This window comes from Phocoena phocoena, chromosome 15 (assembly GCF_963924675.1).
Source record: "Phocoena phocoena chromosome 15, mPhoPho1.1, whole genome shotgun sequence".
NCBI classification, from domain to species: domain Eukaryota; kingdom Metazoa; phylum Chordata; class Mammalia; order Artiodactyla; family Phocoenidae; genus Phocoena; species Phocoena phocoena.
In genome coordinates this window covers 39,360,513-39,415,131 of record NC_089233.1, presented here as the reverse complement: position 1 = coordinate 39,415,131, position 54,619 = coordinate 39,360,513, and the positions used below count along the sequence as shown (strand labels likewise).

The following is a 54,619-nucleotide window of genomic DNA, read 5'->3' as shown; positions in this document are numbered from 1 at the left end:
TTATTTATTTTTTATTGAAGTATAGTTCATTTACAGTGTTGTGTTGGTTTCTGGTGTACAGCAAAGTGATTCAGTTATACATATATATTCTTTTTCATATTCTTTTCCATTACAGTTCATTAAAAGGTATTGAATATAGTTCCCTGTGCTATACAATAGGACCGTGTTGTTTATCTATTTTATATATAGTAGTTTGTATCTGCTAATCCCAAACCCCTAATTTATCCTTCCCCCCTCCATTTTTCTTTTAATAATACATCTAGTAGCTCTTTCCATAGTAGTACAAAAAAGTGATCTCATTCTTCTTTATAGCTATCTATTATTGTATTGTATGGACGTACCATAACTTAGGTTATCTGTCTTCTACTGATGGACATTTATGTTGTTTCCAAAGTTTTGCTACTACGAAGAATGCTACAGTGAGTAACTCTGTACATTTGTGATTTCACATATGTGCAGACATATCTGTGGGATAAATTCCCAGAAATGCAATTGTTAGGGCTAAGGGTGGACCTGCCATAACATTGATCAGTATGGCCCAATTGCCCAGCATGGAGACGTACCAATTTGATTAGCAGTCCCACCAACAAAGTGTGAGACGGCCCTTCTCCCCACCACCCTGCTGACCTTATATTGCCATGGTTTGGGATCTGGACCAATCTGATAGGGAGAAATAGTTTCTCAGTGTAATTTTGTTTTACGTTTTTCTTATTCTGTGTGAAAGAGGTTGCATAGCTTTTCACATGATTAAGGGCTGTTTGTAGTTCCTTTTCCTGGGAGCTGCCCAAATGCCCAGTTTTCTGTGGGGTGGTTGGTCTTTTTTTCTGCCCAACCTGTAGGAATTTGTTTGTTTTGAATATATCAGGAAGTTTTGTTCTTTGTGGTCGAAGTTGCTGGTTTTCTCCCTGATCGTTGTCATTTATTCTTCAATTTTGCTCATGCTGTTTTTTTTGTTTTGTTTTTTGTTTTTGGGCCAAGCAGAAGTTTTGTGATGTTTATGTAGTTTGAATTGATCCATCTTTTTCTTTTATGGCTGCTGGAGACCGAGTCATACTTAGAAAGGCCTTCCCACTCCAAGGTTGTACCGGAATCCTGTCATGCTTTTTTCTAGGACTTTAACGGTTTCATTTTATCACGTATAAATCTTTGATCCATTTGGACTATTTCCTGGCGTATAGTGGGAGGTATGGATCCAACTTTATCATTTTCCAGATGGCTGACAAGAGATATTTTTTAACAGGGAGCTGGTCCAAAACACACCAGAAAACACTGTCTTCAGGAAAAGGTCTTATGCCTCAGCAGAAGGTATTGCAAATTATAGTGAGGAGCAGTTTTCTTTAATTAGCAGAGATTCATTTGTTCAGCGAGTATTAACTGAGCGCCCACTGTGTGTTCGGTACTTTTCTAAATACTGAGGCTGGAAGAAATGGACCCAAGTCCTTGCTCTCCGGGAGCGCCCATTCTACTGGGGGGAGACAGATACGAAATAAGCAAATATAGACTGTGTTATTTTGTTTGTTTTCTGATTTTTTTGGGTTTTTTGGTTGCACCGTGCAGCTTGTGGGATCTTAGTTCCCCGACCAGGGGTTGGATCCAGGCCCAGGGCAGTGAAAGCACCAAGTCCTAACCACTGGACCGCCAGGGAATTCCCCTATGTTAACTAGTATAGAAAAAATAAAATTTGGTGTTCCAGTTACTATGGCTATAAAAACTGTGTCAAAACTTCGGGGCTCTCTGGGGCAGGCATTGGGACAGGGATGGCTCTCCTCTGCTCCAGGGCGTCTGGGCCCGTGGACTGTCTGAGGGCTTGTTCACTCGTGCATCTGGGGGCCGATGCTGGCTGTCACCTGGGGTCTGGATTCCCCTCGCCGTGGGCCTCTCCTTACAGGGTCTCTCTGTGGGTTTCCTCCAACGTGGTGGGTTCCCAGGGGCGTGTTCTGAAGCCTCCGGAGTCCTGCAGGGTCACTTCTGCCGCATTTTATGTCAGAAGCGAGTCCCTAAGGCTGGTTCACATTGAGGGGAGGGAAATGAGTCTCCCTTTTGATGGGAGGAGTGGTTCTAGAAGAGCTTATGGGAACCATCCATGTTGCTACGGCCCTTTTTAGAAAATGGAATCTGCCACCTACAGCAAGGAGGCTGGGACCAGGATGGACAGGCGATGTTGGTGGGGAGTGTTGGTGTTTTGTTTTTGGGGGGCAGGGACGTGTGGCTTGGAAGAGGTCAGGACAGAGGGAAGAGCAAAGGCCGAGGCCAGGAAGCAGGAGCGCGTGCGGCCTGCCTGAGAGCAGGGGGTGAGGAGAGCTGGGGCGAGTGTTGACAGGTCAGGGAGGTTGGGGGCAGCAGGCGGCCACTGCAGGCGATCTGAAGACATCAGCTTTTCTTCTGAATGAATCAGGAAACCATTGAGAGCTTTGAGCTGAAGAGTAACAAGATCTCACTTAGGTTTGAGCGGACTGGCTGTGGCTGCTTTGGGAACAGATTTGGAGGTGGGAGGCCTGGGTGGAGGTGGGGAGGCCAGCTAGAAGGCCACTGCAGAAATAAAGGCAGGACACAAGGAACGTTTGGACCAGGGTGATGGTGGAGGGAGGTGGCAGGAATGTCCAGATGCCGGATATGTTTTTTTTTTTCGGTTCGCGGGCCTCTCACTGTTGTGGCCTCTCCCGTTGTGGAGCACAGGCTCCGGACGCGCAGGCTCAGCGGCCATGGCTCACGGGCCCAGCCGCTCCGCGGCATGTGGGATCTTCCCAGACCGGGGCACAAACCCGTGTCCCCTGCATTGGCAGGCGGACTCTCAACCACTGCGCCACCGGAAGCCCCGGATGTGTATTTGAGAGTAGTGCTAACGGAGTTTGTTGATGAGTTGGACGTGGGTTATCGACAGACCATACAGCTTTCTTTGTCTGGGGCAGTTCCAGCATATATATGAACGACACGATCATCACCCTGGTGATGAGAAAGAGAGAGGAGTCAAGGATGGCTCCAGAGTTTTTGTGCAAGCGTCGCAGTGCCACTTACTGAGGTGGGGCCGACCAAGCGAGAGGAGCTGGGTTGGGGAAGGGTGGGGTCAGGAGTTCCGGTTTTGAGCTTTTCAAGCTGCTGGTGAGCCATCCACGTTGCCTGGGAAGGTGGGAGCTCCCTCCTGAGGTCGGAGGTGGAGATGGGAACCTGAGCCTCGCTGGAGCAGAGAGCGAGAAGCCACAAGGCTGGATGCTGTCCTTCCAGCGAAGGGAAGCACCGCGGGCACGTGGGCACGCCGGTGTGGAGGTTAGGGAGTGGAGGGGGGACCCAGTGATGGGGACTTAAAAGGAGCTGTCATCGGACAGGAGGGACGCGGTGGAGGCAGTGGGGCGGGTGCACCTTCACGGGTGTTTTCCGTCACCGGTGAGCACCTGCTCATCCCTTTGAACGAAAATCTTTCTCAGTTGTGTGTATTTCCTCATCTTCAACGAAGGACTGTGAACACAATCCGATCTGTTACGAGTGACCCGGTCACTTTATAAACGTCGCCTGTGGTCACACCATTTGTGTGCAAGCCTTGGCGAGGCGCCGTGGCCCACCGGCTGCTTGTTCCCGCGCCCTGCAGCCCAGGCCGTCCCACCTGCCGCGGCACGAAGCATCTGCCCTCCCCCGGCCGTCACTTTCTCCTTGTCCTCTCACCGCGCCTCTTGCTTTCATCCAGGACTTGTCTGATGACCGGCTCGTGGGGCACCCTGGAATCACAGGTGACGTGGGGGCTGTCCTGTGACCTTTGGTCCCTGTTTAGGCTGCTTTCCTTACCTCTTCATTTTCCCTGGATAATTGCTTCCTGGAACGTGACTTTTGGATAAGCGGAGTGAACTGTAAAAGTTATTCTGATTCACCTGGTTATACAGCAGCAACTAACATAACAGTGTAAAGCAATTATGCCTCAATAACGATGTTAAAAAAAAAGTTATTCTGCTGCCAACTTAATTATGTTGTTCACTGTTTACTAGGCAGCCCCACCCCACGTGTCTCAAATGTCGTGTTAGACCCGGGGTGGGGGGCTGCAGGGAGTGACCCATTAGTTCACTTGTACAAGTATTAGTCGTGGGCCTACAGACAAAGCAGGCAAAAAACCCTGCCTGTCTGTTTACAGTACATTTTGATTTACAGAAGGTAGGACATAGATAAATTAGTGAAACATGGAGCGTGTAGGGGGCGCTCAGTGCTGTGGAGTCACACAGCAGAGAAGGTGCCTGCGAGAGCCGGGTGGTGGGGGGCTGTGGGTGAAACAGGTGGTCCTGGGCCTTGGTGGGAAGGTGACGGGGAGTCTGCACCCAAAAGCTTGGGATCCAGTAGCATCGAGATCACATGACTGTTGTGGGTCACGGCATGTCTGGTGCTTCCCGTCATACTGAGGTCAACTCCCTGCTCCCCTTCCATGGCCCGCAGGCCTCCCCCTGACCCCGTGGCCCAGCGCTCAGCTCCAGCCTCGGTGACTTTGCTTTCCTCTCACACCCCAGGCACAGTCCTGCCTCAGGACATTTGCATGCCCTTGACTGCAACATGTCTCTCTCCTTCACTTTATTCTGGTCTCTGCTCGAATGTTGCACAATCGATGAGGCCTTCTGGGTGGCCGGCCCCCAGTGCTCTGCCCCCTGTGCAGCCCCCTCCCACGCCGAATCTGTGTTGGCCCCGTGACACTAACCAACACTGTGTCAGACGTGATGCTGTGCTACTCCAGGCCTAAGCCTAAAGATGGCCTGGCAGCTTCTGCTTTTGAATTTGGGGAGCCTTGAGCTGCCACGTGAGATGTCCGACTACCCTGCTGGAAAGGCTGTGGGAAAGGCCACATGGACAGGCCACCCAGAGAGGGAACAGCCCTGAGACTGCATGGAGAGAGGGGCCCAGTTCTCCTGACATCCCAGCAGAGCCCTGGCTTCTCGCCATCCTGCCAGGACACAGATGTGTGAATGAATCACCCTGGTTGTTCCCACCCAGGGAAGCCTGAGATGACTGTAGCCCCAGCGAAACTCCACAGGGTGGGGGGGGGGAGGGGGCAGAAGAACCACCCAGCTGAGCCCAGTCAGTCCACAGAATCTTTTTTTTTTTTTTAACATCTTTATTGGGGTATAATTGCTTTACAATGGTGTGTTAGTTTCTGCTTTATAACAAAGTGAATCAGTTATACGTATATGTTCCCATATCTCTTCCCTCTTGCGACTCCCTCCCTCCCACCCTCCCTATCCCACCCCTCCAGGCGGTCACAAAGCACCGAGCTGATATCCCTGAGTCCACAGAATCTTGAACGATAATAAATTGATTGTTTTCATCACTTAGTTTTGATGAGGCTGCAAATAACTGGAACCCTGCCCCTGGCCACCCACTCAAATTGCAGCCTCTGTCTCTATTTCCTTTCTTCTGCATTATTTTTCTTCACAGCCCTTAAATTTCCTGACATTTATACATGCATTTGTTTACTATCCATCTCTCCCACTGCCCTGCAATCTCCATGAGGTGGGAATCTTGTTCGTTCTGCACACGGCTTTATCCCTGGAGCTGAGGACAGTGGCTGGTTCATAACAAGCCCTCCATACATACTTATTGAATGGATGAGTGGATTAGTATCCCCTCTTCTGAGATCAAAATGGCCTTGGTTTTAGAATGACCCTTTTCCTCTAAGAAAAAAAATCCAATCCCCACTCATAAGGGCACACACTGTTCTGTGAGTACCTCCTGTAATGGACCTTAGACATGAGAATCTGCACATTTTTATTGAACGCCTGCTACATGGAAGGCTGCTTGGAAAACTAACAGATAAACATTGAAAAGTAAAACAGCAACTTTAAACGAATCCAGTTGTGTGTTTGGAGAATCCCCTGTGTTCCCAAAGAGGGGACAAGGAGCAGTAGGTGATGGGAAGCCAGCCAGAGGAAGGGGCGGAGGTACCAGGCACCAGGTACCAGGTAGGAGATGCATGGAGGGCTGCTCATGCCTCCCAGGGCCCGCCCTGCACACCCCGCCACGGAATAATCCCCCGGAGAGGCCTCTCGGGCCCCAGAGTCCGGCCTCCTCTGCAGAGGGCCTGAGTCCTGCGGCTGCCACCACGGTCCACACAGTTGCTATTTCGGGTCTCTCCTTGGTTCCATCCGCCTGACGTTTTCTCATCGGATTCCAAGCCCAGTGCACCGTTTTAGCTGACGTGGGGGAGTGTTTCGTGGGGACAGCAGATGGATGGGATGACAGCTAGCAGGCTGGTGAGGACAGCTGGGAAGTGCTTCTGCTGTGCCTGAGCTGTTGGCTGTGCACGTGCCCACTGGAGTCTGGGCGTGCCTTGGGAGCAGCAGCCTGTGCTGGGGGCGCCGTGCGAGCTGCTTCCATGTCCTGTGCTGCTGAGTGTGTTCGTCCATTCATCCAGTCGACCGACTAATTTACGGACTGACCCCGCAGCACACCTGAGACAGGGGCTTATTTGCCCCCAGGAAGTGTGAGGTGGTTGTGGGGAAGTGAAACGTAAGAGAAGAAAGCCCGGGGTTAACCGGGAGCAGGTTACCGCCGTGGGCAACCGGGCCTCAGCCCCACTGCGGGGCTCGGGGCACCCCAAGGGGTGGGGAAGCTGGGCTCTTCACCCACCACCTCCTATGCTCCACTGGCTGAGGGTGGACCCCCGGGCGTTACCCTCGTGGAATTCGGTCTGCCTGCAGCCCAACGAAACCTCCAGGCAGAAATTCTCAGGTTCTTACTAAGATGCCTTAGTCAGCTTGGGCTGGTACAACAAAGTACCATAAATAGGGTAGCTTAGAAACAACAGAGATGTATTTCTCACAGTTCTGGAGGCTGCAAGTCCAAGATCAGCATGGTAGCATGGTTGGGTTCTAGTGAGGGTCCTTTTCCGGGTTGTAGACAAATTCTCGCCCAATTCTCGTGTCCTCACATGGCAGGAAGAAAGCAAGCCAGCTCTTCTTCCTGTAAGGCCACTAATTCCATCATGAGGGCTCCACCCTCATGACCTAATCACCTGCCAAAGGCCCCACTTCTAAACAACATCGCTTTGGGATTGAGGCTTCAACATACGAGTTTGAGGGGACACGGCCCATTGCACCATGGTTTCGAACAGCGAGCGCTGAGGGGACGCGGACAGGGCGAGGCGGGGTTTGCTACACCGACCAGCACTGCCTGCACGTCCGCTGCAGGTGAGGTGTGGTGCCAGACCTGGGGGTAGAAGAAACACAAACCGTCTAGTGGGGGCAGTGGCTGTATGAGCAGATGAGGTGGACACTAACGCAGAGGCCTGGTTCAGACACCACGGGAGGCAGACCACACTGAGGGCCGCGAGGAGCTTCGCAGGGAAGGGGACATGAGCCACCTCTTGACAGCCGCATGAAGTTCAGGGTCATGTGCGCGTGGTCAGCCGCTCACAGCGTCTCTGCCTCACGTGGCGGCTGCCTTCTGTGAGGCTGGACGGCTGGGATACTTGCTCCCCCAGGCATTCAGCAAAGTGGGCTGGACTCAGGCAGCCCCACATCCCAGGGTGACACCTTTGGTGCCAGGTGGGGAGGGACAGCAGCCCAGTGGCCCTGGTGACCAATCAGAGGGTCCTGGCATTGGAAGTGGTCGGAGAGGCCCCTGGCCCTGCCTCCTTGCCCAAGTCGTGTCTGGCTAGCTCCTTGCTTTTAAGACCACACGGGTGGGGAGTGTGCCCACGCTTTGTCACCTGTGCCAGTGATTAAGGAGCAGACCATCCCTTCCTTGTGCCCACTTCTTCATGCCTGGCCTCAGGGAATATCCTTATGACCTGCTCTGTTTACACAGTAGCTTACAGATTAAGAAGCAAAGTGACATACACGCTCATGATCGGTTCTTACAGCCACTCCATAAGGCAGGTAAGAAGTTATTAGCTTTGGGAAACCAAGGTTTCCCAAATGCCAACGGATGGGCCCGAGGTGACGTAGCCAGGACGTGGCAGGTCCAGGAGGCACAGCCGGGTCCTTGTCGCATGTGTCTCCCTCGTTTTAGAGCCCCCCAGAGGCCCAAGGGCCGTCACGAGGGTGGGAGAGGGCTAAACAGGCCATTCTCTCCCTCTGGTCTCTGGTCGGGCCTCAGCATTTCCCAGATGGCTTGAGACCATATTGTGTGCTGCCCATGTGCTGCTCTAAATAACACGAGCACGCAGTGAAAAAGGCCTCTCTTCTCTCCGTATTGAGAAGAAAACCGCTGTAGGCTGTACCTTTTGGCCCTTCTTTTGCTCGAATACCTTCTTTAACCAAGAGAAAGCAGGCCTCAGATTTGGCCTTCGGAAAGCAAGGGAACTGAGTTAGAATGAATAGCACTGTTTTGTTTTTCTTGTATTTATTATACGGCTGCCTTCTGTTTACAGCAAGTCATAGCTGTTTTTCAAGGTGGTAGTGAGATACAGTTTGCTTTTGAAGTAAATTTCTTTAAATAAGAAGAGTGAACCTGTTGAAAGAAAAACATCGTGTAAATAATTGTCTAAGTGGGGACCTCCCTGGTGGCACAGTGGTTAAGAGTCCACCTGCCAATGCAGGGGACACGGGTTCGAGCCCTGGCCCGGGAAGATCCCACATGCTGCGGAGCAACTAAGCCTGCGCACCGCAATGAAGAGTAGCCCCCGCTCGCTGCAACTAGAGAAAGCCCGCGCACAGCGCCAAAGACCCAACGCAGCCAAAGATAAATAAATACAATAAATAAATTTATTAAAAAAAATTGTCTAATGGCCCTCACATATGGTAAAAGACCTGGTGGTGGCACAGGAGTGACTGAAGTTTAGGAAATACTCGTATCCAATAGAGATTAAACGTCTTCATTATTCATAACAATAAAACAGCTACTACTGAGTATCAGTTATATGCCAGGGACTTTAAATTTGTTATTTCTAATCTTTATAAAAACCCTATGAAGTAGTTATTTTTTTAAATAATCTTTTACTTTTCTTTTTTTGTTTTATTTTTTGGCTGCATTGGGTCTTTGTTGCTGCACGCGGGCTTTCTCTAGTTGCAGTGAGCGGGGGCTACTCTTCGTTGCAGTGCGCAGGCTTCTCATTGTGGTGGCTTCTCTTGTTGCAGAGCATGGGCTCTAGGCACGCGGGCTTCAGTAGTTGTGGCGTGTGGGCTCAGTAGTTGTGGCACACAGGCTTCATTGCTCCACAGCATGTGGGATCTTCCCAGACCAGGGATCGAACCCATGATTCCTTGCATTGGCAGGTGGATTCTTAACCACTGGACCACCAGGGAAGTCCTAGACTTTGTTTTCTTTTTTTAACTTTCACTATCCCATTCATTTAGTGACAGTACTGACTTAAAGACATGTTATATGACATTTCAGCAACACTGCTTTTTTGACGCCCTTAATCTTCCGTGGAACATTTTTGTACAGATCCATTAACAGGTATCTCTGTCTTTGATGAACAGTATCTAACATTTTCGTGCACTCATCTTCCTCAGCTGTGATCTTAGAACTCTTCACAGCAGACAGTCCAAGGCCCTGGCTTGGAAGGACGTTTCACTGGGGCTCAGCTCAGCCCTCGGAGGCAGTTTGCGGGCACATCTCTGACGCCTACCTGCTCCTGAGCCTTCTCCCCTGGAGGATGAGGGTCGCTCAAGGAAAGCCTGCCCGGCTGGAGCCACAGAATCCCGCCACTTTATAAACAGCCTCGTTCCTAATCTACCTCCCTGCTCCTTTCTGAGCCAGCGACCCAGTCCACTGGCTGGAAGATTCTGTCCAGAACTGTGCAGACGGGTCTCCATGCCGCTGCACCAGGAAAAGTGAGGACAAAATCACAAGCTGCCTCAAAAGGGGAGAAGAGAAGAAGTCTCACGCAGTTGCTTCAATTCAAACCAGCTGTGAGTGACTAAAATGCCCAGTTTATCCCGAGGTATACGTGGGTCCACTCACATTTGGCTCTAGGCCCCCAACTGCAGTCCACTTCTCCCACCACTAGATGGCAATCCCGTTTTTAAAAATTAATTTATTTATGTATTTATTTTTGGCTGCGTTGGGTCTTCGCTGCTGCGTGCGGGCCTTCTTTAATTGCGTCCAGCGGGGGCTGCTCTTCGTTGCGGTGCGCGGGCTTCTCATTGCAGTGGCTTCTCGTTGCAGAGCACGGGCTCCAGGTGTGCAGCCTTCAGTAGTTGTGGCATGCAGGCTCAGTAGTTGTGGTGCACGGGCTTAGTTGCTCCGCGGCATGTGGGATCTTCCCGGACCAGGGCTCGAACCCGTGTCCCCTGCATTGGCAGGCGGGTTCTTAACCACTGTGCCACCAGGGAAGCCCGGCAATCGTGGTTTTTTGTTTTGTTTTGTTTTTGTTTTTGCGGTACGCGGGCCTCTCACTGTTGTGGCCTCTCCCGTTGCGGAGCGCAGGCTCCGGACGCGCGGGCTCAGCAGTCATGGCTCACGGGCCTAGCCGCTCCATGGTATGTGGGATCTTCCCGGAGCGGGGCACAAACCTGTGTCCCCTGCATCGGCAGGCGGACTCCCAACCACTGCGCCACCAGGGAAGCCCGTCAGCAATCGTGTTTTAAAGCAGATTTTATTCAAGCAATAACACTGTTGAAGTTAAAAAGTAAAAAATAACTGTTTTCACCCCATTGTGTTGGAATGAGTCTTAAACCCTTTTGTGAGTGAAGATGAGGGAAAGCAGGACGTTTCAGCAGCCACTGGTGGGCGCGTGAGCTGACATCGCACTTGTCGGGGGACTGGGCAGTGATGCTCACGCCCTGCACGTCCTGGGACCTGGCAGACATGGCAGGTCTCACCCTTGATAAGGACGAGGATGGCCAACACGTACTGTGTTCCTGCTGTGTGCCAGGCACGAAGCCTCATTTAATCCCCACAACTCTAAGAAGTACTATTATTTCCCCTCAATTTACAAATGAGGAAGTCAGCCACAGAAAGGTCAGGTAACTCGCCCAAGGTCACAGAGCTCGCAAGTGGCAGAGCCACATTCCACACCCTGCTTCCACTGCGCCGCACACGGCTCGTGTTCCAGGAAACAGGTACACCTGGGGGTGCTCACTGAAGCACTGTCTGCAGCAGGGAAACACTGTTGGTCTAACAGCCCACGGGCGAGACCGTAAAGCACAAGGGGACAAGGCAGGGCGCTTGGGAGCCGTGCGCTAGATTTAGTGGTGGTCAACCTGGATGATCTCAGAGACTGATGTTGAGACACAGCAGTAAAAACCAAGCACAGAAATTAGAACTGTTATTCATGACGACCAGCACAGGTATAAGTAGTAAGACCATAAAAGGATACGCTCGAAATAGCGCACCCCGTTTATGATGGTGTTTGTCTCAGGGGAGAGGCAAGTGGGATTAGGGAAAACGGCTTTTATCTGTAGTGTCTATTATCTTTTTTCTCTCTCTCTTCCTCCCTCCCTCTTGAGCAAAAAGGAAAAAACTCAAACCCTACTCTAACTCAGAAAAGCATTTTATGATTGATCTTCACAAACACATTTCTTTTTTAAAATATTTATTTGGCTGCGCCGCGTCTTAACTGCGGCATGCCGGATCTTAGTTGCAGCACGCAGGATCTTAGTTAAGGCATGTGGGATCTAGTTCCTCGACCAGGGATTTAACCCGGGCCCCCTGCACTGGGAGCGTGGAGTCTTACTCACTGGACCGCAGGGAAGTCCCCATGAACGCAGTTCTTACACCTGACATCTGTGACTGTCAAGGCAACAGGTGAGCCTTTGCTCAGGCAGGGTATCTCCCCAGAGATTCCCCCAGGCTCCCTCCTCGGGTGTAAACAGCTCATGAGTTCAGCAGGTTAGGCCTCCAGCCACAGCACATCTTTGTTAACCTGGAAAAGAAGGATGGAGGGAAAGGAAGGGAGCCCGGGAGTCAGTTCTGCCTTTTACTTAGTAATTGGTTTGCTTTAAGACGGTGCTTCTCTTTAGGACACCAGCTCCAAACAACTGAGGTGTTTCTTTAAACATAAAAGTTCCAACTGTTCCCTTGCTTCACTTTTTGTGTGTAGGAGGAGGGTAGGGTAGGTTACAATCAAATGTTTAATTGCTCAGGTGGAAAGGTCAGTGATTAAAACAAATTTCCCCCCTCCAACTTCTTCTAAAGCTGTAGGCAAATTGGTTACCTAGAAACACAATGACTTATGACTAACCGGCCTCTTGTATTGACCAGGGTCAACACATATGAAACCATAGGTCATTCGTTGACAAGTTTTCCTAGAACTCTGAAAGGTTTATAGAGGTTAATGTTCCCAGATTAACGGGGGCTAATGGCTCTGAACAAGAAGCCAGGTCTGAGGGGAAAAAAATCGAAAACTGGTTTTTAGTGCCAGCATGGAGCTTTTGCCAGCTGCGAAATGCATTAATAAGAATGTGTAGGGAATTCCCTGGTGGTCCAGTGGTTAGGACTCTGCACTTTCACTGCTGGGGCCTGGGTTCAATCCCTAGTCGGGGAACTAAGATCCCACAAGCCACACAGCGGGGGGGGGGGGGGGGGGGGGCGGGGAAGAAGTGTAGAATTGCAGAGGAAAGGTGGAATAGCTTGGCGTGCAGATTAGCTTTGACTAACGGATTGCCTCAAAGCTCAGGACGGTAAGGCTCTGTTCTGCACTTCTGTGAGGAGGCCTCAGAAGAGCAATCTATACTTCCTTTTACAAATACTTTAATTATCCTGTTGCAAATCCTGTTTCCCTTCCCTGGAGTTTAATATGCCACATCGCTAAGGGGAACAAGTGGTTCCAAGTATTAGGAACACCCACGGTAGTTCTGGAAGAGCTGTGACTCCGTGAGAAACTTCCTCTTCTGCCGTAGTAGCGAGACAAGCTCTTTTCAGTTGACCTCCCCCGCTCAGGGGAATGAGAGCCTCCTTCACTGGAGAGCCTGAGGCGTGTGGTGGATGCAGGGAGGAACCGGTGCAGTTCCGGAGGCCTTAACTGTTTTCACTCCCACCACACTTTCCCGGTCGGACTGAGGGTCTTTCATGGAACAATTCGCGCCACCTCAGCTTGGGAGACTTGGGACAGAGTGACAGGTCCGAGGTGTGTTTATCTTAAGCCGAGAGAACCTGCTGGGTCTGGGCTCCCCAACTCTAGGGTGAGGCTTGGTGGAGCAGTGGCCACACCTGCTGGGACAGCTCCGAATGCTCTCACTTGGTTTCTGACTTTGGAAATTACAGGCTACAGGAATATACGCTGCTTGAAAAATATGTGAGGTGTGTGGAGTCAACACCAGGTCTCCCTCAATCCTCCCCCCTCCTACCCGAAGCTTACTTTCCGTGTGAGGTGACCGTGGTCAAGGGCACCTCCTTCGTGTGTGCATGTACATACAACACACCCCAGAGCTACTGGGTCAATGGTAAAATTCTGAATTTAGAAACAAAATCTAAACAATTCCAGGTTTGTGAAATCACTCTAAATGCACAAATTTAAATGAAAAGCAAAACCAAAAGCCTCATTCCTTAATCACATCTTATATTTTCTTATAATTAATGGCTAACGAAGGAAAAAAGTGTTTGTAGCACCCTACTATTTTAAGACAGCAACTGTAACTTAAATGCTAATCTACTCCATAAAACAGGGAGCCTTCCCCCAGGGCTGTAGTGGGCGTTTATTAAGTCTCCCGAACCCAGGGGCAACTAGTCAGTTTTATTACTTATTAAACATAGGAAAAAATTACATGTTATTATTGTTTCCCATAGCTGGAAAATTCCACAAACAATACATTTTCTACATGTACACAATCCCTTGACTCAAACCAGAAGCTAGCTACCAAAATACCTACAATTACGATCTCAGACTGGAGCCTGGCTGCTTCTGAGGGTTATTTGGTGGGATGCCAAGGGGCATTGCCCACGATAATGTGAGTGTGCTCCATCTGTCCAGAGAGCAATGTCTACTTGAGGCTAAGGAATCATGTTTATTTTTCAAAAATGTCAAATGGAAGCTTTTTCCCCCAAATTAAATACAGGGAACCACATACATAAAACAAGTTTTAGGAGCCGGCACTGGCAGCAATAGTTGGCTGATACAAATTCTCACTGCACACATACCCTAGGGGTGCGCACAGCCCTACCCACCCCACCCCCCCCCCGGCGTACCCAGGGGAAATGCTTGGCACACCAAGCCTCACCGCCCTGAATCTCTCAGTTCAAAGACTGGGCGCCCTGCCTGGGACACAGAAAGGTCTATGGGGGTCCAAGAGCCGCCAACATTGTGCCAGTGTTGCTTGCCTTTTTTTCGGGTAAATGCTAGTCAGAGGTAGCAGAGCTGGTCTTTTATGTGCTAAAGTCCAGCTCTTTAAATTTAACTTTTCTGGCTTTGCCTTTTTGGTTGCAATAAATTTCAACAAATTACTAGTTCTGCTTGTGTTACTCCAGCTCTCAGACCCTGTGGCACCTCGTTCCAGATCACAGGAAACAGTGATACATGTTCCCAAACTCTGAGAAAGCCCTGAACGTTCCCACACAGCTTCCTGCCCTTTAATCTAGTTTCTGAATATTCTGGTTCTTTTCCTTCTTTGTATATTCTTCTAGTCGAAGAAGCCACTTTGCCCAGTACTGGGAGCAGAGCTCTGCGTCCATGAAATGTGGGTGGGCAGGGGACCCGTCTTTGTAGGCAACCACGATCAAGCCGCACTGAACCTAGGAAGGAACACAGGGCAATTCCAGCATCTCCACCGTAGCAAGAGAGTTGAGGTCCATTTCCTTCTTACTCCAGGGCACACTCAGAACAAAACAATCTACAGTAACAGCTCCTAACTCAATTTCTAAGGCGGGTTGATGAAAGACTGGCCCAGGATACACAAGAACACAAAGATGACAGTTAAGATGCTAAAGAATGGACTGTGATCGTTAAAGATTAACAACAACAAAAAGCCCCGGAAGAGGGGGAAAGTGCTTTCTGAAGTGGTAGGACAGCAACAGAGTAAGCAGTGGGTTACAAACAGAATAAAACCCTAAGGAGGGAAGGAGCTATAACCCAGCATCGAGCAAAGCTTTAAGTAAGCAGAGGCCCGCATCCTGACCTGAAAGCTGTAGTTGATGTCATGGTTTATGGCACCAACATACGCCACGACTTGCAGCGGGTTGTCAAATGTATTCTGGATGAAAGGCTTTCGCTTCTCCGATGTCTTCCAATCAATCACACACAGCTTGCCCCTAAAGAGAAACCAGAGGAAGCCCTTGAAGTAACAGTGCACACTAAAACGCTATTAGGCTAAGCCTCTTCTTACACACAGTTTGCTACTTGTCACCCAACGACTTGCTTCAATTCCCCACATTCCAAGAAGTCGGCTCTCCTGAGCTTTACTTAGGGTTGAAGAGGTGTGACGTTCTCTTTCCTCTGAGCCCCTCATTCAGGTCAGCCACGAGGTATGACGGAAGATGCTTCCTAAGTGCACCCATGGGAGCTGCAGGTGCGGGCCCAGGTGCGAGTGCTGGGAAACAACTTCTCCAGCACAAGCTTCTAAACTTTCTAGACGTTTCTTTGGACCTCCATGGTTTAACAGTTGACAAGGGAATTGAAACTATTATTATCTTAGTTGATTTGGCTTCAAACGTCTATCAGAACGAACCACAACAGACCAGTAGCAAAGTCCCCATCGTAAAGGACTAAGCATCGTGGTGCCTCAGAAACCAAAGCTGGAGTTCAAATCCATCAACACTTAACAGGCACCAACTATATGCAGAAATATAAATAAGAAGACCTTGGTCCCTGTCCTAAAAGTTTACACACAGGGTAGGGATATTCCTATTAGGGATATTGGGAAAATAGAAAAATTCCTGCCACTTTTTTTTAGTTAAATAACCAGTACATCCCCCACCCCGACCCCATCCCGGTGGACTTTTACACTTGCCAAGCACAGGTGTCAAAAGGGTCGCAGGGTGGGTGCACTGAGAACCGGTGATTCTCAAAGGGCTCTATCTGCTCACTTCAGCTTCAAAACCAGCAGTGTAGAGGGAGATCTGCACAGTTACCTTCCTGTCACCGTAGCACTAGATTACAACTTATGCAAGGTATTTATAAAATCTATAAAGTCTAGAATAGCGCCGTCTAAAGAAATAAAATGCGAGCTACACACATTATTTAAAATTTTCTAGTAGCTACATCCAAAAAGAATAAAAAAGTGAAATTTTAATATTTTATTTACCCCAACGTATCCAAAATATCATTTCAATATATAATTAATATTAAAAAGTTATTAATGAGATATTTTACATTCTCTTTTGTACAAAGTCATTGAAATCTAGTTTGTATATTTACAGCATACCTCTGTTTGGACTGGCCACGGTCACGTGCTTAATGATGGCCTTTTATGGCTAAAGGCTACTCTACTGGACGGTGCAGGTATAGAGGTAACATGTCATCTTTATAACTGTTTTCTATTGCTGTAGAGCTTGACAATCTATGCAAATGAAGAGAGGGCCCCAGCATCCCCAGGGCACTACCATTCCCAGTTCTCTCTCTTGAAAAAAATCAAAATACCCTACAGTAAAGACTTCTGCCACGTACCACTGTTTCTAGCAATGTACTATAACTTGTAGAACTTAATAACATGGAAAAAAAACTTAGTAGTATAAACCCAAATTAAAATTGTAATGAGACTGTCCACAAATAGCTCTTTAACAAATAAAAAGAGCTAATTTATTTTGCTCAGCCTAATTTATTTTGAAATGCAGGCTGAAATGACAAAACAGTGTTAAAACGCGTGTTCCCTGTGGCCCCGCAATTTCCCTTTTAGGTCTGTACCATAGAGCAACGGTTTGCTATCCTGGGTGCAAGTGACACATGCCTGGAAAATTTAAGAAGTATTCACGCCCAGGCCTACTTCAGATCAACGGAATTTATCCAAACCTCACATATCATTCACCAAAACAAACAAACCAACGAACCCGTGCGCCTGCCGAGAGAAATTCACGACAGAATAGGAGGAGACACGGTCATTGCTGTAGTTTGTAACTGAAAAACTAGAATAACCTGAGTGCTCCCAACAGGGAACTGGATATGGTTCATTCATACCCAACAGCAGTTAAAAAGAGAGAATAGGATCAAGAGAGAATAGGATCAAAATAATGTTGCTCACATTTACTGAGTAGATAGTGTGCATTTTAAGTACCGTACAGGGAATGTCTCATTTAACGTCTATAACAAACCTATGAGGTAGGCACTATTATTTGCCCTATTTTACAGATAAACAAATTGAGGTACAGAGAAGCCAAAGCCAAGTAAGTAGCCCAGGGTTAAGAAGAAAACCCAGAAACCAAACTCAGGCAGCCTGTCTCCAGAGCCCAATAACTTTTAACTAGAGTTCCAAGGGTTTCACTCACAGATTTTCCCCTTATCCTGTTGTATCGCTCATATGCTTTTTTCTTTCCTTTTTTTGGGAATAGGGGTATCTGCAGGCTATATCTACCCTTGAAATTTGGAGTAAGTGGTGAAAACAGTAACAGAGCAGCAATTTAAAAGCCACGGGAAGCTTTATTAAGCTCAGAGTTCCTATCCATGTCAAACATGGCCTGGAAGCCAGGCAAAGAGTTGATTTTCAGGGCCAACAGATCAAGGTGCTATTTTTAGGGAAACAGGAAGGAGAATGCAGGAATCAAATTGGATCTCATGGCTGGTACTTTGCTAGGGGTGGGTGGGGGGAGGGGAGGAGAACATGCTGGAAAAAAGGCCATCCTAGGGATACTGGAAAGTTGTTACCTTTTCTCCACGAAACACTTTGACTTCGGAATGTAGATTTACAAGGATGAGATGGCTCTTACCTGATGTGGCTTTATAGAGGCCACACCTTGAAGCAGGAATTAAAAGGAAAAACTAGCACTGGAAGGGAACCATGTGTCCCACCCAGAATGAATTCACCTCCACACTTGATGTAAAAAATTGAATACTTACTGATAATCAGCTACACAGTCCAGCAGACCTACATACTTTAGGGTCTCATGTTTAACAGCGCTTTCCAGAGCCTGCACTCCACTGACATCTCTCAGAACATGCTGGATACTTTGGATGTAGCCAGATTTGAGGAGATTTTCATCAGGCTCTTTCAAGTTCCCCTGGGGTGACAGTATGCTTTCCAAGGCTTCATGAAACCGTTTCCCTTGTAAAAACATGTCTGAAAAGAAAATCAGGGGAAAAGGAAGACAACAGCAATAACAAAAAAACCCCAAACAAAGCTAATACTAACGAACAGATACTCTATAAAACTCTCAACGATCAAATTAAAAATTACATGAATTACCTTTAAGTGACAACTCCTAAGACACCGTATTTCAGCCTCTTGTGAAATACACTAAGAATGCACTTTGAAAACAAAAGGGACTAGTAGAGCTTAGATAATAAAATAGATTAAAATGAAATATTTCTAGTAGCATTAGGTCAAAGCTAGAATTGAAGATCTGGGCTTACAGGACCACACCTAGTGAATTCACACAGAATTTAGTGTGAATTTAAGTGTCCGTTTAACTTAGGTAACCAGTAAGTTAACTAGCTGTGATAAATATTAGGGAACTGTGCTTGTTTACAGTTCTTTTTAGAACCAAATCTTAATTATGAACATAGGTGGAGGCATCCTTTTACCAACAGGCTTATTGACTGGCAAAGAGTGAAAATCAAGGCACACACAAATTAATGTTGTGGGATTTGGGGCAGAGGGGAGGAAGATATATGACATTCTTCTCCTGCACTTTCTTTTAGGGCAAGAACAGCCTACGACAGTGGCTCTGTCCTGAATTTTTTTTCCTCGTACACTTTTTTTTTTTTGGCCTCCATGTAGCATGTGGGTTCTTGGTTCCCTGACCAGCGATCGAACCCGTGCCCCTTGCAATGGAAGCGTGGAGTCTTAACCATTGGACCGCCAGGGAAGTCCCTTCTCATACACTTTTAAGAAAAGACACAAACATATTCAACAAATGCAAGAAACACTACATATTCACTTGACTTTTGATAAGGGAAGGAGAGAAAGAAAGAAAAAGAGGGTATTGCTGTGCTAAGCAGTGGCCTTGGTGCTTTCAAACTGTTAACTTTCAAACACAACAACCTGGCAAGATAAGGATCGTCACCCCCATTTTAATGAAGAAGGCCTAGGCAGTGCTGTTAATCTGCCTCAAAGCAAAATGCTGGCCTGGGGCCTGGCACCAGAGCCCAAGGTCATTCTGGTCCCTCACACAGCAGAGTGAGAGATGAAAAATCAGGGACCGTCAGGAAGATACACACAGAAACAGAGCTTGGAGACAGACCCACAGAAAATGAGGAAAACCATCTCATCTAATGAGGTAATGTCAAACCATACTACCTTTGTCAAGTATTTTTTACAAAGATTTTGAAAGGTCAGTTCTACCATTGGCAAAAAGTGGAATTGCTTCAGGGAAATTACTTGGAAAGTGAAGTGAAATTCAACTGAGGAAATAAGGTATTCTACTCCAAATTTACTTGGCTTAATTGGACTTATTAGCACATAAAAGGCCTACAAATTTAAGCCTTATGGAATTAAAACCTAGGGAAAAGAAGAGCAGTATTTATCTACAGACTAGTTTTACTGAAGCAGAACACAAACATATTAAAAACATGAAGGAAAAAAATTTGTTTATCAACAGCCAAGCAAATAGACAACTCATTCCCCACTGCAGTCTTAACCCCAGGGAGGTCTTCATATTTAAGGGGCAACAAACATGGGATCTGGGTTACAGAATCCCTTAGGACTGTAAAGCTGAGAACATTAAACGTGATTAAACTTGTGAAAATAAATCTTAAAAGATTCAAGAGTTATCGCAGATAGCATCAAGTCAGAGTATTCACTCAATAAATTAAAGGAATAAAAGTGAAATGTTTTCAAGTCCCAGTAAATAAAACGTATTAAAAAAAAATGAGTTTCCTATATTCTGACTGACAGCGTGGATATTTTAGAATTTAAAAAGTCAGTGTAGGACTTCCCTGGTGGCGCAGTGGTTAAGAATTCGCCTGCCAACGCAGGGAACACAGGTTCGAGCCCTGGCCGGGGAAGATCCCACATGCTGTGGAGCAACGAAGCCCGTGCGCCACAACTACTGAGCCTTTGCTCTAGAGCCCTCAAGCCACAACTACTGAGCCCACGTGCTACAACTACTGAAGCCTGTGTGCCTAGAGCCCGTGATTCGCAACAAGAGAAGCCACTGCAATGAGAAGCCCGCGCACCGCAATGAAGAGTAGCCCCCGCTCACCGCAACTAGAGAAAGCCCGCGCGCAGCAATGAAGACCCAACGCAGCCAAAAGTAAATAAAATAAATAAATTTATATAAAAATAAAAGGTAATTAGCTCCTGCATATAGTCCTTGCCCCAGGGAGCCAAGGAATTTACATGGGGCTCCGGCCTTGACCATTTTTGCCATGTCCAAGTGCCACCTAAATACTTAATATTTTTTCTTTAAAACACGTGACCACAGGTTTACTGTGTTACGCATACACACAGGTTTTTTCTAAGATGCCTCAAAATAAGTGCATTGCTCTTAAATTAAAAATTAAAGTTCTTGTGTACCACGAGGGGTACATGTACTGCTCTCTGGGAAGCATGGCCTAAGGAATGCTCAGTGTAAAACTTAGCTTCAACAACTATAATCCTGATGGGGGACCAGCTAATTCTCCTGTACCATTGGTCTTTTCTTTCATCTTGCTTTTGAATGCAATCTATTTTAAGAAAGCTATTCTCCTCACTTGTCTAGGAAGTTAGTGAGTTAGGAGTTGAAGGCTGAAGTTTATCAATTCTCAGTTCCTAATGAAGAACATCTGATCATCTCAATTTACTAAGACCTAAATACAGATCACATGTTCTGGCTTTTTGCCCATCTTTAAATTTATGAGTCAGTCTCTGCTGATAAGCAGAGCAAGGGGGTATTTACTAGATTCTGAACAGAATGCCTAGCAAACAACTAGAATTCCATTATGAAACGACTGACTCTCCCATAATCAAACGAAACAGGCAATTCTAATACTTAAGTTTGTAGCTTATAAAATAAATGCATTTCATACATCTTTAGTCAAAGTACCTGATCTCTGTGCTTCAATTTTATCTGTGAAATGGGGATAATAGTATCTGTGCTTCCTAGAGTTGTCATGAGGATTAAATGAGTTAATATATAAAAAATGCTGTTAATACTAATTATCATTTGAAAGTAGTTCTTCACTAGTTAACGTTAGAAAAAGAACAACTCATCCTTTTGACACTGGTGCTCTGTATTCTGGAAAACATAATAACCATACAGAATCAGGATTAAGAAAATTACTTGAAGTATATTCTGCAAAGCCATCCTCTCCCAGTTCCAGAATCATCCGACGTTTCCACCTCTCTAAACAGGAAATCTGTTCTGAGGTCATGGTCTGCTGAAGGATTCGGGTCACACTTGGTATCGTATTCCTTTGCAAAGGGATTTTCAAAGGAATTGTAGGATCACTTGCTGCATTTGGTTTTCCGCTTTTCTCTGGATTGAAGAGAGGACACCAGTTTCGTGGAACTCCTGCTTCTTCTTGCTTTGGGGCCTTACACTTCCTCACAGGTCCGTAGAGTAAAGCATCTTCCTCAAACAAAGACTGTGGCGCCTGAGCATGGCCTCTGAATGACAAGACAGACCTTACTAAATCAGAGTACTTTTCTTGGTCCACTTCTTCATAGGGGTTCACTTTTTTCTTCCGGCCACACAAATAAGAGGAAGTGGAGAAGACCACACGGGGGGCTGGTTCTACAGAAAACCCCTTTGAACTTTTAAGCTGCCTGCAGATGGTCTGAAATACCTTCATCTTCAGATTTTTTTCACTTCCCTCTCGTCTACTTGTAATGTCGAGGACCTTTTTAATTTTCGCTTTCCTATCAAAGAGAAAAGTGGTGTTAGATATCAAATGTGTTAAATATTTGAACCATCAAAGCGAAAGCTGCAACTGTATGATATTGCACATTAAAATTATATTCGGTACGCTTTTTCGACATGTTTAACAGAGGAAAACAAACCTGACTCCATACTGAATCTATTACTTTAGCTCTAACCTTTGTGCCCTGTTGCAGGGGGCTTAGTTTTTTCGGCTCTGCACCTTTTGGAAAAGTACGTTGCCTATAGCCTGAAATACACAGGAGAACCCATTCTCAAGGCTCTGACCTTTAAAGGTATTAACACTTTTCCAATCATATAGAGATTAAAAAGTTGCAGAACAGAAAATAACGATCTTGTCGCAGGTATACAGGAACACTGTGACCAGACCTGCGTGGACAGCTGTAAGAACAAAGGATTCTGGCACCAAGAAGTGGGCAACAAGCAGCCACACCCCCTCCCCTTTTAGTATAAAAGAAGCCTGAACTCTAACTGGGGAAGATAGTTCTTTGGGACACAAGTCCACCATCTTCTCTGGCTGCTGGCTTTCTGAATAAGGTCTCTATACTTTGCCCTAACAGCTCATCTGTCAATTTATTGGCTTGTCCTGCAGCCGAGCTTGGACTCGGTAATACTCGGACAAAACTATTTCTAAAGGACCGGCACCTGTTAAACGTGAAGTAGACAGCTTGGGGCCACATGTCCCCAGCTATGGAGCCATGTGCCGGCCACGAAGGTAGGCTTGTGTGAGACAAAGAAACACAGGACGCTCGAGGGGCGGCGACAGGCAGTTAACAGTGCCTCCACTCATCCCTAAACACCAGATTCTCTGCTACGTATCCTGCGTGGAGAGTTCTCATCTAACCCCTCACACCCTCCAAGGTGGGCACCACTGCGACCCGGCCCGCTCAAGACGCGGCACTCGCGCTCCTGAAGGGTCCCCGTTGACCTGCCGGCCAGAGGCCATCAGCAGGGCCCACCGCCCAATCCCCGCTCCGGCGGAGGCGCAGCCCCAGCGGGGACAGGACGGCGGCGGCCCCTCGGGCGGGCGTCAGAGTTAGGGAGGGCCAGCAGGGGAGGTACCTCGGAAGCCGGCGCGCTCTGCTTGGTCCAAGGGCGCGACAATCCCGCGAGCAGGTACTTTCGTCAATCCCGCGCTTTGCTCCAGACTTAGGCCCCGCCCCAGGCACGGCGGCCCCAGCATACACTGCGGTGCTCACGCCCCACCCCAGCCCCTCGTGCACCTCAGTGGACACTCGAGCGATCCGTGGGGAGACCCTCCCCGCACGCAGAAGCGCGGGCGCTTCCAAATCTCGCCTTCTCTCTCTCTCACGAGATTTCGTTTACGTCAGAGCTCGTCGCCATCTTGGACTCTGACTGAATAATAAATTCCCTTCCCCCAAGAGCGCGCAGCCTTTCTTGAGAAGCGCCTCGTTGGCAGAGTGTAAGGGGCACAGCGTCCCCGTGGCGGCCGGTGGTTGGCGGCTTCTGCGTGGCTCGGAGCGAGGGTAGGCCCCGCGTAGCTTCTTTGCCCGGCTCCAAGATGGACGGCAGCGGGGACGGGGGAGGCTGCCCTGGGGGAGCACGTGGGGCGCCGCTCGCCTTTCCTGGGGCTGCTGGGACGGTGGAGGAGTCGCGAGGCCTCCCGCCGCCGTCGGGCAGAGAGGCTGGCGGAGGCGGGGCCGCGGCCGCCCCCGAGACGAGCCCTGGCGGCGGCGGCGGTCCAGCCTCTTCTCTCCTCGCACAGCCAGGCGGCCACGCTCGAGGCCCGCGTCGCCATGGCCGCGGTTCCCGAGTTGCTGCAGCAGCAGGAGGAGGACCGCAGCAAGGTGAGGCCCTGGCCGCCCTCGGCCCCCGGGCCGGGAGGCCCCGGCCGTCACCCAGACTCCCACGCTCCTTGCCCTAGTTCCCGGGAGGGGCTCGCGGGGCAGGGGCCGGAGACGCGGGAGCGCGCGCTCGGCGTGGAAAGTTGCTAAAACTTCTCGGGGGAGACCGCGCAGTGCACGCGTGACCCGCTCTGCAGCAAACGACGGAGCTCGAAACCGCACCCCAGCCCTTCCAAAATACTGGGGAGATTCAGTCGAGTCAGGTATCGAGAGTGTCTCTTGCAACTTCATAAGCGCTCAGTGCGCCGCTCCGGGAGGGAGTGCTGTCATTTTTAGGAGGTGCTCAAATAGTTGAACTTAAGTTTCGCTCTTAAGATTTGCGTGTTGATGTAAGGTACCCCCATGCCGCTTGGATCTTGAGGTCTAAAAGGTGACTAATGCAGTCAATTTATGTCGCCATAACCGATTGAAGATTGAGGTAAGCCTCCACTTTGATTGGTCCTTTACTTATAAGTTAGTTTGAAATATACAGGGGTTGGTATGAGCCGCAACGTTTTGTGCAGAATCGTCAACAGAAACGTTTTTCTAACAGAAAATCAAAATAATCTAGAAATTCGAGGCGCTCTGACATTTAAGTAACGTGGAAGGCATCTCTTAAGAAATCAAAGGCATTTTTGATCCACAGCTCTTTGGAGAGACCTTTTCATCTAGTGGTGCTAAAGGTCGCACACGGCTGCGGGATTGTTCAGCAAGGGGGTCACTGCTGTATTAGTTACTGAAATGAAGTGTGAGGATAGGGTCTTGGTTGGGGTATTTTTATTTCTTTCAAAGTGGAAAGAAGTAATTTTTTTTCCTTCCCTAAAGCCGGAAGTGGGAACTTGAGAACCATTCTTTCCAGAACATTCCAAAGGTAGTTTTCTCTCTAGACGTTTAGATGGCTGAATAGAAATTTGGGTAGATGGATTCCCCCCTCCATCCCCTACCTTCCATCTTCTTTCTTGGTCCAGAATTTATTTTAGACAGCTCTTTAAAACTTCAACCGATCTTCCTATTTGTTAGTATAGTATACCTGTGGTTGGTTTTTAAAATAACTTCCCCACCATTCTGATCCTTGAGCAAAAGAGGATTCTGAAGGCTCCTGGTTTTAGTGACTACAGGAAAGGATTATATAGAATTATCTTCCTGCTTTTCTTTTAATTGCAGAAATAAGGAAATAGTAAACTTAATAAAATATTACTGTAACACGTGGCTTCATTTTTCTTCCTGGTATCCGATACTAGTCCTGGGATGTGGATCAAGTCTAGATGATTTTTACTGTTCACCAAAGGGGAGTTTGGGACAAGAGTGGAATAACAGGAGGGCAAATCTTGGGCAAACTGTTCTCTTGCTGTAATTCAACTTTGTTAGTTAACTGAAATATTTTACGTTTTTGCTGAAAATGTAAGTTTAAACTTTCTGATTGCTTTGGAATTTCCATGAGGATAGGGGTTCTTGAGGTTTAGACCTGCTAATAAGGCAGGGAACATAATTAATTCTTGAGGATTTTGAGTGCTCCTGCAGAACTTTTGGCTAGTTCAGCAAAACAGGAGTACTGGCCTATATCCGGTAGCCTGGCACTTCCATTTAGTCATATCCTTTTGAGCTGAAGGTGTTGATTTGTCTCCTTTCCCAGAAAGCAGTTGCATGATTAATTTGTTCTTTAACTAGTCCTCTACTGATGGGAAAGATGGTGTTCTGGTCTTTAAATTTAGAAAAGTAAGGTTTTGCTAAGTCGAGCCCCTGAGAAATTTAACTGAACCATTAACACCATTAGGCCGCATCTTCACCATAAAGAAACTGGTGTAGTGCAGTCCCCGCCCCGCCTCTCGCACTGGCTGCATCAATGTTCTAAGGTGTCTGGAGTTTTTAAAGGTCGGGGGGAGAAATGGAGATTATGCAGAACCTTGTTCCCATAAGATATTTACCCAGGCTTCCTGTTTGTCAAATGGTCCTTTAAACAGTGGGCATCGCGTTTAGGCTCCCACTCACAGACTCAGTGTATGTCTATTGTGATGAGTCTTCGTCCCGTTAGTCTTGCCAACCTACGGCAAATGGAGTGTGAGTCCTGATTGTCTCCTGGGATTTTTATTATTCTTAACTTGTTAGTGGACTGAAGCAAATGATCACACAGGAGAATCTGTAAGGGCCCTCCCCAGCCTAGTGCTGTTACTTTCACCTTAACTTTCACTAGTTGGTTACATGGGCTTTGGGTGGACAGTGTTTCCTTCCCAGAGCCAGTCATTAATGTTTTACATTTATGCTGCTGCTCTGGTTTGCAGATTGTTAACTGGTGTGGAAGATGTCTCTAGGGACACCACTCTCCACCAGCTTAGATGAAGAGTGTTAACATTTATGTTAGTATAGGAACAGTCCTGAATTTTCACCAATACTGCAGCAAGTCCAGAGTAACTGATTCGTGTGGACTGAAGTTTTGTATTATGTTTATGGCTCGACTTCTTAAATTCGGGAAGTGTGGCTTCTGAAAGCTGCCCAAGCCTTAGTTCTGGATCAGTAACTTGCAGACAGTGTCTGAAGATCCCCATTTGTGAATACTACTATAGCAGGTCATGATCTGCCCACTTTTTTTTTTTGGCTGTAGGAAGAAATGGCTTAGGGCAACTATGAGAGAATTTTCTGGATTCTGAGATCCAAATTATCATTTGCTATGAGACGTAGTAAGTGACTAACATCTAATGTAGAGCTTCAGTTTAAACCAGGGTTTCTTAACCTGAGCATTACTGATTGACATTTTGGGCTTGATAATTTTTTGTTGTGGGGAATTGTCCTTCCTGCATATTGTAGCAGTATTCCTGGCCTTTATTGGGTGAGTGTAGCTCCCTTCCCTTCATCAGTGCCAGTCAAAAATAAATGCAGACACTGTCAAATGTCCCTTGGTTGAGAATCACCAATTTAAACTTTCTAAAATGGTGTGATATGGGTGGGTCAGATCGTTGACTGTCTTTGGTAGAATTAGCCTTCCCCCCAGTATTGAGGAGCCTTACCAAAAAATGGTAAAGGGTTCTGGGCAGTTGAGAGTTACAAACTCTGCTGTGTTTACCATGTTGGAGTTCACTGCCCCCTTTGGACAGTGGAAACCTGAGGCTCGGATGCCACAGTACTCACAAAGCATTGTGGGGCAGAATTGAAGATCACTGAGAAATGTGCTACAGGGTGGAACTTGGTTTAAAAATCCTGCTTTTTTGCTGTGTTGTCCTGATTGCTTGAGGATATTAGGATGTACTTCTGTAGGTCAGTAGTACCACTGGCCAGTGGTGAAAGGCACATACAGTGAAGTTAGGCTGTATTTAGGGAAACAACCTTTTTTTTTTTTTTTTTTTTTTTTTTTTTTTTTGCGGTACGCGGGCCTCTCACCGCTGTGGCCTCTCCCGCTGCGGAGCACAGGCTCCGGACGCGCAGGCTCAGCGGCCATGGCTCACGGGCCCAGCCGCTCCGCGGCACGCGGGATCCTCCCGGACCGGGGCACGAACCCATGTCCCCTGCATCGGCAGGCGGACTCTCAACCACTGCGCCACCAGGGAAGCCCCGGAAACAACCTTTTAATGAACCCAGTTATTCAGAGAAAAGTATTTTTGCGCTTTATAAGTTCTGCCTTTTATTTTTGAAATAGCGAAGGGATAGTGGGAAATCTTGTCTTGCATGAATAGCAAATTTGTTTTTTACAGGTTCAAATTGAGAAGTTTCTCTACATCTTTACATGAGAAACTAGCTCCCCCCCCCAAAAGAAAAAAAAAAAGATACTTCACCTCCAACACCTGTATATTTTCTGATTGGCCATTGAGTTAACTCTTAAGAAGAGAGATTTCCCCCTAAAAGGGGGATATGGAATTTCTCAACTGTTTCATACCCCAAAGGCAAACTGTAAATACACAGGGAGGAGTGAAGTTGTAGTTTGAGGTTCAGGAGAGACTGAACTTTAGTTTAGAGATTGGGTTCTTGGCTTGACTCCCCGCCTTCCTTTTAGAAATTTGGTGTAACTTTTTCAGGCACTGCTATATGGTCTGGAGAGAAAAGTGTAGTTTTCTCAAAATAGTTGCTTATGTTAATCTGTGGTATGCGTTTTCTGCCAGAAGAGTTTATGGTTTACTTGTTTTTGAGGGGCAGATCCCTAAGCCTTTGGGTCTAGTTAGTGTAAATGGTGAGGAGCACAAATGCAAATGTCACCAGCCTTAAGGCTTTCACCTGATCTTTAATGAAGAGCAGTACAAAGCTTACATGTTGTGCTAGTGGGGACCAGGTATCTGGTGAGGGATGAAGGGCTGAAATATTTATATCTGAAAGATCTGTGAAATGTGTGGTGCCTCTGACTAGCGTACAAGGAATCCCACCAGGAAGCAGGCAAGCTTTTCTTCTCTCCACGCTGCCATTTGTATCTTTAACTCATGACACAAGCTCAAGCTCAGCTCCATCCACGTTGCTGAATCATCTTTGTTGGTGAAGGTAAATTTTATTCTCAAATCTTTTTCTATTTCATCTTGGGTTGATCATAAAGTAAGACTGCTTTGTAGTAAGGAGCTGTGGACTTGATAGACCAGGAACTTTTGGAAGGGAGACTTGATGAAATCTAGTAGTAGGTGAAGGGCTTTAGCTTTGAATGGAGGAAATTAGTTTTTTGTTTGTGGCAGCTGCTTCCTCTGTAGCAGTGGTATGTTGATTCACAATAGAATTTCTGTGCTAGATCATTATAGATCATGTGGTTCAGCGTTTCACTTTGTGAACTCCTGAAAATAATCCAGGTATCTTGCAATTAGATGGATTGTAATTAGATGAATTTCACAATGAATTTTATTTTAGCCAATAATTCAACTTAATCTCTTTCTGGTTCCATGTTGGGATTCCACTGGCTCGTGGGCTTGCAGCCTTGTGAAATGATGATTCAGTTTATCCATTCGCTGAGTGCGCTGCACTGACCTTCTTCCAAGCCTGGATTTCTGTTCTAGGAGCTCTGGGCTGCGTAGCCTCCAAATGCCCTGCAGTCTGCAGTGTTCTACTGTGGACAGCTTGTGTGTTGGTGGACTACCGGTAAGAATGGTTGGTGTCAGCAGGGATGGGTCCCTGTGGGTCTCATCTCACCAAGATGAGTGGTGGAAATCTGATCACTTGCTGCAGTTCTTTATCTAGTTGTTAAGCTTGTGGCTAATTTCCATAACTATTATCTATGTTAGTAGACTGAGATCTAGAAGTCTTTGGTTCTGTTGTCCTTGAGGACTATGATACGATACTGGCAGGCCTGAATTATAGGAAGGGGGGAGCCAGTGGCGGGGGGGCGGGGGGGGGGAAGGTGAGCACATATACCTGTAAAAGCAGCTCATGTATTGCACACAGTCAGTTCAATTGTTTTTCATGCACCAGTGCCTCAGGGATAAGTGGGATAGAACACAGGCAAGTTTTGGTTACCTTCAGGGTGGGAGAAGGTAGTGAGAAATAATTCAGTACCATTACAGTATTTGAGCCATAAAAAGGGGTTCGGAGAAAGATACAGTATTAGAATTTCTTACAGAGCACTTCCTTCCTGTGAGCTGAAACAGTAACAAAGTAATATATGTTTCATAAGTATGTATCATGTGAGTCAGTTTTCAGAAATTACTGCAAATCCAGTGTGTCTGCCGCAGAGCATTTTTGGATTTATTTCCTCACTAGTGAGTATTGGATTAGGCAAGGTATCCGTACCTGTCTAGCTGAAATATGGCCTGGTTGTTTCTTGCCTGTTCTGGCTCCATGCTGTTTACAGACCATTCAAAGATTATTTGTCATATTGGCCCTCTCCCTGGTAGGGGTCTTTAGTACCTTAGCCATTGGGTGAAGGGAAAGCAAAGCAGAATCCTTAGGAGAGAAACAGTTTGAAGGAGAGGCACACTGATGTAGCATGTGCTGGTTAAGTACATTTCTGCTTCGGTACTGGAGAATGGAAAGTCATTTCAGTGTATACATGCAGGCTTTTCTTCTATCTGCAGTAGTTTCCTTGCAACATTCAAATTAAGATGGAAATATAGGGGCTGGCATATTCAATTTCTTGCATGTATACAAAACTGGTTAGACTTAAGTGGCTATTCAACTAGACGCCATTCTAGCAGATCAGAGTGACTGTGGAGATGATTTCTTCTCATTGTGTTTGTCATTTGGCTATATGGCAGTAATGTAAACTGGAGTCTGCAGCTGCCATAACATTTTTTATACTTTATGTATCTTCTTCTGTGGGTTCTGAATTTCTGAATCTGGCTTTCTGTGTCGTCCAGCCACAGAGGTGCTCTTTGCCATCTGTGTGCCACTTAACCTTTTGAAGAGGAGGCTTTGCAATGGCATTAAAGTTGTGTACCAAAGTGAGTCATAAGTGAGATCTGGACAAAAAGTGGTCTTTAGCAGCTCAGAGCTTTGCAGATCTGTCCTGTGGCCAGTGTCAGGTGCCCCAGCTGGGAGGTTGATGAACAAGTGAGGGAATGCACAGGGATTGATTTAGTTTTTCTCCTTTTCAGCTCTCTTACCAAGCCTTCAGATTTCTTAAAACAGTTAAAATTTTGTTTTCTAAATGAAGCGATGCTTGTTTACCCCCTTTTCTTCTCACAAAGATCACTTTAATCATTACTGTAAGGATTAGTCTGATAAGGAAGTATATTGGGGACTGAAACTCCATCTAAAACTTGGAGTATGTGATGTAGTGGTTTCTGTGGAAATCTACAAAAGAAAGTCTGTTTTAAAACAACATTGCACATTGGAGAGTAAATGTGTTTTAAATTTGATTCTCACTAGTGACCTAAGGGAATGGGAAAGGGAAAGTTAACGTGCCTAAGGTTAGACTCTGTTCTGAAGCCTGCCTCTCCTGCCTGCCTCTCCCTGCTGCTTTAAACAACTGTCCCAGTCATTTTGACACCTGTGGCCCAGGTCAGACAGTGTTGGCCAACAGGGCTAAGGCGGCACTCTGGGCACTTACTTAGGCTAGGGGGCAGAGATGGTGAGTGGGCGAAAGTGTATGGAGGCGTGTCACCCACTCGCTGTACCCTCCACCCTGTTGATTATTTAGCAAGTACTGTGCCATGGGGCTATGGAGTGTTGGTTCTGTTGACCAAGCAGAAAAAGGAATGCTGAGCTTTTAATCACAGTTGATGCTTCCGGAGTGAGGAGACAGTGCTGACTTAGAAGCTTTAAACATTTCACAACTTTTTACTCCTTGGTGATTTATGGGCTTCATTATCTGGAGGGTTATCTTGCTGCAATACAAGAAAGTTCCTTTGACTTGTGAATAGGGATCATTTGAGTTGGTGATGGTCTGCATACTCAGAATTTTGCCACCATCCTTTTTCAGACAATTCTTTGAGGCCCAAATGCAGACTTTTTCGTGTTATCTGTTGTGGGTTTCTTTTTTTTTTTTTTTTTAATTGTTTTGTTTTCGTGGTGGGGTGGGAGTGTTTATCACATCAGGTGGTGGGATTGTTGAGTCCCTTCCTAGGGTGGTATATTTAGGCAAAAGTGATTACTGCTGGAGAAGCTGGGTGCTTGGCATCTTGTTATAGTGCACAGTCTTTCCAAACCTCTAGTGGTTTTTGTTATTTTGTGTTCTCATCACACTCTTAGACTAAAAAACAAAATATCTTTGCTGACAAGAAGATAGTAACACAGTGAATAACCTGGGCAGTTACTTCTGTATGGTTGGAGGTGTGGGAAAGAGGTGACATCTGATGTTCGCTGGTGAAGTCCATTGCTGCTTTGACTGGTGCTTCAATGAGCCCCGTTTACTAGCTTACATTCCCCTTGGGTCTTCTAACCCTAATTCCCAAGGCAGTCCTTGTGGTGCTCACAGGCTCACTGGGCTGGGAGTGAGCTAAAATGGAATTGACAGTATGTTCAGAAATTGAGAGACTGCTGGAAACCAGGATTTGTGACCTCGTTAGGAAATGGAATCTCAGGAAACATGGCTGTTGTTGCTGAACTCAGGGAAATGCACCTTAGACACGGTCCCTGGGCCGGCCCCATCTTTCCACCAGTAACCTGACCCACTTTATTCGTGTACTGACTCTTGACGCGTACAAACATGAGATCAGTGGGGTGGCCAGTATTCTCTGCAGTCAAATTTAGTGTATATTTTGAGGTCTTTTTGAATGCTGCATTTGCCCAGTGGTAAATTATCAGAAGGAAGGAAGCTTTTATCAGAAATATGTCAGAGAGTCACAGCTGTGATAAAATGAAGCATCCCTGACCTTGAAGCTTTATCTTTCTTTGCAGAGATTTCATAAATGGACATGTGAAAATTAAGCCAAACAAGCAAATATTTCATAGGAGTCATCACAAGTTCACTTGGAAGATGTATTTAGGTTGACATGTAAGGAACTGTTAAGTATATTGTGATCTTAAAATACTTGATGTTAAAAATCAAGTTCGGGTGGCAAGAACGTGAGCCTTAGTTCTTAGAGGAAAGCCATTGTTCTAAGGGCTCACTCTGGTTTTTGCAATTAAAATTTTTTTCTTGGTCACAGTGCTGAAGGAAAAAGGGAAGTACTGACAGTTTCTGAGATACTACAAAGGAGAGAGAAGTAATCCATGTGTTCTTGGAGAATATGTTTAATCTTTTCATACCTAATAGAACCAGTTTTTCTATTTTCAGAAGTTCATCAGTCTTTGGTCTTTTTATTTTGAAGAAAGGAATTCAAAGGGAAATTTAAAGGGAAATACTCAGAATTCCCTGTTCTCTCATCCTCTTAACTCCAGTCTTCACTTGGCATTTTCCTTAATAGTCTAGAGGGTTCTGGCAACTTTAGCACTAGTTTACAATTGGGGGCTGGGGGAAGGATGAGATGTTTAATCCCTGCAATCTCTTATTTGTGTCAGGCCTTCAGATCCACTGTCAGCTTGTCTGTCTTAAGAATGAGAGAAATTATCATATTTTAGATTCAGTAGGAAAGCTTTTTTTTTTTTAAGGAAGACCATTTTAACCACTTTTTCCTAACAGTCCACTTCTTCCAAGAATTCTTTTTAAACAGTCAAAACTGGAGTTGGATATTATTTTCCTCTGAGTTTCCAACTAACAAAAATCATTTACTTTTGTTTCCAGGGCAGTGCTCACACTTCTTCCTTATGTGTAATTGCAGTGGAATTCTGATAATTCAGGCCTTTGTTGGTTTTTACAATTCACTTCTTGTGTCTAGATTTCTCATCTCCTTGACAGTCCCTGAATATCAATAGGTCCACTCTTGAGTGGATTTTTATCTCTCCACGCAAGATCCCATACCACCTGACTGTTCTCTGTACTTCCAAGTTTTCCCAGCCTCTAACTTTCAGATATACGTACGACTGTTAACGCCTCTTGAATGTTCTTGTAATTTGGGCATTTATGTAAGAAGTTCCAGATTTCGTTTTATCCAGTTGAAGCCTTCTTATTCTTAGTACAGTTCTTCAATTATTTGGTTAAATGTATTTTTCATGTACACATAAAGTATGTAATGTACATGATATTAGAATTATGTAGCTGCTTTGTTTAGATTACAGGAATTCGCTGGACCCACCCATGCATTTAAGAGCAGGTTTCCCCACAGTTTCAAATACTATCTCAACTTTGTTCTAAATAGAACAATAGAAGTCTTGTATAGACTGCTTTTTAATTACTAGCTCCCCGTTTTTGGAAGGATACTTTTTAGGACTAAAATGAACTTGAGACTAATAGCCAAAAAATGTATTTCAGCTGAGATCTGTGTCAGTGGACCTGAATGTTGATCCCTCGCTTCAGATTGACATACCTGATGCTCTCAGTGAGAGGGATAAAGTCAAATTTACGGTGCACACCAAGGTAAGTGAAGAATGACTTCAGTAATAAAAACAGTGCCAGGTTGCAGCCTTGTTATTCACAGTGGGTGTGAGAAGAGACCTAGTGACCTGAGTGCAGTGTGGCACTCCTGCTAAGTGAGGCCCCTCCCTCCACTTGCTCCTAGTAAGCATCGGATGAGTGCTCTTCTTACAGCATTTTCTACTGTGGTGGAGCCCTGGGGCTGTGGGCTTTGCTGGTGTTTAGTGTGGCTTGTGCTCTGCTCCGTGGGGAAGCAAACCAGGCAGAGCGACAGAGCTGGAGCCACCTGCCACAGAACTCCACCTTTGTTTGTAATTTGCATGCGTGGGAAGTGCTTGCTTTTCCCATATTTACTAAGTTCTTGGCTGTCACCCCACCTATTATGATTCAGAAGAGGTTTTTTTCTTCCAGATTTTTAAAAAAATTTACTTTGAAGTATAACTGATTAATAATGTTGTGTTAATTTTTCTCCAGATTTTTAATTTGACAAAAGCAATATGCCAATCTGTGAAAAATATAGAAAGTTTAATTCCTTGGGATCTTTTCAGGAACATTTTTAGCCTCCTTTCTCCTTCCATACTAGTTAAAATATATTGAGTGCTTGTCTTATGCCAGGCACTTTTGTAAAGGGTTTACATGGGCTTAATTTTCTCTTTCTAACAATCTTATGGTATTCTGTTATCGCCATCTTACAGGTGAGGAACTGAGGTACAGGTTTAAATGAAGTAAATGGCTGAGGCACAATTTGAGTCAGGAAGTTTGAAGCTAGAGCTCTTGGTTTATGCCATCTCCAGCATAATATTGGTAATATGTTGTCTATGAGGTCCTCTCCCACGAGGTTTTCTCTTTGTACCTTGGTGGCTTGGTGGTGTTAACATACCTGTCACTCAGGCATCGTGAGGCCTACGTGATTATATCTGTTTGAGTTGGCCTGAAAGGTGGAGTTTTGTGACTAGAATTCCGTAAAGAACGTGTTGAATCTTAGCTTTGTTCTTTATTGGATCTCATTAAAAAACTGGATGTTCTATTATGCAGAATTTTCCCATAGTGCACTGCATGAAACCCAAGCCACTTTATCTGAAAATAGTGGTTAACAGTCACTTCTTTTTTCTTTACAGACCACGCTGCCCACGTTTCAGAGCCCAGAGTTTTCTGTTACAAGGCAACATGAAGACTTTGTGTGGCTACACGACACTCTTATTGAAACTACAGACTACGCTGGGCTTATTGTAAGTACATTTTGGGTAATCAGATAATTACTGAAGCCAGTTTCTTCTACCTTGCTGTTCATTTTGTTTTGAGAGACTTTTACCCACTTTTTTTTATAATAGGTTGTGAAAAAAGTCTGATTTCATTTGTCAACTAGAGTATGTGTTAGCTATTACTGGTAAAATCTAAAGTATGTGAAAATAGCGTTTTAGCTGTAAGATGAAGCATAGTCTTATATTCTGTACAATAAAAGAGAGTAAGCAGTTTCTTGGTGTAAAGTCTTGTCTACCTTTGGGTTTAGCATTTCTCTGGCATTTCCTCTCAGCCATCAAGTGGAATTGATCTCTGCTGGTGGTAGTGTGTGCTGGGTTTCTCAGGTGTGTTCTGCTGAAGGCGTAAAGGGGGCAGTTGTCTTTGTGCTTGGCCCTTGAGAGTTACTGCGTGGCTCTGGGAAGAGACTTAGCTGATTTTATTTATTTTTATTTTTTGGCTGCACTGTGCAGCTCGCAGGATCTTAGTTCCCCAAGCAGGGGTTGAACCCGCGCCCTCGACAGTGAAAGCGCAGAGTCTTAACCGCTGGACTGCCAGGGAAGTCCCTTAGCCGATTTTAAAGGAGAGAGAAAAACGGACTTGAGGATATGGGGAGGGGGACGGGTGAGTTTTGACAGGGCGAGAGAGAGTCATGGACATATACACACTAACAAACGTAGTAAGGTAGATAGCTGGGGGGAAGCAGCCGCAGGGCACAGGGATATTAGCTCGGGGCTTTGTGACAGCCTGGAAGGGTGGGAGGGAGGGAGACGCAAGAGGGAAGACATGTGGGAACATATGTATGTGTATGGTTGATTCACTTTGTTATAAAGCGGAGACTAACACACCATTGTAAAGCAATTATACCCCAATAAAGATGTTTAAAAAAAAAAAATGCCACAAAGATGTCCAATAAAATTATCTAAGAAGTTCCAAAAAAAAAAAAAAGGAGCGAGAAACATGGCTTTTCCTGCCAGGCCAGCTGAAGAATCTGGCCAAATAGTTAAACAAAATCAGTACTGAAGCTTTTGTTTAAGAATGTCCACACAAAATTAGAATCTTTTATCCTCTGGAATAAATTCCTTTATAAATCCAGAGATTATTATCTTCATCGTACTTCATTGGCTTCATTTTAGCATTGATTGTAATATATAAATTAAACTGACAATTGAAGCAGGATAAACTGTCATACCTACCAACTGTCCAGTGATTAACCGAACAAATGATTGCAGTCAAAGTGAGTGCCCATTGTAGGGAACACTTCTTTTAAATGGCCGAAAGGAATAAGGTTAAGAGAAAAGTGCAAGTTGATTTTCAGGCAGCCCCACTGGGCTCCCTGCCTCCTGTGCACAGGCACTGAGTTGCACATCTCGGGGGCAAGAACCCTCACGAGTTACCGCCTTGACTGCAGATTCCGCCCGCGCCTGCAAAGCCTGACTTCGACGGCCCTCGAGAGAAGATGCAGAAACTGGGAGAGGGTGAAGGGTCTATGACCAAAGAAGAATTTGCCAAGATGAAGCAAGAGCTGGAAGCGTAAGTGCATTTTCTTGATGGGGACTCTACCCTTTGAGAATAAAAGTGGTGATGTGTGCAGAAACAAGAATCTGACAGCTAATTTCAGTTAGTTACCTGGCTATTGTCTTCTCAAACCACATTTTGCAGAGTGTGGGTGAAGGGGCCTGGTCTTTGTACGTTAGACATCGATTCCCTGGGGACTGCTGACGCTGAGTAGATGGTGGTTCTATCTGTAGATCATGCTTGTCATGGAGTGTTGGTTTGGCATAAAGTGAAGAACTAAACGTTTGTCTTTATATAGAAACAAGTCTTCAGGCTGTGATAATCTACAAAACTTTCTTCCCTGAAGTTGTTTACTGGAAGTATAGTTGAAACTAGATGGCAGTGAGTGCTGCTACAAAGAAGCATTCTAAGAATAGCCACAGCTATGGCTCTTTTAATCTGGTTGTAATTCTTTCAAAGAAAAATGGATTCTTTATTCTGTATCATAGTTGGAGGTTTGCATACAGTTTCTTATGACGCCATCCTTACACTTCTTTCTGTTGGCTCCCTCCCTTCTTCGGGGTCCATCTCAGCGAGTCTCTTCAGCATGCTGCCACAGGCCCATTAGCCTGGTACCCCGTGGACAGCTCTGAGGATAGAGCGCTGAACACAACAGACAAGTTCCTACTGTTGGGAAGTTTAGAGTCATCTCTAGTGTGTATATTAAGATGAAGCCACTTAGTAGTTTCTGATGGTTCCAGGCTTTGTTAGACTCACTGCTGTGTACATGGCTGCAAAATTAAAGGGTTTTCATGGTTATAAAGAAGCCAGTGTTTTGTGCTTAAGTACACGTGGGTTTAGGCTTCACAGATGTACCCTATCAACTCTGGTTATATTGCTTCCCCTTTCGGTGGCTGTTCCACAGATTCCAAAACGAGAACTGCCTTATTACCTAGTTGGATGCTACATTATACCAAGCTGCTTTGGGTCCAGTTGAGGTGTTCTGCATGGCTGCAGGAGCAGCGCAGTGAGGTCCCAGGGAGCAGTGTTGGGTGGTCAACTGAGCTGAGGCCTTGTGCGCTTCTCTTCCAGTGAGTATCTCGCGGTCTTCAAGAAGACTGTGTCTTCCCATGAAGTCTTTCTTCAGCGGCTCTCCTCTCACCCTGTTCTCAGTAAAGATCGCAACTTTCACATTTTCCTGGAATATGATCAAGATGTAAGGCATTTTTATTCCATTTCCATGATCCAGTTAAAATGTACAAAGAATATACTTGATATATTTTCTGAAAAATTGACTTTCAAGGTTGAGTTTCTTATCAACACAACAGAAACCTTTCTTAGATGCTCCTCCCCTTGCCTACCTCCCCCAGGGCAATAGATCCAATGTGTAAGGCATTTTTATAAAATGTTGCATGTAAATATTTTGACCTTTTTCCTCTCAGTTAAGCTTGGGATTATTCAAAATTTAAGTTGATCCACATTTGTTTTATTCATTGAAAGGGAGACATATGCTTGCTTTTTTACAAAAATACGTTACATTTCTTGCTGTTTAGTATGTATGAGCCAAGCCTTGACCTAGACATTTCCTCACAGGTCTTCTAACCAGTGAATAATCAGCATAACAGCACAGTAATTCTATCAAGAATTTAAAGGCACTAAGACTTGATATTGATACCTAGATAGTTTTTGAAAATATCTCCTAAGTCACACTTTTAGAATTACAACCTGTGCTTAGATTTAGCTGTTTATTTGATATTTTAGATCTGTTGTTAACGATGGAATTAGAGGTATCTTAAGTGTATACTTATACTAGTAAACAGTTACTTGGAATGTGTTCAGGACTTGATGGGAAATATATGTACCGTTAACTGTTTTGGATTTCTCCTTAGCTAAGTGTTAGGCGGAAAAATACCAAAGAGATGTTTGGTGGCTTTTTCAAAAGTGTGGTGAAAAGTGCTGATGAAGTTCTTTTTTCAGGAGTTAAGGTAAGTGGCCTTTAGCTGTTTGAGAAAGTTCTTCTCTTTGTGTGAATAGGTGACCTTTTGTTTCTTCAGAATAGATATTTGTGAAACAAATGGTATTAGCTTCTGAAAAATGTAAATAATTTTTTTCAAATTTGGTTATTTTTATCTACTCATTGAATTTTCACTTATTTTCCAAAAATACTCTGTTCTTTCCCAGGAGAAGGGATAAGAACCTTTCCACACTTAAATCTTCATTTTCTCCTTTTCTGTAAGGAGAGGTTACTCAGTTATTTTTTAAAAAAAATAAGCTACAAGACCAGTATTTCATGCTATTCTCCAGAATTGCACTGTCCCCGGTAGCCCCGGCCTCAGGTGGCAGTAGAGCACTTGACAGATGCAGTTGGCTGGTGTAATAAAGGAACTGAATTTTATGTTTTGTTTACATGCTGGATTTCAAGGACTTGATAGGAAGAAAGAACCATAAAATATGGGTTTTACCTGTTTCTTTTTATAATGTGGTTACTACAAAAGTTTTAAGCGGCACATGTAGCTCACATGTTTCTATTGGACAGTGCTGTTCTAGAACATTAAATAAATGTACAAGTTTCTCACTAGCCTTGTAGGTGTGGTTTATTTCTTCACTCCTCAGCGCCCCTCCCTTCTACCATAACAGTTACTGTCTGGTGTCTGACTTTGCCACTTCAGGGCTTGAGTAGGGAGCCCAGGGTGTAGTTGCTGAGAAAGACAGGGCGTTGTCAGAAATGTGGAAGCTCTGGGGCTGTCTCTGGCACAGCTGAAGGTGTGCTGTCCCCACGCATTGCAGGGGCGTTTGGCATCCCTGGTCAGTGCCCACCAGATGCCAGCGTTGCCTCCCAGTCTGGAACCAAACACGTTTGGCAGGTGCAGGTATCCGAGGCGAGGGAGCCACCCACTGGGCGGAACCACTGCTCTAGCGGAATTGCTGGAGGTTAGAGAGGATGCTGAGTTTTACTGGGCTGAGCTAAATGGCTCTTCAAAATGGTTCTCTCTGTTGACATTTCCTGCCAGCATTTCACTTTTCCTAATCCCAGGTATAAAAAGTGCATTTCAAAAAAATTATTTTTATTTCCCTAGTCTTTAGAGGTTAAACTTCTTATGCATAAGCTTGTTTTTTTAGTGTTTTTTTCTAATATAAAATACATATTTGTAAGAAGTTTTGCTTCTTAGACCTTTTTTTTCCTTCCCTTTAGGAAGTAGATGACTTCTTTGAGCAAGAGAAGCATTTCCTCAGTAACTATTACGATAGGATCAAGGGTTCCTGTGCAAAGGCTGACAGGATGACCAGCGCTCATAAAAGTAAATACTTTCGCCCATTAGCCCCTTAGTCTGCTAATGTGCCAGCTCTGCTCACATAAAAGGGCTATCCTTGTTCCTGCAGATGTAGCAGACGATTACATCCACACCGCAGCCTGCTTGCATAGCCTGGCTTTAGAGGAGCCCACGGTCATCAAAAAGTAAGTTTTTGTTGGAAAACATTTTCTCTAATCCCCTAATTGAAAACTGTTGGGTGGTAAAATGGGTAATGACTACACAGGTTCAGTTCCGCTCTTGAGCCAAGCCCATCTCGGGTGGACCATAGTCTCCAGCACTCACTTTATACTATACACCCTCTGAACATAAATACTTGTAAGACGTTTGTAGGGGACTCAGGGCACTTCTGTGCCAAATGTGATAGTTGTTGTCAAAGCCTTTATTTCTGTCAAACTTACATGTGTCTGTTGTTGATTCTTTTGATTTTGGAATTGTCTTTGAGAGAAGTTTGCTTTGTGTTTTCTGGCAAATGGTGCTTGCGCTTTACTCGGTAATGCCCTGGGCTGACTTGAAGAGATTTGGTTAAGGTAGCCATAAGGGTAAAGTAATGACCCCAGTCTGATTTTGAGCATTTTTTTATATTAATTTTTCAGTTTCTTCATTCTAGTTATTTCTGGTGTGAGATGGTATAGTTGGCCCCTTCCATGTCTGTGGGTTCTGCATCTACAGCTTCAAACAATTGCAGATCGAAAATACTTGTTTTTAAATTCTAGAAAGTTCCAAAAAGCAAAACTTGAATTTGCTGTGCATCAGCAACTATTTGCATAGCATTTATGGTGTACTTACAACTATTTACATAGTATTTACATTTTATGCGTGATAAGGAATCTAGAGATGATTTAACATATACAAGGAGTGTGCTTGTGCATTATATGCAAGTACACTATATAGATAAGGGACTTGATCAACTGTGGATTTTAGTCTCTGTGCAGGGTGGGCACTGTATCCTGGAACCACCCCTCACTGTTACTGTCAAATGACTGTGTTCTACTTACACCTAGGCTTGGTCTAGGGGGCGTTAGTATTTCAGACTTGAAAATGGGAGTCAGGCTGATGGCAGAACCAAGACAAACTAGTAGCGTATTTATGGCTTAGAACCTGACCTTGGCTAACACAAGTTTAACAGCGGATAAAAACTTGGGGACACAGGTTCTGCACAGCAAGGTGGCTGAGGGGCAGCAAGAGAGACCAATGCCGGTGAGTGCGGCACTGGAAATGTGCTCGGTTTCGTAACCATCTTCTCTCCTAGTTTGGGCCACTTGTGATGAAAGCATTGCTTTGATAAGTTAATTATAAAGCGCCACAGACTAGGACTCCTGAATTTGCCCATTCATGTCTTAGAGCATTGATAAGATCATATTTCATACATGATTTAAGACCGTAAGCCAAAATCGTGTATATTTGCAGGTACCTATTGAAGGCGGCTGAGCTATTTGAAAAACTTAGGGTAAGGATTTTTATGTTGGTCTTCAAGGTATGTGTTTTATAATCTGTAGATTTCTGCTTAGATGATGGTGGCCTTTGATTTTTTAACAGAAAGTAGAGAGTCGAGTCTCCTCAGATGAAGACTTAAAGCTGACAGAGCTCCTCCGATACTACATGCTCAACATAGAGGCTGCTAAGGTGAGGGAGTTCTCCCAGAAGAGGTCTGATGATACCGATGTATTCTCTTTGTTAAAAATGAAAGAAGATGGGAATTTGTCAGGATTGTTCATGTAAATGATGTCAGCCTAAATAAAGAAGTAGACTGAGGCAAGCTCGAGTTTCTTCAGGAGTAGCAGAGGAGTTGCATGCAGTGTGGGAAACACTGTAGCAAGCCACAGGAGAGTCCATTGAGGGTGTGGGGTGGGATGTATTTTGGGGCAAGGAGTGCAAAGAGGAAGAGTCTTTGGCAGTAAGATGGTTGGCGTGAGGGAGCTGGTCCCCAGCAGTAAGCTTATTGGCTGGTGTTCACTGGTCAGGAGGTAAGTCTGGGTATCAGGTGTTTGTGGGAAATCAGTCTCTCAGTTCTTAAGTTGTATAGTTATATTCTGAGAGTGCGGGTGTGTATCCTCCAGTTCCGTTTTAGATTGAAATCATCTCACAGTGACGTGCCTTTTTTGTGACATTGTGTCCTTAGTTTGCATTGCTTAGGAACTTAGGGGCAGTAGGGCTGGTGCCGAGTAGACAGGTAATGGCTTGGGAGATTATATGCTGTTGGATGCAGAGATAACCGGACACATGCCAAAGGGGCTATTTCTGAGGCAGAAAAGGCTTTGGGGTTGTGATCTTTTATTGAATTGCAGTTGTCACTGCAGCCTTTGAGTCATAGAGCATTACTTAACCAAAAGCAAGGTGAAGTGGTCAGCAGAATGACCTTTGGGAATGGAACGTGCATTCTTCACTGTCTACACTGTCCTGAAGAAAAATGTTTAAATTATTTTTATATGAAATATACTAAACCTGGCAGCATAAAATTAGGTAGGGAAAATACCTAATGGGAAGATGTCATCAGGAAGTAGAAATTCATTCTTTCCCCCATAGTTTAGTTTTATTTTAGGTGACTTGTCTTATGACATGTTTTCTTAGAGAAAAAAAATCCTGTAGTCGTCACTGTTTGGTTCCTTCTCTTGATCCGTATAAAGAATGCTGGAAAGGCCATCAGCAGTGCATTAAGCACTGCTATTACCAGCCTAATGTGGAGATTTAAAGCGGGGGCGGTGCAGGAGGTGGTTGATGTCTGACATTTTAGGCAGTGCCCCAAGGTACTTGTCTGTTTTTTAGAGTACTTCAGATAGTCTTCCTGTTCTGTTCTAGAGGTTTTTTGGTATTGGTTTAACTACCATGCATCATATCTGTTAATTTTCTTCTCAGGATCTCTTATACAGACGCACTAAAGCCCTCATTGACTATGAGAATTCAAACAAGGCGTTGGATAAGGCCCGGTTAAAAAGCAAAGATGTCAAGCTGGCTGAGGCACACCAGCAGGAATGCTGCCAGAAATTTGAACAGCTTTCTGAATCTGCAAAAGAAGGTTGAGTGGGGCCACTTTTTATTTACTTTTTGCTTTTTATTAGGAAATAATCTCAAGCTTACAGAGAGAAGTTGCACAAATGGTACAGAGAACACCCATACATCCTCTGCCTTGTCACTTGCACACGTACATGTGCTCCTACTTGTGTGATTTTATAAACATATCTGGGTTGTTTTTTTTTAACCATTTGAGATTAAGTTGTATCTTTCTTAGTCGTTTTATCCCTGAAAACTTCGCTGTGTTTCTCTTACATCCCTACAGTACAGTTACCAACTTTGGTAACCTTTGATACAATACAGAGTTGTCCTCTCCCCCACTCCTCCAGGTCAGCACTTGGTGCTGTCTGTCCTTTATTAACACAAGCCTTCCCTTCTCTCCCATATTTTTTTTTTATCATCTTCATTAGACCCATGGATTCCTGTTTTCAAAAAGTTTTAAAATTCATGACTGTATGAAGTTATTTGGGTGTTCCTACTGTCCAGACTGAGCCAGTGAGAGCGCCCTTGAAGCTGGCGTAGCCTTATGACACCCCCGTATTTTTGAAGATTAGATGTTTTGTGCTACTCTTAGACCTTTTCTACTCCAGCCATGAAAATCGCCATTTCTTCCAGGAGCCCAGATTGAGTGCTACGTGTGCTCATTTCTTCTGGGGTGCCTCTGCTTCTAGACCTTTCAGCCAACAGTGGGGAAATATCAGGATGTGTGCATACACATATATACTCTTCAGGGATCATGAGTCTGTGATAATGACTCAGTTGTATTCCATCTCCACAGGGTTGGTTCTTGCCTTCTACCATTCCAGAGTAAGGGGCTTTTAAAATATAATTTAGGACTTCCCTGGTGGTCCAGTGATTAAGACCCTGTGCTTCCAATGCAGGGGGCACAGGTTCAATCCCTGGTCAGGGAACTAAGATCCCGCATGCCACGCAGCATGGCCAAAAAAATAAAATAAAATTGGGAGATGGTGTACCATGTCCATTGAACATGAGTGTACTCTAGGTAGTCTTTTCCTTAGTGGGAATCTCCCTGCCCTGAAGTTCTTAGGGGCCATGGAACATGCCAGAGCAAAAAGTAAAGACTGTGTCTTCCAGAATGTGAATGTAAATTAGAGTGGACACTTGATTCACCCTCAGAACACCCTCCCCCTTCAAACTCAGGTTTCCATGTGGAATCCGTATCTCATTATAAGACTGTTTCCTCAGAACTTCCCCCTCCTCTGGCGTTGCAGTCCCGGTGTATCTGGAAGAGCTCTGCTCCTTTGTCTTGGCTTCTCTCTGTTCAGGACTCCGGTGCCCTCACTGAGGGACAGGGCTTCTCTGTACAGTCTTTGCAAATGGCCTGCAGACATGCTCCCATGGCTGCCCTTTGTATTCTTTCAGAGGAACCTCTTTCTCGCTGCACTGTAGTTTAAATAAAAATTCTAGCTTTTTTAAAAAAAACAGCTAATTTAAATTTATAAGGAAAAAGAACACTTCAAAACTACTGAGTTGAAATCTTAGGTTATTATATAGGCCAGAGTTTAGTGGCTTTGAGAATTTTTTTAAAGAGAAGCCACAAAGCTTTACAATGGTGCCAGATTAGGCTTGTCTCTATTGCCCAAGGTTTGTCCCTTTGTTGTTTGATCTTATCCTCCTTATTCAAAATGTAAGCCTGGGTGTACACTATTTAAAAGTGCAGTACTCTGTAGAATAATGAGATAAATGGCTCCTAGCCTGTTTGTCTTAGGTTGAGGTTCTAAGGTTGTGGCTGAATTGATGGGAACTCTTGCAGAAGCACAGGGCAGTGGGCAGGTGTCCTGGGAGACAGATGGGTCAGTCTGGAGTTCTGGTCCTGGAGGGAAGGAGAAGAGCTTATTTTGACATCTGACAAAACCAGCCTGATGTATCCGAGTTACTATTGTTAACATCACTATACATTTTTTGAGTTTTTATTTTTTAATGTGGCTGCTTGTATTACATTTCTGTTGGATGGTGCTGTGTAGACACGATACAGGACTCTGAGCACCAGCTTAAGCTAAGGGAGGATTTTGATTACAGGAATGATGGTGAGAGCTGCAGGGTAGAGCCTGAGTTCATAAGTGTGTGGAAGGAATCAGAGGGAGTCTGATAGGACAGTGATCCTGAATTTTCATGATGGATATAGACACAAAGGTGGCATGTTCTGTAGAAATAGCCACAAAAAAGCAGTTTTCAGAGTTTAAAAATGATCCATAAAAAAGGTCATTGGTGCAAGTATGTGTGGCCCACTACCTCCCTAGCCCACCCTCCACAAGCACTGGTTCCTAGAGGGAAAGGGCAAGGCAGCTCAACTCAGAAACCTCCAGGTGTTCAGGGGCCATTCTTGGTGACTGGGGGTGTGTTCCAATGGCAGAGATAACAAAAATGTGAGAAAATGTGGTGTAGGGTACCAAAGCTTTGGAGATCATTTTATTTGTAAAAATGGTATTTGGAAGTTAAAGATGAAGATTGTTCTGTTTTTCTTGGTAAACTTTGCTTTGTAGAGCTAATCAATTTCAAACGAAAGAGAGTGGCAGCATTTAGGAAGAATCTGATTGAAATGTCTGAACTGGAAATAAAGCATGCCAGGGTAAGTGTTATCTTCAAACTAAGTCAACTTTGGGGGGTCTTTTTCAAGTTATTTACCAATTCACTATTCCAGTGTCATCAAGCAGATGGCATTTGCTTTGTGGTTTAATCCCCTGAGGAGTGGGTGGGAGCCACTTGTCAGAGTATTTTTTCCACTGCAAACCAAAACTCCGTATGTCTTGATGAAATACTGCTTTTTGAGAAGAGCATTCTTGGTGGCGGTTACCCAGCTTCTCTCTTGATGTCCTTGCGGGCCACACCCTGAAGGAGTTTTTCCAGTAATTTGTGAGCGTCCATCATAGCATTTATAAGCTCTTCGTTATCTGGAGTTTTCATGGAAGATTTTTTTTTTAATAGTTTTCTAATTTGCTAAGTGTCTTCTGATATTAATTCCCTTTTGGTTTAAAAAGGAGGAAAACTTCCTCATAATGTCTGTAGCATAATTTAGCCCAGGAAAGATGGAGAACAGTGGTTCTCAGTGCTAGAGCATATGAGAATCCTACTGGGGAGCATTAAGGGAAGTTTTGTTTTTGTTTTTGTTTTGTGCCCAGGCTCGTTCACTCAGGGTTTCTGGGCTCTTTGGGTGGTTCCTGGGTACAGCAGATACTGAGCCTCAGGGTGCTGTCTGAGCCAGGGCAGTCAGGTCACTGTCACTGGCCATCTGTGCTGGTTAAAGCAGGAAGACTGAACGTTTGTATGTATTTTGAATTCCTTTATTTTGACCACAACAGAGATGCTTACTCACTTGCCTCTTTAAGTCCTGCTGTATATATGACCTTTTAAATTGGAGTTTTAAAGTATCATTTATGGGTCATTTATGATAGTGTTCTGAGTATTCTAGGTTTTTTGAATTCCTTTAAAGTGAGTACTTTGTACAGTATTTCCTGCCAAGTCCTATGTGAATATTTATCATTTGTAATCTCATTTATAATCTCACCCATAACTACTTTTTAACAACTTTTTATCCAGTATTTCCAAGGCTTTCAAATACCACATTTAGGTTAAGTCACATGAGTGGGATTGGCATGATTGCAGTGGGAGCAAACCTGGGGTGTGGGGTGGAGGTGCTGAAGTGCTGACCAGCCCTTCTGAGGGTGAGGAAATCCCCAACGTGAAATTGGGCTGAGGGGAATTGTGGTTCAGGGGTCATTGAATGAAAAACAAGTACCCGGCCAGATGTCTTGTGACAAGTGAAGTCGGTGGGTCTGAGGTCCATGCCTCACCAGTGCCCTGACGTCTGTCTTCTAGAACAACGTCTCCCTCCTGCAGAGCTGCATCGACTTGTTCAAGAACTGAACGAAGGACGTGAATGTGAAGAAAGCCCGCATCACTTGCACTCAGATCATTACCACGGAAGATTTATTACCTTTGGCTTTAGTTTAAAATTATGTGAATAAATATTTTGATTTCTAAAGATCTTAACACTTAACCATGTTGGTTCAAAAATATTTCTATTGCATGCTACTTCGACATAACTAATCTTTATGCATTTAATACCTCAGAGCGGGTAGAATCTAAGTACTGGGTTCTCCTCTAATTTGTCTTTCGTAATTAAGAAAGGGTGCGGGAATCTTGCACCTTCTGGAGTCTGTGTAAGCAGTGGTCTGGCATACACTGCCTCGCTGTTCCCTGTGCCCATGCCCCTACAAACCGGTTACTTTAGGGTAGGTGCCAATTACAACAGATGAGTCAGCCGCTTGTTACAGGTAAGGGACATTCCATCTCTTCATTAGGTAATTTCCCCCTTTCTTACTCTCCTGGTTCTTTAATCACCTTGAGTTGTTTGTACTATAACAAGAGCAAGAAAAATCTCATATCTTTATATACACCCTTTGCAACTCCATTTTTGTAGTTGGGAGATAAATATTTGAGGGAAGAGAAGCATCTTAAGGGTATAAGAACAAGTAATAAGGCCTAATTTAGAAGGTGGCCAGATCTACATTAAGAAAGATGTGAACCCCCTACCTAATGGGGGGGGGGCCGGTATGTGTGTTTGGACTTTTTATAAAGTGTACAATAAAATAATCCATGCTCTACTATGGAGTGTTTTTGTGGGAAACAAGGCCAGGTGCGCCCTGAGACTGCACTTGCAGCTAAGCCTTGGGGGTGGTGAGGGCTTTGGTATCTGCCAAGCGTTGTCCCAGCCTCTGTTCTAATCTTAACAGTTTAGAAGACTACAGACCTGTTTTTAAGGGTATATCTGTCCCATCATCGGTGTGACTGAGCCTTAAGGTGGTGCCTGCCAGGTTTATGTCTATCTTTTGTAATTATTCGTAAGAGACTTTGAGACTATGTAAAAAGTTTACCCACTTCTTTTAGCCTGTGTTTTAATCAGCTGTAACTGGTGTGAGGGTTGTAAAACTCTGGTTTTGGACACCATAGGTGACTTTTTCTGATGTTAAACTGATGCTGAAATCTTGCCCTCCCATCCAGTTACAGTGACTGAAATTTACTAAACGAGCCTAGACACAGTAATTCCTGCTCCCTTCACGTAAAGCGTTTGGGAGGGAGGTGTGGTGCCGGAAGCGAGTGCATTTAAACAAGCTGTGCTCCAGTCTGGGTTCCTAACCACATCTCGGTTCCCGCACACCTGTCACCCCCGGATCCCCCACAGTAACACAGGCGTCATGTGGTGTTGGGGTGTGCGACTCTGCCTAGTGTGACTGGGTTACAGCTGGTCCCAGGAGTTCTGGCTATGGCTCGCCTTGCCTCAGCCCTTGACTGGGGGCCACTTTGGACTAGGTCTGTTGCTGGATGTGAAACAGGTGGTTGGGACGCTGGGGTCCAAGTCCCGGCCCTGCTTGGTGGCTAAGGGGGCACCCTTCTGAACCAGACACATCTGTAAGGTGCAGCAGTGCTTTAAACTAGGTGCCCCTCAAGTTAATTTTATACGAGTGATCTCAGAGTGTTTGTGTTTACCTTCTGCACTAAAGTCTTCATGGACCTGCTGGTCATTCGTGAAACTGCACGGGGTTCTGGGCGGGTGAGGGTGTTTCTAGTCCTCCTTCCCTGCCCGCGTCGGCCAGTGGAGCCATTGCTGCCTCTGCAAACCTGGGCTCTTCCTGAGGAGCCAGGCGACCTGGCTAAGAGGGAGCCAACGCCCTGATGCAGGAAGGCAAGGCTCGGTGTGGGACTGGGTGCTGACATCTGTGTGCCGCCTGGGGGGCGGCGGAGGGTGCAGACCCAAGGGAGGGGCTACCTTGTGCAGCCTCAGCAGGAGGAGAGCCAAGTGGGAAACTTACAGCTGCCCAGGCGCCTTCCAGGGGCACAGGTGGGCACAGAGCATTCTAAAATGCTTTTCCTCAAGCCCATGGGTGAATTGGGGCCACTTCTGAGTGATGTGTGGGAGACTTGTTGGGGTGTTCTGAAAGCTTCAGTGAGTGTGCCGTAGGGTTGAGGATTGCTCTGAGAGACCTGGTAGCTAGTGACCCTTCTGTACCACATACAGCGCATGTCAGGTGCTGCCTTCGAGGTTCATCTGAGGTGATGCCTAGACCCAGCTGTAAGATGTGGTTTCCATTTGGAAGTCACCTTGCACCGTCAGCTTCCACCTGTAGGGGCAGAGTCACCCAGACCCCACACGTGCCCTCAGCTTGTGGGACAGAGGGGCAGCACGGTGTCTGCAGAGTTGTTTCCGATGGTCTCTTCCCAGGGCAGCAGCCCTCTCTGGGTGACCCAAGACACTCTCTGTTGCTGAGGCTGCTCCTTGCGTTCTGGGACTGGTGTCAGACAGATGGGAGGTAATGGGTTCAGAGCTGGGCCGTGTGACAAGTCTGGAAGGAAGGCCGGGAGCACCACAGCTGGGCAGGGGCCGGTTATGAACTTGAGAGACGGCTGGGAGCTGAGCGGTCCAGGAGGAGCCTCCCCCAGCCCTGTTCCCCATGCCCCTCAAAACAGATGCACGGCTCCCCTTGCTTGGGTGGGCAGAGCAAAGTGACTCCTTATTGCAGGTTTAGTTTGTTGCCATTCAAAAGGCATTTAATTTCTGTTTTTAATTTTTACTTCTGACTACCAAAAAGGAATTCAGACAATACAAACTAAACTAGGAAGTAAAAATCCTATTTTACCACATCCTATAAAAGTCAGTTAATATGTTTCTGATTTCCCCCCTACCTATGTAGGTAGTGTATTTTACAGTTCAGGATGCCAGAGTAGGGCTTGGTTTTTGGAGGTTCCTAACTGTTGAGTACCTTCTCTCTCCCTTTGGAATGGTCTCCGTGGTCCAGAGGCCTGAACACCTTTTGTTTCTTTGTCTTTCCACTGCCAGTCCCACCAGAAAGAGGGCAGGACCCCCGGAAGTCAAGTGTGGAGGAAGTGAGGGTTTCTTGGCCTTCCCACCTTCGGGCGTCTCTTAAGCAATCTTTTTTCCCGTCCCGCAGTCTTCATTTGTTAAACCAAAGACTTACATAGCCATTTTAGGAAGATTTTAATTTTAATTGGGTCTTACTTTCATGCTTTACAAAACCTCTTTTTAAAGCTTGTTAAATTGTGAGACCTGTAATCTTCAAAACACTCAGGAAAAAGGAGAGCCCATAATCCCAGCCCACAGCCATTTTATTTTTGATGGCTGCCTTCCAGCTCTTGCATTAATTCATCTGGTGCACCCTCAGCCGAAGGAGGATTTTTTAGCATCAGTCAAAGGGGAGAGGCTTGCGGGGTCGGGATAGGATTTCCGCTGAAGCTTGCTGCACAGATCATGTAGTGGAAGGCTGGCCAGATGCTTAATGTTTCAGGAACTGTTTACTGGCCTCATTTTTTAACTGCCACGCTGCAGACTCTTGTCATTTTGGTGGAGTTTGGAGATGGAATGGAGATTGTGTGTCTGTACTTTGCCATGTCCCCTCACTGCAGAATCACAGGAGGGGACTCTGCCTGCTCTGGAGGATCAACCTAAGACAGGGCAAGATTCCGGGACAGCAAATTAAAACGCTGCTGCTGGGCTTAGGCTAGTACCAATTTCCCCAGATTCAGGCCTGGTACACGTGCTAATTCCTGGCCTAGTGGTGGGAGTCCCAACGCCACAGTGGCCTGTCCTGTCTGGGGAAGGGAGGTTCCTGCAAAGCAGCCGAGCAGGTCGCTCGAGGGTGAGTCAGCCTTTGGCTCCAACAGAGGCTCTTGGGGCCTCCCTGTCCTCGGGGTTGATCGTATCACGAGCCCATTTGGTCTTGTTGGGAGGCATGCGGCATGGATTTGGGGGCAGAAAAAGTGGCCAGAGGAGGAGGGGGAGGAAAAGGGAAGCAGCCGGTGAGCGCCCACAAACAGGTGATGGATAAAGCCCATGTTGAGAGGGAAACTCTGGAAACGCCTGCTCAGAAGCCTGTGGGGCTTGCACAAGTGTTTTTTCTGGAGTCTGGTTTTTGCCTTTGGGCCCGTTCACACCGCCTGCAAAGCGCTTGTCCCACTGAAGGGGACGGGGACAGGCCAGCGTGGGGTGCTGTCGCAAGGGTCCTTGTTGGGTAAGCAGAGAGGAGGTGGGCAGGGGTCTGGATTGTCAGGGAGTCTCCGCATCACCAGCACTGGCAGCCACTTGCTGGACGAGCTCACGGTCCCCCACTTCGCTCCTAACGTTTCAGTTTAAAACCTGAATCTGATCATTACCCTCATCCACAAAGCACCCTTTCAGCATGCCGCCATCTGATGCAACATAAAGGCACAAGTCCTTCCAACGACTGCAAGACCCCACCTGATTTGTAGACCCCACCCTGAGGTGGTATTTTCCAAAGGTGTCCACGTCCCCTGTGTGCTTCTGTAATGTGACTGCCTGGCACAGAAATTTACTTCCCCTCCCCTTGAACCTGGGCTGGCTTTAGTGACACGTTTGTAATCCATAGAATGGGACAGAGTGACACTGTGGGTGGGGTGGGGGTGGAACTTCCCGGTAGGGACCAGAGGAAGCCTTGCTCGCTCTCTTGCTTCTGGTCTCTGTCTCTCTCTCTCTCCAGCTTCTGTGCTGGGAGAAGCCAAGCCACATGCAGGAGGTCATGGGTCCCAGCTAAGCCCAGCCTTCAAGCCATCCTAGCCCAGGAAGCAGACAATAGAACTTTCCGTGTGATGGGAAGGTTCTGTCTGTGTGGTCTAGCGAGGTGCCTGTCGGCCACATGGTAGTTCTGGTGTAGAGAAAACACAGAACACCCTGTCAAATTGTTTCTGAATTCAACACTACTTATTTAGTGTTAAGTATGTCTAGTGCAATATTTGGAATATATTTATACCAAAACAATTCTGTGTTGTTTTTCAGATATCCAAATTTACTGGGCATCCTGCATTTTTATTTGCAAAGTTTGGCACCCGGAATGCAGCTAGTACAACTGAGGAAGTGACTTTATTTTTTCTTTTCTTTCCCACAGCTTGTGGGATCTTGGTTCCCCAGCCAGGGATCGAACCTGGACCACGACGGTGAAAGTACCGAGTCCTAACCACTGGACTGTCAGGGAATTAGCAAGAAGTGACTTTTCAATTTTTAAAAATTTGAATAAACAGCCACATGTTTCTGGTGGCTACTGTATTGACCAGTGTTCTCTAGAGAAAGCCAGGTCCAGTCATTCACACCAGGACAGTTGTGGCTCCCCAGCTGAGGCCCCAGACGATGTGTAACAGAGACAAGCTGTCCCCCTAGGCCCTGAGTCCTTGACCCACAGAATCCCTGAGCGCGGTAAGATGGTGCTTGTTTCATGCGCTAAATTTGTGGTCATTTGTAGCTGGAACTCCCTCAGTCCCCCAGGAGCCCAGCTCACTTCCACCCCGGGCCCTGAGCTGGAATGTTCTCCCACATGCCCTTGGCTCCTTCCCTCACATGCTTCCAATCTTTGTTCAGATCTTGCCTTTCATTGAGGCCTCCCTCACCATCCTACTTAATTCCTGATCTACTTTACCTACTTTATTGAAAAAATGTTCACAAACCTCTCCATCTTTACTCTTGATATGTTCAGCTCATTTTCTGTCTCTCTTTGCTGGACTGTGAGCTCAAGGAGGCTGGGCAGGGCTCCACACCTTTTCTGTTCCCTCATGTGCCTGGATGCCTGGAACAGTGCCTGCCACATGCAGTGGGTCCTTGGCAGACGTCTGTGGAAGGAGTGACCGCTGCTTAGTGGAGAGGCAGGGCTGTCTCTCCAAACGCCCTCGAGTATTCAGCACGGCTGATTGCTGACTCTAGATTCCCTGTAGGTGTAAGGTTTCGTTCTGTTACCAGCATTCATTCAACAAACACCGTATGCCATGTACCGTCCTAGGCCCTGGGGCTGCAAAGGTGGCTGTGACAGATGAGGGCCCTGACCTCAAGTAGCCTCTGTTCTAGGAGGGTGGGGATCTGGGAGGGCGACTCCAAATCGGCCACTTAACTTGGAGTTGGTGACACGAACCAAGGAGTTGTAGCCGCTTTCACAGGCCTGGTCTAGTCTCAACCTGCTGTTGGTGTGGGAGATTTTTAAATGCTGATGCCTGGGCCCACCCCCAAGGTTCTGATTTCAGTGCTGGGGGGTACAGCCTCAGTGCTGGCAGTTCACAGCACTCACCGTGGTTCTGATGGAGAGGCAGGATCAGAGCCACTTGTTTAGGTGGATCCCTGGTCATTGCCTGTGAGCCAGGTTCTCATAAGCCCCATTTCACAGATGAGGAAAATGAGGCTCGGCCGGGCACACAGGTCAAAGGGTCCCTCCGGCAGCCCCTTGGCTCCTCCCCTACAGTGAGGGGACAGGCTCTGCCCAGAAAGCGGAAGCCGAGGCTGGGGTGCCCTGGGCTTCAGAGGGGCCCTCAACCCCCTAGGAGGCAGGTAACCCCTCCGCAGGGCCTGGGCTCACACTGCACAGCTCACCAGCCTAACGAGAGGCGCTCTGAATCGCCCACTCCCACTCTGTGATTTGCTCACTGCCCTTCCCTCTAATTTTGTTGTCTCCCCAGCAGTGTCCCAAGGCCTGGGGGCTCCATTTGCAGTAGGAGGCCCATCCCTGCCTTAGTGAAGGGGCTGCTTTCCTGCTGCCTGACCCCTCTGGGGGAGAGCGGAGGGGGACAGTGGCTGTTTGCAGAGCCCTGCAAGGGGTGGGAAGATCTGTTGCGAACAGTTTAGAGTAGGCGGCAGCGGCCCCTCCATCCACCCAGTGCTGTCCTACGTGCCTTTTCAGACACTTGTTAGAAACCACAGGGTTGGTAAAGAGCAGGGGCAGGACAGCTGGTGCCCAGCGTCTGGCTCTGGGTGGCACCCTCTCCTGTGTCACTGCGTTGTGTTGGGGTTTAACTTCTCTTGCTCGTTTGCCTCCGGGGCTTGTTTCTCTGCCTGGACTGTGTCTCCTGTGGGTAAGGACTCTGTGACGCTTCCACGTCATCCAGGCCGAGTTATCTACCTCCCTCCCATCAGCTGTGACAGGGGTTCCGCTCCCAAAGCTCAGGCCTCTGCACATGTGCGCAGGGACGGGGGACAGGGTAGGGCTTGCTCTGAGCACAGTAGAGGGTCCAGCTGGGGAGGTATGGGCCCCCGCACATACCTGAGATGCTGGAATATCAGTGTCATCTCGGATGAATGTCATAGCTCCGACTAGCTGGAGGGGCTGTGAGGACCGAGGGAGATGGTCCATGCAAAGCCTTGAGCGGCGCAGTCAGTGCTTCACAAAAGTGAGGTCGTCCTGTTATCCATCCTGCCATCTCCTGGCTGAGGGCCGTGCACACAGCAGACTCCCAATCACTGCTGTTTGTTCCACTGGTTTGGAGCCACTTTCCTTGGGGCTAATTCTAGGAGTTCCAGCTCCGCCAGAATTCATATCTCAGGCGCCTCCAGGGCAGCCAGAGGCCACAGGCTTTACTCTGGCCAGGCGGGCAGCTCCCGAAGTGGCCTAGACCTGCTCCCCAGACTGGAGCTGCCCTCCGAGAATACTGTGTACACACAGGAAAGGCCCTTAGCCAGGTGGGCTCGGAAAACCCTGCGTTCGGCCTGGAGATGGAGAGTCAGCCACGTGAGCCCTCCTCCTGGCCCTGCTCTCCTCTGATACAGCCATTGGGGAGCCACTCTTTGGTCTCTGTCCCGCACGGCACTGCAGGTACCCTGGGTTCAGCCCTGGCCACCAAGGCCACCTGTTGCTGTTCCTGCACATACAGCTGGCCCTGTGCCCCCGGGCCTGGCTGCTCCCCTGGGAGGGACCCCACCCAGAGAGGGGCAGGAGCTGGGGGGTCCTTGGCCCTCGGTGGGATGAGTTAGAGGTGGGTCCACAGTCCCAGACCCCACTCACCTCCACACCCCCTTCCAGGGCTTCCCGGGCCATATCCCAAATACAACGTGCCCAAGTCCTCCCCGTACGCTTGGGAAGAGCCCGAACCACGGCAAACAGGACGGAGCGCCCACCCAGGAACTCCAGAGACTTGCCCTCGGTGCTCTTCCTCCCAAATTACTAGGACAACCCCGAGGTGCCCATGGGGGTGGGAGGGAGGTTGAGGTGCAGGTGGCAGCAGCCCCTAGGCTGCAGGGGACCCCCTCCTTGCCCCTCGTCCTTAGTCTCTGAAGCTCTCGGTGTAGAGGGACCCCAGGCCAAAGTCGAAGACCCCTGTGGTGTGCTTCACAT

The 54,619-nt window shown here is 46.3% G+C and overlaps 2 protein-coding genes and 1 non-coding gene across 4 annotated transcripts; 2 read left to right on the top strand and 1 right to left on the bottom strand.

The window, feature by feature from the left end:
- Positions 1-14,418: 14,418 nt before the first annotated feature.
- On the bottom strand, positions 14,419-21,706 carry MGME1 (mitochondrial genome maintenance exonuclease 1). The gene is made up of 4 exons (XM_065893529.1): positions 21,196-21,706; positions 17,834-18,053; positions 14,964-15,096; positions 14,419-14,580 (listed from the first exon to the last, which is right to left on the bottom strand). Exons 1-4 carry the CDS (start codon positions 21,704-21,706, stop codon positions 14,419-14,421), a joined length of 1,026 nt encoding a protein of 341 aa, XP_065749601.1.
- A 1,485-nt stretch (positions 21,707-23,191) lies between these two features.
- Positions 23,192-46,503, top strand: SNX5 (sorting nexin 5). Of its 2 annotated transcripts, XM_065891917.1 has the most exons (14): positions 23,192-23,279; positions 23,519-23,600; positions 33,325-33,429; positions 34,545-34,655; positions 36,077-36,198; positions 37,255-37,378; positions 38,052-38,147; positions 39,356-39,461; positions 39,544-39,619; positions 40,884-40,923; positions 41,013-41,099; positions 42,330-42,489; positions 44,990-45,075; positions 46,323-46,503. In XM_065891917.1, exons 2-14 carry the CDS (start codon positions 23,550-23,552, stop codon positions 46,368-46,370), a joined length of 1,212 nt encoding a protein of 403 aa, XP_065747989.1. In that variant the 5' UTR covers positions 23,192-23,279; positions 23,519-23,549; the 3' UTR covers positions 46,371-46,503. The 2 variants fall into 2 exon arrangements, with proteins under 2 accessions (XP_065747989.1, XP_065747990.1); XM_065891918.1 differs by lacking the exons at positions 23,192-23,279; positions 23,519-23,600; positions 34,545-34,655 and having other exon boundaries at positions 33,331-33,429; positions 46,323-46,370.
- Positions 28,518-28,754, top strand: LOC136135764 (small nucleolar RNA SNORD17). Its single transcript, XR_010656608.1, has one exon. It is a non-coding gene; the product is annotated as a small nucleolar RNA SNORD17 (small nucleolar RNA).
- Positions 46,504-54,619: the final 8,116 nt, after the last annotated feature.

Excerpts from the sequence above, each read along its gene's own strand:
- MGME1 (XM_065893529.1), bottom strand. The coding sequence starts at position 21,706 with ATGAAGGTATTTCAGACCATCTGCAGGCAGCTTAAAAGTTCAAAGGGG. Across the intron at positions 18,054-21,195 it reads CTTTGCAGAATATACTTCAA|ACATGTTTTTACAAGGGAAA; the intron begins GTAATTTTCTTA and ends TTTTCTTTTCAG. Across the intron at positions 14,581-14,963 it reads ACATCAACTACAGCTTTCAG|GTTCAGTGCGGCTTGATCGT; the intron begins GTCAGGATGCGG and ends GTTCCTTCCTAG.
- SNX5 (XM_065891917.1), top strand. The coding sequence starts at position 23,550 with ATGGCCGCGGTTCCCGAGTTGCTGCAGCAGCAGGAGGAGGACCGCAGC. Across the intron at positions 39,462-39,543 it reads GATGACCAGCGCTCATAAAA|ATGTAGCAGACGATTACATC; the intron begins GTAAATACTTTC and ends TTGTTCCTGCAG. Across the intron at positions 40,924-41,012 it reads AGCTATTTGAAAAACTTAGG|AAAGTAGAGAGTCGAGTCTC; the intron begins GTAAGGATTTTT and ends ATTTTTTAACAG.